This window comes from Cydia strobilella, chromosome 19 (genome assembly GCF_947568885.1).
Source record: "Cydia strobilella chromosome 19, ilCydStro3.1, whole genome shotgun sequence".
NCBI lineage: Eukaryota > Metazoa > Arthropoda > Insecta > Lepidoptera > Tortricidae > Cydia > Cydia strobilella.
In genome coordinates this window covers 3,773,764-3,834,711 of record NC_086059.1, presented here as the reverse complement: position 1 = coordinate 3,834,711, position 60,948 = coordinate 3,773,764, and the positions used below count along the sequence as shown (strand labels likewise).

Genomic DNA, 60,948 nt, shown 5'->3' with positions numbered 1-60,948 from the left:
GCGCCACTAGCTTTGGCCTACTCTCGTATAGAGGGCGTTGACGGTTTCGATTGTTATTTATAATTTTAACGCATACCAGTGAAAGAACATGGGTCAAAATCATATAAAAATAAATAATGCAGATAAAAAATCATTTATCCATATTTAAATACATTTTGACGTATTTATATAAATCTTCATCTTTAGTTTTAAAGTATGTCGATAAATGGCAGTAAATTTACAGTGATTACAAAATTTACTATGACAGTACCGCTCTATCTTATTATATCCTCTATTATTATCATACAGAACGGCCACGCACCGCCCCGCCCGATTCGAATTACCTCGCCCCGCGACAGTAGATTGACGACCTTTTGCCGACCGCTCAGTACTGATTTTATATTAAGCAACTTACACAATTCAAGTCTTGGAGACCCTTTACATGTCTGGATAATTTGATCTTTTTTATTATTATATACATTTTATCTCTCACACCTAGAGACTTTTACATATCTAAACAATTTTAGTACTTCTGTTGTTTGTTTATTTTTTATTAGTTTTTTTGTGTAATTTTGGGTTAATTTTATTGTTTGTAAAAATTTACATGTAAAAGTGCCCCTGTGGCCTATTTGCTGAATAAATGTTTAATGTTTGATGTTTGAATGACGCATGCCCCGTGTCGCGCCGTTCACACATAGAAACGCTAGTAATTTTTGATGTATAGCATGTCCGCCCTGTGCTATAGGTACAGTTGACATCAGGTATATTGGAGCGGCCGAGGTGCTCAAATATATCTGAATACGCAATAGAGGCGTGTTCGACGAAACTGTCCTATAGAAACGCGAATTTTCTGACGATTTGCGGGTATAGGAGTTTTTTCTATCACAATGAATGGAAAAAATGCTCAGTAAAATAATCATTGACTGAAACGCCGAAAAATGCAAATAATATATGATATAAAAATGCGTTTGCACGGGACAACTCATGGAATGCCCCAAAACGATCACTGGCTATTTTTTTTTTTCAAAATGTCGCGTATCATCCGAAGAGCACCCTGTAGCCGCCGCAGGAACTAAGAATCATTATAAGATATCCATGCGCCGTCGCCTGGACCAATCACCGCGGACGATCCGCCAGCACCGCATCTAGTCACAGGTTAGTTAATAGATAAAAAAAAGATGTAGTCTGTGTAACCATTTCCACAGATAAAAAAGCTAATTTCAATTATCTAGGTGATCAGTTACATTTTAATAACAAAACTGCCGTGAGACACAGATATATTAAATATATTAAGAACGGGTCACTCACTAATTTTAAGTCGAAAAGCGCTCGACATGTTTCACTCCATTACCGAGGAGTGTCATCAGGAGGAGTGTCCTCGGTACGAAGTGAAACATGAGCGCTTTTCGACTTAAAATACGTGAGTGACCCGTTCTAGATATATTTTATAGATCAATTACAATATTCAGAATTGCCTCCTTTGAGTGACGCAAATGATTCGCCAGTGGTTAAGAGGGTTAGGTAGTTTCGATATGTTTCGTCTCTTAAGAGTAAAGGGGACAACCGCTTTTCCATACAAACGTAGTCCCTATTTTCCTCTCTGGCTATTGACATTATTACGTAGGTACCTAATACGCTGTCAAAATAAGGTTTGTACCTATGTATCGATGTTGGCGTATTCTTACGAATGCCACCAAAAGGACCAAAGAGTAAAATGCTTCTGATAGTAACTATTAAATTTAGTTAACCAATTGGAACGGGTTAAATTTACTATGATTCTAACTTTCCAATAGTATGTATGTAGCATAACCTCGTACATTTTTGGAGGTAAGATTGACTAGTTTATTGTGAACTTCTTGATAAATTATTATATATCTTTAAAATATTTCTTTTAACTCGTTTCAATGGAACAAAAGCTTCGTGCGGCTGGTTGTATTATTGCCACTAAGAGGCTCTATTTTGCAATCAAAATAAGAAGATTTTTTGTCTAATCTCAGCAAAGAAAGCAAAGCCGAATAGGAACATTGGCAAAAAAATATTAGAACATTAGACATTAAACGATGGAATAATTTGATCTTATAGTTCATTACCTAACAGTCTTAATTTACATATATACCTACTTTTAATCTGGGATTACTCAAACAATAATATTCTGGTTCTAGGCCTTTCACTTACGCGCTGTTGTAACACAATTTAAAATACCCGTCCCGTAATTGCATGGAAGATTCTTACAAGATTCCAGTTTCAAATGCAAGCTAATTTTATTAAATTAATGAGTGTGTTGTCGTCAGTTGTGCAGGGTTAGCAATGGCGAGAGGTCGACTTGCTTGTGTGTTTGCGCTGAGTCTTCTGGGGAACGCTTTATGCGTTCCTGTGGACGTGCCAAGACATAGGAGAGAATACAATGACAATGAGCTGGATTCTAATGAAACTTCGCGGAGTGATTTGTTGGTGAGTAATGTAGAATAGTAATATGTTATCAATAGAAGAAGTATTGGCAATGGCTTATGTGTTCGAGTCTTTTGGGGAACGCTTTTTGCGTTCCTGTATAGGTACGTGCCAAGACGAAGGAAAGGATACAATGACAATGTGTTTGATTATAAGGAGATTTCGTGGAGCGATTTGATTATGAGTTTATTTACAATAATAAGTATCAGCAATGGCTTCCGTGTTCGCGGCGAGTCTTTTGGGGTCTTTGTGCGTTCCTGTGGCCGTGTCAATTCAATACTTACTTAGGAGAATATACAATGTCTGTGATTTGATTATGGGGAATAAATAATATTTAATAAAATTCCCGTGAGACTCAAACATATTAAAATTATTTTAATACGTGAGTGACCCGATTTAAAATCATTTTAAGATGTAGATAGGTAGATGTAGAAAGGTGTTTGCATAAAGCCCCATTTAGACGGACCAAAAACTTGCAGCGATGTTCGTTAAACAAGTATACATTGCGGTATTTGGTCGATCGACTGGATCCATTGTAAGTACACTGTAGTTAGCAATGTATCGAATATTGCATGCAAGTTATTGATCCGTCTAAATGGGGCTTGATACCTATGGAGCTATATGTTGAATAGTCAACAATAGAAAAGAGTCGACTGGTTTGTGTTTGGGGACGCATTAGGCACGCGTTCATGTGTAGAAGATACAATGGTAGATAAAGAGTTATGAATTAGTGTAGTTTTGCTTTATCACCTAAACGGAAAAATGTGGCCACCATTTGCCGTTTAGTTGATAAAGCGATAGCGCGAAGCGAAGCGATAAAACTATGTGACAAAACCAAAAGTTGGGGAATCAATAGTACAATAAATAATAGTAATATACTGATTTTACACAAATTAATTGGTTTATTAGAAAACACAATTCCCTCAATGAGGGCGCCACTGGTCGGTCTCTGCAGTATTATGGCACTTCACTTGAAGACCACCTGTGCCTTAATCCAACCATTTTCATTCCAGAACACAGATCACTCAGTAGATGAGGCTTCAGTTGCGCCCATCAACCCGGCGGCCACCCTCCCACCAGTCACCAACACCTATGAAGACAAACGGAAAGAGTTCCAAGCAGCAAACTCCCTCGATGACGATGATGATGATTTCCCCGAGATGCAGACCGCGTCGACAGGAGGCGGTGGCAGCAACATCATCAGTTTGTTGAACTTGGTGAATGGGCTGTTCCCGTCATCTGGAGGCGCTAACGTGAGTACTAACTGTAAATTGACCGTAGATGGATCTTATATCGTTGCAATAAGGCTTACGAATTGTCAATTAACAATGTGAACGATGGTACTTGAATAATGAATATTAATGTATTGTGTTACCCTCCGTCGCCACGGAGCGGGTGCACGCCCGCGGGTAAAATACATCGCAAGGAAAATCCGTCGCACGCGTCCGCGCCAGTTAGCGTTACTCATCGTATTTTTTGTTAACCCGCTCACCCGTTCCGTGCACTTGCTCAAATCTATGAAAGCACATAAGAGATTAATTTGCAGTTTTTGCTCACAGAACAAAATAATTCAAAAATTCTTCGAAGACGAGAAAAGATTTAACATATTGGACATGCTTAATTTCTAGGCTTATAAATAGGTCTTTCATTCCGTTCTATTTTTTTGAATCTTTATTTTGACAAATCAAAATTACATTTGTCTTCGCAAGTTTTAATGTGTGGGTGACTAGAGGTGTACTAAGTCTAGTTTCCTAGAGAGCTTGCAAATCACATTAATGACAAATCAGTGCAAATCTGGCATAAGCCGGCTCTTTTGACATAATCTGTACGGTTATAGGTACACGTGTAGAGTAAATGTACGATTTGTGTGTTGCACCTTCACTGATGCACATAAATGTCGTTGAAGCGTTGATGTTGATACACTTCCCGTTGACATTGGTCTCGCTTAGTTGAGCTAAAATGTCTCGGTCATGCCGAACACTTCTGTTGCAACGGACTTGGCATGTTTTGGTTTTACTTAACACTCTGTTAAAGGGTTTAGTTTAAGGGCAAGTAGATAAATGAACCCTCAATTCGGTCGGTGATGAACTGTCAGTAAAGTTGAACATACAAGGTGTACCTACACAAAGAAGTAGAAAAAATTGTTTAAACGGAAAAAAAGGTGTCTTGTTCAACCAGAATTCGATAACGATTTTACCCTTAGAAGAACTGCCACTAATTTTTTAATACAGTTGCTCAAAAAGTGCTATTTTACGTAGCTGTTTAGCATTCGGAAAGTTGGTATTCGCGAACTAGTGCTTTTTAATTTTCCAATTTTTTTAAATTTATACTTGTTCCAACTAATAGACCTAATAGTAAAAAAAAACAAGTGCAGTGATATACACGCATCAGCTTTCAGCTGCTAGTGTATTAAACAATATAATAATATATTATAATTCATGACTATACTTTTGATGAGTGTTAGTATTAGTTTCATTTAAACGTCGTAACCAACATAAAAACCTACTGTTAATGTAAGAATACGAAAAATATACATATTTCATATTTTATTACTTACCTCTTCATCATTATAACACGTTTATTTTTAAATATTGAAGATTGAAAAACCGTTCTTAATACGTTGTCTTAAGAGTATGGTACGAATAGCTTCCGAAACGCCTGTCAAACAAAGAGGCGTTTTTTCTTACTGCAAGCTAAGTTTCCAAAGGCAACATTCTATATTGTTTTTATTCCTTACTTGTTGTTTTTCTTATTTTTTCGCAACTGTATTAAAAACGTCGTTCGATACACGTGCGGAAATGTCATTCTTCACTCTCCCGAGTCTTGATATCTCGGTACTCGTGAAGTGATGCATACTTTCCGCACTAGCATCGAAATGTACTATTGTTACACCGTGTAAAAGGTTTTCATTTAATTTAATTTAATTATGCATTAAACTTTATAGGGTTTTAAATTTTTTGCCTTACTCAGAATGTAAAATATTTTTTAAACTACGAGGACCGGTCTGGCGTAGTGGGTAGTGACCCTGCCTGTGAAGCTGATGGTCCTGGGTTCGAATCCCGGTGAGGGCATTTATTTGTGTGATGAGCACAGATATTCGTTCATGAGTCATGGGTGTTTTCTATGTATTTAAGAATGTATATATTATATATATCGTTGTCTGAGTACCCATAACACAAGCCTCCTTGGGCTTACCGTGGGACTTGGTCAATCTATGTAAGAATGTCCTATAATATTTATTTATTATTATTTATTAAACTACCTAAAACGTCTATTTACACGTGTGTTGCACAATTTATTATTTGCACGTATTCAATCTTGAATACAAGGTAAGTTCTTTTTGCACTTTGCTTTTCACACAATGTCATCCGCTAATTATAACACCCATATTCCAAGCTATGTTCTAAAACAACTCAACAGTTTCAGAGAATACTTCGCAATATGCTTCGAGAGTATATAAGACGTTACCCACAACCACTGCTCCTACCTCAAAACAAATTGATACGAAGAGAAGGAATCTTTGATAATGAAATTGACATTGACGACACGTTCGACTTGAGACCACCTCCTTTCCAAAGGCAAGAAAGCGATGAGAACGGTTCCAAAAGCGATAGCAGTGTATCAGAAACGAAGGAGTCAGATGAAAGTAAGAAAAGTCAAGAGGAATCTGACGAACATGATTCTGAGGAAAGCAGTGAATCTGACGAAAATGATGGTGGAGAAAGTTTAGAAGACGATGACGATGATAATAATGGGGACAATAATGCCTCTCAGCAAGACGAGGATTCTAAGCCGGCGTCAGATGTAAATGGAGATGATAGTAATGGCGATAACGATTCTGATTATGATGACGATGAGCCGCCGGGAGGCGGGGATGGGCAAGGCGGCGGTATTTTGGGAATACTGGCTGGGTTGAGCGGCGTAAGTAAAACATTTTTTTTTTAAATTCTGGTTATGCGTTAAGGTTCAAGACGGTGTACGGGTGTTGTATCTGCTGCATAAAATGATTCTTGTTCAGTGGCACTATTTTCGCCATGGCTCTCTTGATTGACGAATACGATAAATTACCTGCATTTATGCGCAGTTGGATTCGCAAACTGCTAATTTGTTTATTAGTGATTATTTTTTGCTTTCAGGATAACGGCGAGTCAGATCTGGGATCTTTACTGGCGACAGTCAGTGGTATTGTGGTGAATCTCAGTGTAAGTTATATCTGAATATATTATTTTAACCTACTAGACAAGCAACCAATAAAAATTATAGCCCGTGATATTACTGATGAATCTTCTGGGGCTAGTAGGAGTGCTATAAAAAGACTCAACAGTAAGCAATATCGCGCCAAAAGCGTAACTGATGTTGTTGTGTAGAATCAAAAACAGCCTAGGTTGCCAAATTTGACAATAATAATTATTAAATAGTTGAAAGTTATTATCACAGCGGACCCTGGGCTTTAAATGAAACCGGGAAACGCTAAGAAGAGGAGGATGAGTTAAGAGTATTTGCCCATTTCTTTTCTTAGGCTTTTGATTCTGTTATTGTATCCATCTCCTGAGGGCTACACCGCGAGGGTTAGAAGTGGCAAAGCAATGGCAGACAAAATTGTTATTTTCGATACAAGTGCGGAAAAGAGGAAATTCGAAACGAGTGGCGATAAATTAAAACACGACCGCAGGGAGTGTTTTAAATCGACACGAGTTGGGAATTACCTATTCGCACGTGTATCGGACAACGTTTTACAGTCCAGATGACCCTTTAAACTTTCGACATATGCACAAAAAGTGCACTTTACGCACTAGTGCTAGAAAGTAGCACCATATGTACTGTAAATTAGTTTTTAGAAGTTTGATCCCTTTACACGAAGATGAAGATTGTACTTAGTCATGCTCCTGTGCATACTTAATTCACTAGATGTTTGTAAAATTTGGCAAATTTGAGTACCTATTCACCAGAAATTACTAAAGTACGACCACGGCGCAAAGTTTTCACGCCAAGTGCTGCGTCAAGTATGGCGCTTCCATACATTGGCACTGTCGGAGCAAACTTAGCGTAGGCGGAGTTTTGACTTTAAAAATAGTGCTATTGGAAGAGGAAGTTTAAGAAAAAATTTTACTTCGAATTGGACAGCTAACGTACATAAGTAGTAATGCCTTTTGGCATTAAGTCCGCCATTTGTACATTTCTCTTTGTTTGTGCAATAAAGTTTTAAAAAAAAAGTGATGAAGATATCATGCGGTAAATTTGGCTACAAAAAGTTAACTATTGACAATTCACAAAACATATGGCGCCGTATAGCGCCATCTAGTTCGGCTGTCTAACTCAGGGGCACGAATATTACTTAAAATTTACACTACATGTCGTCTACAATCAATCAATAGTTATTTGTGCAACAAGAGAGGAAAATTGGTTTTTCTTGCGAGTGTTTATTTTGAGTCCCGAGAAAGCGAAAGATTCTAAGGTAGAATCTTGAGCGTAGCGAGGGACTCAAAAACACGAGATGTAAAATAACTTTGCTCTCGTGTTGCACACATAATTTTTCACCTCAGTAGTGAGAACATATTAAAGGTTAAAATGTATTTCGAATTACACAGAATAAACAGAAAAAAAAAGTATTATAATATGTACGATACGATAAGATACGATACGATACGATACGATACGATACGATACGATACGAGACGAGACGAGACCGGACCGTACCGTACCGTACCATAAAAAAAATGTAATAAAAGTATGAAGTTCATGGCCTTCACTAAATTAAAAAGCTACATTGTTTCACTCCCTGGAGTGAGGAAAGTCGCACTTTCCTCACTCCAGGGAGTGACGAAAGTAGGCTTGTTCGAGCTGCTGAGGTGAAAATTATATTTGCTAGTAATGTAGTATGATTTCAGGGCGACGGTATAGATCTGAACAGTCTCATCGCGTCCGGGATAGGATTGTTCGTGGGCCTGTTATCAGAGGGCGAAGAGAACCCGGGCACTATAATAGCGCAGTATCTTTTGACGTCTCTGGAGACTATCACTGGAGGTGGCGCGGTACGTATAATTGATAATTGATAATTTTTTATTTGCTTTAAATATGGTAACATAAACAGGTCTTAATTATTCATTGGAGCCATCATACGAGTATTTAACCGTGAAACGGCATGCAAAATACACAATATAAATGTCTTATAATTATATCAAACAGAATTAAATTACCTATACTAATGTTACGAGTAACTAACTAAAGCATAAACAGAACAAAATTTTCTATTGTCAGTAAAGTTTATACAAAAATAATGTCAAATTTCTAGTGTCTACTTACAATCTAACATGCGTTAATTTATACAAAAATATATTTTTTCATGCTTCACCGTGGTTTTCGCAGATGTAATCGTTTACTGAATAAAATGTTTTTCTTAAGAGCCAGGCGAACAGATTGGCCTTAAATTTATTAAATGGTAATTTTTTATTATGTTATGTTTCATATTATACTTTTGTGAAAATCGCTCTATAAATGGCTCTATAGACCCTGCAATAAGTCGTATACGAATTTTGACACATTGCTGCATTTGATCGATCGATTGAATTCGTTGCACATACTTATTCGGCAATATACCTAAAACGGTATCTAATAATGCTAACAAACGCAGCTAAGACGTAGATAGCCTCTTTTTGTTTTAGTTGACCTATCTGTAAGTGTACCAAGATATATTCCAAAAATGTTGTACTTATTGTTGTTAATATTTCATTTTTCTTCTTTTATCAGTTCGACGACCGGTCTGGCCTAGTGGGTAGTGACCCTGCCTATGAAGCCGATGGTCCCGGGTTCGAATCCCGGTAAGGGCATTTATTTGTGTGATGACACAGATATTTGTTCCTGAGTCATGGTTGTTTTCTATGTATTTAAGTAGGTATTTATATATTATATATATCGTTGTCTGAGTACCCTTAACACAAGCCTTCTTGAGCTTACTTAGTTTAGTCAATTTGTATAAAAATGTCCTAGAATATTTATTTATTTATTAGTTAATTTATTAAAATTTATTGTTACAGCAAAATAACGGAGCATTCTTTGGAAAATTCTTATCTAAACTAATAAGCGGAACTAGTGCGGTAAGTCAATTAGGAATAACCTAATTAATTCGTTTTGCAACATTTTATGAGTGGAACATTACCAAAGACGTGCACATATTACTTTGCTACTCGACTGGTTTTGAGAAAAACTACTTAATGTACAAAAAAATATTTGGTTAATATTTATAAAAACCCAGTACTCGCGGCAGTTTTGTGAGTAAACCTCGGTCTTAAAGACCAGAGAGACTTCACAGCGAAAACACGCCTTGCCAAACCTGGTAAAAAAGCTAACCTCGACATATTCCTGCCGAAGCTTAAATCTCTACCGAGGCCTAAATCTCTGCCGAGGCCTAACTCACAAAACTAGTTCACTGTTTCCTGCTAGCAATCCTGCAAGAACGGGAGACAGCTATCCGCTAAACTGAGATGGTAATACCTACCTATATTACTTTCTCACTTTACTTTTGTGTTTAAACTGAAAGATGTTTCAGGGCGAGGCCCCCGAGGGCGCCTCAGACGAGAGCGGAGAGCAGCAGGGCCCGAAAGACTCCGCCGGGTTCATAGCAAGCCTGCTCATGGGGCTCTCAGCAGACATGTCTAAAACCAGCTCGGTTGGAAGCTCTAAATGGTGACCGGCGAGGCCACAGATGTCTCGCCGGTCATGGTTCATTATTTCCGAAAACAGACTGCGATTGTAGGAGCATTCCGAATCCAACAGTGTAGCTTACGAACGCTAGCTAAGCATTTTGTTGTGTAATGATAATCCATGGTTTGGCTTTAAAAAAATAGTAGCAATCCAAAACGTAGCATTCTTAGAAAAATCAAAAGAATAGCGTTCGCAAGCGAAATTGTTTAAGAAGAGAAAAAAAATCTTAATTGACGTTTTTAGAACTTCGGGAGTTGTTGGTTGACAAACCTGGTTTGTCGGAACGCACAGAACTAGAAGAAGAAAAGCAGTTTATTCAGATACCTAAATTATACACAGCACCTTCTTGAGAGACAGAGAGAGAAAGAGGTAGATAAAATAGGAATGCCAATGGAACCAAATGGGAGCGCAACCTGCGTAGCCTCGCACCACTCAGCTAAAATAGACGTAGCGTCTCAAAAATATTTTTCTTATCGATCTTTTTAATCTCATTTTCTCTGACCACCTTGTAGAAGTCAAATTTTGTGACCCTTCATTTCAATAAATTTTTGTCATTTTTATTTGATACAAAATTATGTCGAAAAGATAGGTCTCAAAATTGACGGGCGTCAATAATACAATTAAACTTCAATGGAGGCCTGCAATTAAAGTAGTGATAAAAAGTATAAGACTGTAATTGTTATTATTTATAATAATTATATTCCATGTGATAGTTATTATTAATAACAAGAATCTAAATATACTTAAATAAAATACTGCGTATATCATCGTTGTTTCATTTCGAAATATCCAATGAAATCCTCCTCCAATATCATTGCACCAGATTTCCTTATCCAAAAGCGTGATAGAGTCGGACGAAGATACCTTTTCACGGCATTTGCAATGACAAAGTGTGGAATGTCATCGTTAATGTCAAATTTATATGAAAATATGCCGTTTATAATGACATTATAATGACAATCCCCAATCTGATCTGCAAAAAAAAATAGGTTGCCGGCAATAAATAAAAATCGAGCTGCAACTCTTGTTCAGCAAATAATAACGGTCAACATTATAACCAATATCCATCGGCTTAATAAATAGTTGAGCTGCAAAATTATTATTTCGTCAGCAAGATTTAAAAATTGGTTGGCAGTTTAATTGAGACGTATGCATATTAAGGGGCCCACTGACTATCAGTCCGCCGGACGATGTCGGCCTGTCAGTTGTTCGGAACTGTCAAATTTTTGTTCTAACTGACAGGCCGATATCGTCCGGCGGACTGATAGTCAGTGGGCCCCTTTAAAGAAATGGTAATCTGATATATTAAGATGGGTTGCGTTTGATTTGAAAAATCGGCAGTTGCAGGCGGAGCGGAATCACCCAAGAACAAAATGAAAGGAAGTTATAAGTTGATGGCCAATATTTTCTTTGTTTAAAAAACCGGCCAAGTGTGAGTCGTACTCGCGCACGGAGGGTGCCGTACCATTACGCAAAAATGGCAAAAAAATCACGTTTGTTGTATGGGTGCCCCACGTAAATTTTATTACGTTTTTAGTGTTTGTTATTATAGCGGCAACAGAAATTCATCATATGTGAAAATTTCAACTGTCTAGCTATCACGGTTCATGAGAAACAGCCTGGTGACTAGACGGGCAGACGGACGGACAGCAAAGTCTTAGTAACAGGGTCCCGTTTTCACCCTTTGGGTACGGAAATCCTAAAAATCAGCTGATCCGCAAATTTACCCCCTTTGTTGATCAGCTGAATTTACAGCTAACCAATTTTTGCGGATCAGTTAAATTGTAATCCAAAATGAAATAATCCGCTTACCCACTGACTGCTTAACGGTGGATCGCTTACTGCCGATCAAATAATTAGTTTGCAACCAAATCAATTTAGAGAAGCTTATTATGACATTAATTGCGAACTGATTTTTAAATACTTGCTAACCTTAAGTTGCTGATAAAATTCACATTTTGGCTGACCAAATATGTATATATATATTTTTTTTTATTCATAAATTTTAGTCGCTGAGCGGTTATGTCGCTCCATACGTTCGCGAAAGTACAGTAGCATTAGGTATGAGATAAATTGCTACACATAGTTAATACACGATTTATACGTCTTATAAAGTAATTTTGCTTGTTCTGACTCAGGATTAGCCAGCACGATATATTTTTTTGTGCATCAAAATAGAAATATTTTGCAGATCGATTAAATAACACCAAAAAAAAATGGCTCATCAAATTTTGCATGATTTCGCCAATGTCAAAAGTGTGCTCTTAGTTAGAGCATAATAGTTATTAGAGCATAACGTTGATCGGTAGTTGATCTAGAGAAGAGAGCCCTTTAAGACTAACGGCTCAATTGGAACAATTATTATAAAGATCACTGCGGTAAGATACCAATCTGTCAGTGTCAAAAGTGACGTTTTTGGTTGAGGAAATGTTACTTTTGACACTGACAGATCGTTATCGTACCGATTATCTCTTAGAAGCATTGTTCGAATACGGTCGTAATTCTTTATTAGCTGCACACTTCCACGTTAGTTCACTGCATAATAAAGCGATCAATACACTTTAAGAGTCCCCGGCAAGCTACTATTAAAGAATGTAAAGATATTCTAGTAGCTACTCTTAGGAAAGGGCGAAATATTTGCCGTAATCGGATAAACTTCGGTAGCTCAGTAATAGTATAGCGGTTGAGCCAATATCTCCAGAACCGCAAGTTAGAATTCAAATGTTGCCTCTAACCCCTAACATAAATGGGCGTTTTCTAAAATAAATATTGAAAACCTGATTCTCACAGATCCTGGTGTTTGTGGGTTCTTTCAACTCAGAATCACTAGTATACTCAATCCTGATGATAAAAAAAAATGTCCTAAAAATTTGTATGAAAATTGTAGGTACTTTCCACGAAACAAAAAGCCCTCTTCCAAATAGGTGATGTGATAATTAACTATATTATCCTTCCCCTCCTAACCTTCAAATATATTTCACCCCACAGAGGCAGACGCAGCAGCCGCAACAGTCTTTCAGCAGCGGTTCCTCCCCCATCTGGACCCTGAAGATGGACATCCTCCGCGCCATCCTGCAGTTCGGCACCAGCGTCATCGCCCTCGGCTCATCGAGCTCTTCCAACGCCATAACTCAATAGCCATAAGTGCCATATTCGTTTAATATATTACGTGCCAGAATATTGTGTTTAATTAGTGTGAGAACTGAGTAAACGTTTAAGCGGGGCGGGGCGTCCATGATAAAAATGCAAACATTGTAAGCGGTCTCAATGCACGCTGCTCAAATCACTTGGTATAATATGAATCTTCTCAAATGATTTTTACGTCTAAGACCTTAATGTGTTAACCCTTGAAGTGGGAGGAACCGCCTCGCGGACAATTAACGTTATTTAAATTTGGAATTTTATTAATTAAAATAAATTCGAAATTCCTTCAACTCAAAACTGACGTATGCCACTTGGAAGGTTAAACAAAAGCCATTGTTTCTTTTTTTGGGTTGACAGTGGCACGCGCCGTAGCACGCGCTCAGACACAATGGCACACAATGGCCGACCGCTCGCAGAAAAGAAACAATGGCTTTTGTTTAACAGATTACCCTTTAGGCGTAAAAATCATTTGAGGAGATACAGACTACAACTCGACCCCACCCTGCACGCTCTCCACTGAGGCCATACCCACCTGGTTAGTTTTGGTAGCTGTAGCGGCGACGGAATAGTTATTCTACTTCGTTGAGCTGTGGTTACCAGCCATTATTAGTGGGCATTAGAGTTCACTCAATAGTTATATTATGTATATTCACTAGCTATATTCACTTTATACTAGCTATATTCACTTACATGAGATGTCTTTTATAGTCTCTTCTCTCCTACTGAGGTGATGGTAAGTTCGTTGATCTGCAAGAAAGGATAAAGTTTAGGAATACCTATGTAGTTTATTAAATAGGTATATTAATAACGGGTCACTCACTTATTTTAAGTCGAAAGTACGGGAGGCTATCGGAATTAGTCGTTAACCGTGATTGTGGTTGGTCAGTGCTTTCGAGCTGGAAAACTGTTTTGGGTACTACGTCGGTGGACAGTGTGGACGAAACATTAGCGAATGACGTAGTGAGTTTTGTGTGGAACCCATCATTTGACAATAATGCAGTAAACAAAGGCAGTTTCTCGCCCCCCCTGCCGCCACCGGCGCCCGCGCCGAGTCATCGGGCGCGGGGGGCTGCGGCCCGCAGTCTGCGATGGTCCGTCACCGTCAACGCAAGCTCCTGATGACACTCCTCAGTACGGAGTGAAACATGTCGAGCGTTTTTCGACTTAAAATACGTGAGTGACCCGTTATTAATATATTTAATATGTCTGTGTCTCACGGAAGTTTTGTTATTAAAACCTATGTAGTTTTCTAAAGTTTCTTAGGAAAAGTTTACCTTTTTGAAAATACGAATGAATAAATGCTGCATCTTAGGACATATTTGCTGTAGCGCCACTTCCTTAGATTGTTCCATAGCAACTACATGCTTGAGAGACATATCAGCAGTAAGTCTGTTATATTGGCGTTATTCTACTCTAACTAACCGTTGGTAATCGTTTGTCCCTCTGTTATTTTAACCATTGTGTTTGTTAAAAAGAGACAAAATTTAACAAAGGTTTAAGGCCGCTTCCCCACTTGGCGGCGCGGTATCGGTGCAGTACGCAGTATTTCTTCCTGATTGGCGCGCCCGCGACTCTGCGCCATCTCCACGCACCGATACCGCGCCGCCAAGTGGGGAAGCGGCCCAAGTTTCATGAATAATTGGGTATATTATGTATATATGTAGTATAGTCCCGTACATTAACGTTAGGCGGGGTAGATAGCGCATATATCACGGCGCCGGCGACATCGCTGGGTTGAAGCGCCACTTCATTAGATTCCTTACTAACATACTCGAGCGATTTGCTTGCGAGGTCGGTCATCGTGTTGCCCGGTGAGATGCTCTGAAACATGTCAATGCGTAGAGTATGGTCAGACGCCCAGCCTTTTAAAGATTGCAAATTGTACTCTAGAAAATTGGAGGTGATCGGGCGGCATTTTGACTGACATAGAGACCATCATTTGAGTGGTATATATATATGTTACTTTTACTCCAAGCGGTAACATTTATCAAGTAAAGAATACTCATACTCATACTTACACTCATATTTTACTGATAAAATAAATTACAGGTCAGGCTTACATAACTAATATAAATATTATATACACGGTTCCTAAAAAATAAGTGCATTCCCGTTGCCAGGGAGGTTTTGGGATTATATACTGAGCAACTTTTACTATGGGACCAACCCCGAAATCGTGAAAATTGTCAAAAGTGTCCTTGTACAATTGGCTATGCTCTGAAGAACTGTTTGACATGATGCCAACGGTCGCTTTCTATCACCGCACCGCTCACCGTCGGCAGGGTGTTCATCCTCACACCCTAAGAATAAGAATAAGTTTATTGTTTACCGTGTCAAACATGATGTTAAAATGATACATAGTACATAGTACCAACGGCTACCCTTTACCCTAGAACCTAAATGGTCGCGTACTGTGCGGTTTAAGAGGAATTTCCTCCCGCGGACGCTTCGGCTGTGGAATGAGCTCCCTGTCGAGTTTTTTCCCGAGGGGCTACAGTATGGGGTTCTCTAAAAAAGGAGTATACAGGTTTTTAAAGGGTCGGCAACGCGCATGTATTAATATCTCTGGTGTTGCAGGCGTCCATAGGCTACGGTAACTGCTTACCATTAGGCGGGCCGTATGCTTGATTGCCACCGACGTGGTATAAAAAAAACTCGTCGCGAACGCCTTGGGAACTGGATTAGATGAGCAATGGGGGTAACTGTCAGAACGGGATAGTTTTATGTATGTTTCAGTTGGAGTAGCAGAGAAAGCGGTATTATTGTTTGTCCTTGTTACAGTTTCACTTATTTTTAATTCCCTACCGTAAATTTGTATGGGTTATAGTGGGCTATCAATCTACTCGACCAATCATATTGTCGCACTGCGTATGTTCTGTTTCTGTCCCTCACGGGCGCACGCGGTAGGCCACTCTGCTTACGTAAGACACTGCGTTACGCGCTTGCTATAGAGATAGGAACAGGCGGGTCAATGTACAAAATTCAACGTCCTTTCTTTAGATATAAGTATGATACCTACCGTAAGCTTGATCTTGCTATTGAAGTCTGCTAGCTCGTGGCTCAAAAGGCCATTGAAAGCGGTAATGGCGTGTTTAGAGGCCGAGTACACGTTCATATGCGAGTTGAAAGGCACGTAGTGGCCAGCTAGGCTGAAAATATGGGAATCATTCATTGAGTTGATAATTAATGGGGCCCACTGACTATCAGTCCGCCGGACGATATCGGCCTGTCTAGAACATAAATTTTACAGTTCTGAACAACTGACAGGCCGATATCGTCCGGCGGACTGATAATCAGTGGGCCCCTTTAATAGTCGGCAGCAAGCTCGGTTCTCAATACAAACGTAGTTACGCTCTCATTTTAAAACCACTAGCTAGATTGCTCTGAAACTTTTTTCTGAAGTGATCGAGCCGTTTGCAGATGGCACAGGTTTTAACAACAACATTTAAAAGAAGCATGTGGGTTAACGGTATTCCAACGCAAGTAAGCTGCTGAAATAAAATAACCCCGGTGATTTGCTGTTTTTTAAGGTTTCCTACCCAAAGGGTAAAAGCGGGACCCTATTACTAAGACTCTACTGTCTGTCTGTCTGTCTGTCTGTCAAGGCTGTGAGCGTCTCATGAACCGTGATAGCTAGACAGTTGAAATTTTCACAGATGATGTATGTATTTCTGTTGCCGCTAACAACAAATACTAAAAATTAAATTTGTACGGAACCCTCGGTGGGCGAGTCCGACTCGCACTTACATAGGGTTTTTACATAGGAAAGTTTTTCGTAGGTAAAGTAGGTATTTTAAAAATTTGCCTTTTTGGTAGAAATTGCTTAAAGTGAAATTATTATAGTTATAACAGACGTAGATAAGTTTAAGTTTAGTAGGTAGGTACTTGTGTAATTGTTACCTGTTAATGTTGACGATGTGGCCGTCTACGCCTCGCTACTTGTTGGAGGCGACAGCTAACTTAGAAGCCTTAGAGCACAGGATCACCCCGTTGGTGTTCACGTCCAGCATTCGGCTTAGTTTCTCACTAATTGTTACCTGTTAATGTTCACGATGTGGCCGTCTATGCCTCGCTACTTCATGGAGGCGACGGCTAACTTAGAGGCCCTACAGCACAGGATCACCCCTTTGTTGTTCACGTCCAGCGTTCGTCTGTTTCTCAGTAATTGTTACCTGTTAATGTTGACGATGTGGCCGTCTATGCCTCGCTTCTGCATGGAGGCTATGGCGAACTTAGAGCACAGGATCACCCCTTTGTTGTTCACGTCCAGCGTTCGTCTGTTTCTCAGTAATTGTTACCTGTTAATGTTGACGATGTGGCCGTCTATGCCTCGCTTCTGCATGGAGGCGACGGCGAACTTAGAGCACAGGATCACCCCTTTGGTGTTCACGTCTAGCGTTCGGCTTAGTTTCTCCACGCTCATGACGTCTTTACCCACGTCTGAACAAAAAAACACATTCATTCTAATTTCTTCTTTCTTTAAAAAAATGGCTTCCATCAAATTTATGATAATTTCGCCTAGGTCGTATTGAGCTCGTAGAACAGGGCGTTGTTCGGTAGATGCTTTTAGTAAATAAGTGATATATAGTGACTTAGTGACTATACAAATAGTATATAGTGACTTTACAAATAGCCACGATGGATTGCCGGGTCGGGACGGGGACTAAAGAATGGTGAAACGTGTTCCAAGATTAATGGTTCATAATAAGCTATTAATATCATTAAAAAAACCGGCCAAGTGCGAGTCGGACTCGCGCACCGAGGGTTCCGTACATTACACAATTTAAACAATGTATTTTTTATGTGAAACGTGAGTGAAAGGTAAAATGCGGTTTACGATTTATGACGTTTAAAAAAAAACTACTTACTAGATCTCGTTCAAACCAATTTTCGGTGGAAGTTTGCATGGTAATGAACAATATATTTTACCACGTTGGAAGAATCTCTCGCGCAAACTATTCAGTTTAGAAAAAAATGATATTAGAAACCTCAATATCATTTTTGAAGACCTATCCATAGATACCCCACACGTATGGGTTCGATGAAAAAATTTTTTTTGAGTTGCAGTTCTAAGTATGGGGAACCCCCAAAATTTATTGTTTTTTTTCTATTTATGTTTGAAAATCTTAATGCGGTTCATAAAATACATCTACTTAACAGTATCATGGTTCAACAGTATAGTTCTTATAGTTTCGGAAAAAAGTGGCTGTGACATACGGACGGACAGACAGACAGACAGACAGACATGACGAATCTATAAGGGTTCCGTTTTTTGCCATTTGGCTACGGAACCCTAAAAATCACTTGCGTTTCTATGTGTGAACGGCACGTCTGTACACGCGGCATCACCCTTTCAATGGGCGACACTTAAACACGGCTAACACATTGAAAGACTTTCCCTATTGAACTGCAAGCCCATTCATACCCTTACCTTTGACTAACCCTTACCGAAAAGCTAACCAAAAATAAGGCTAGCTCTTAATAAGGGTTACCCTTATCTTTAAGCGCTTTTTATAAAGGTTTCCCTTTGCGTGAAAGAGACAGGATTAGTATATATCTACGGTAGTGTATGAAAAGGAAAGAAAATACGTGTCTAGTCAAAGAACGCCGCCGTCGCCGCCGACGATCGCTCGGATTCGAAGTAATGTGTGCTTTATGAACAAGGAAGCCCTTTATAAGGCTAACCCTTATAAGCAATATGCAAGGTGTTGGTGAGCGGATGATAAGGGTTTTGTAAGGGTTTTTGGGCTACTGATTACTCAAATGTGGTAGCTTTATATAAGGGTTTTTAAAACCAAAACAAAGGGTTTCGTCTGGCAAAGGGTATGGTGAGTTAAGCCTTATGCAATACCCTTATAAAACCCCGATAAGGGATAGCGGGCCGGTCCCTGGCGGCATGCGTCATTGTGTGAGTAAGTTGCTTAAAAACAGTAACAGCCGGCAATCGGCCGTCAATCTGCTGTCACGGGACGAGGTAATTCGAATCGGGGCGGGGCGGTGCGTGGCCGTTCTGTATGATAATTGATAATACTATTACTTATTCTGTGCTTTAGGTAAAGAGCATTCATGAGCAAAAAAACGCAAAAATATTTTCGAGACTACTTCGTCATTTTGAAGTTCAACCGTAAATCGCCCATTCTAATTTAATGTTGATAGTTTCTGACATTGGTAGTTGCTAGTTTTTTAAACGGAGGATTTTTTTTTATTTCATGAAATATATGCACTAAAATTGCAAGAATTGTACATTTGTTATCTATAGGTTAATAAAGTTTTATTTTCTTGTATATTCTGTTTAAAAAAATCAAATAACATGGAAGTTGACTGTATCAAAAATAAAAATAGCCCAAGTAATCCTATACTTGTTTGGGCACTCACCAGTGACCTGGCCAGGGAACATGACCCCAGCACAGCTGACGAGGACGCTCACGCCCCCGAACTTGTCAATCCAGCAAAACAGTTCTTCGAGGCGCTTGTGGTCCGCCACATCCACCTGCTTCGGGATCACGCTCTTCAGGAATTCGGGCTTCAACAGCGAACTCAGGTGCTGTTACAAAAAATACAGTTTCTTTTATACCACGTCGGTGGCAATCAAGCATACGGGCCGTATGCTGGTAAGCAGTTACCGTAGCCTATGGACGCCTGCAACACCGGAGATATTACACGCGCATTGCGACCCTTTAAAAACCTGTATACTCCTTTTTTGAAGAACCCCATACTGGATGCCAGGGCCAAGCTGGCATCCAGGTGCTCCTGCCCAAAGGTGACAGCAGTACTCCATATGGGGTCTGACTGTTAAAGCTGTATTAAGATCAATGTGGGTAAGGCCGTTTACAAGCTCGTTCGTCGTTTTTAAATCTTGCGTTTGTACACATACTTCACTTACAGAAGGTCGATGGAACAGAAGTGAATCTCTTCCTTGATGACTGTGTCTGAGCGACGTACGTGAGTTCTCTTTCGAGAGAGAGTTCGAGTCCTCCCTGCAATAAATTTTATATGCCGGTCTTCTCCACATTGACCTTAATAGGCATAAACATTTTAAAAAAATCTAACCATCGTCCGATTAAAGCTACAGTTTACAATTTTACAAGTTTCAGTGAGTCAGTCAGCACCCGTCACTACCGCAGTGTAACCCACCATACTACTAGTTCATCAGTGAAGACTCACATCGGTGATAGCGTTCTCTGGGGCTATGTCGACAGCGACTACCCGTAGACCCGGCTCGGCCAAAGTAGCAGCAGTGGCAGAGCACCGATGCCAGATCCAGCACCCGTCACTACCGCGGTGTAACCCACCATACTACCAGTTCATCAGTGAAGACTCACATCGGTGATAGCGTTCTCTAGGGCTATGTCGACAGCGACTACCCGTAGATCCGCCTCGGCCAAAGTAGCAGCAGTGGCAGCACCGATGCCAGACCCAGCACCCGTCACTACCGCGGTGTAACCCACCATACTACCAGTTCATCAGTGAAGACTCACATCGGTGATAGCGTTCTCTAGGGCTATGTCGACAGCGACTACCCTCAGACTCGCCTCGGCCAAAGTAGCAGCAGTGGCAGAGCACCGATGCCAGACCCAGCACCCGTCACTACCGCGGTGTAACCCACCATACTACCAGTTCATCAGTGAAGACTCACATCGGTGATAGCGTTCTCTGGGGCTATGTCGACAGCGACTACCCGTAGACCCGCCTCGGCCAAAGTAGCAGCAGTGGCAGCACCGATGCCAGACCCAGCACCCGTCACTACCGCGGTGTAACCCACCATAAGTCCAGTAAAGTTCATTTATGAACTCACATCGGTGATAGCGTCCTCTGGGGCTATGTCGACAGCGACTACCCGCAGACCCGCCTCGGCCAAAGTAGCAGCAGTGGCAGCACCGATGCCAGACCCAGCACCCGTCACTACCGCGGTCTGTCCCACCCATCGCTCCATGGTACAAGTCCTACAATAAATTATACAAAACTTACTGACACAAAAATTCTATGATAGTATGGACGAATTCCTTAATGACACAGATTTTAATTAGACATTCAACTAAATGTGACAAATACTATTTATTATATTAATGGAATAATATATGGAATAATCTGCCCATTAATATTAGACGTGCTAAATCACTCCCCATTTTTAAAAACCTATTAAAAGATCATTACTTGTCTATCTCATTATGATCCTGTTGTCCTTTAATTTATTTGTCGTTATTATGGCTTCCTTTGTCATTTATATATATATGTATACTATGTGTTTATATATATATATATTGGTATACAATAATACATGTAGTCTAATTTAACTATATATGTGTAGTATATGTATTATATTATATTTTTATTGTTTTCTTTATTTTGCACCACCCGATAACTACCGTTTCGTTCGCCATCTCTCTATCTGAAGGTTGGCTGGAAGAGATCGCTGTTTAGCGATAAGTCCGCCCGTTGTTACCTACCAATTTATATCTTTTCTCAATGTCTGTATCTTTTTTTCATGTAGTGTGCACAATAAAGCATTTTATTATTATTATTATTTGTATCTCCTTGGATATCACGGGCCTATAAATCCCGGTCTTTTGATAGGCTTGCGTGGGGATATAGATCCAACACGTAGAGGCCCCTTGGAGAGCTTTAATGTCATGTAGAACGCCTGCTGGAACCCGTTCACAGGCGCAACAATAGACACCCATGAACCGGTCGCAGCAGGCATTGGGACTATTGCAGAAAAAGTGAACAGTATACCGGTCTATGGATTGAAGTTTGGGTGGGCAATGAGACTGGGCTATTGTAAAGAACTCCGGACACCTGCCATAACAATGTTAATACACGTTATCGCGGCAGGTGGTGACTTGCCGCTGACTAGATGGGCCCCTGAAACTGCCGTCGTGAAGACGACCAGGAGCAACACCGGTGTGAGCGGCTCAGGGGTGTCGAGAGGTGTGCGCCGCTTTCTACCCAGTGACTGTTAACAGCCACTGTGCCAACTCGCGTCTTATGCATCTTTCACTTCCACCCCTGGAGCATATAGCTCTTACGACTCCCCTCTGGACGGCCAATGAAGGCAAGCCAGAGCTGAGAGTCCTGCGGGTCCCCTTGGGGTCCACTCCGACCGACGAAGACACGCCGGAGACGGAGACCCTGACCGACTCTCTGGAGCACTCGGGTCCGTGGGGTCGTCACTCCCCAACAGCTCGCCACAAGCTGCCCTGCGGGCTTATTATTATTATTATTATTTGTATCTCCTTGGATATCACGGGTCTATAAATCCCGGTCTTTTGATAGGCTTGCGTGGGGATATAGATCCAACACGTAGAGGCCCCTTGGAGAGCTTTAATGTCATGTAGAACGCCTGCTGGAACCCGTTCACAGGCGCAACAATAGACACCCATGAACCGGTCGCAGCAGGCATTGGGACTATTGCAGAAAAAGTGAACAGTATACTGGTCTATGGATTGAAGTTTGGGTGGACAATGAGACTGGGCTATTGTAAAGAACTCCGGACACCTGCCATAACAATGTTAATACACGTTATCGAGGCAGGTGGTGACTTGCCGCTGACTAGATGGGCCCCTGAAACTGCCGTCGTGAAGACGACCAGGAGCAACACCGGTGTGAGCGGCTCAGGGGTGTCGAGAGGTGTGCGCCGCTTTCTACCCAGTGGCTGTTAGCAGCCACTGTGCCAACTCGCGTCTTATGCATCTTTCACTTCCACCCCTGGAGCATATAGCTCTTACGACTCCCCTCTGGACGGCCAATGAAGGCAAGCCAGAGCTGAGAGTCCTGCGGGTCCCCTTGGGGTCCACTCCGACCGACGAAGACACGCCGGAGACGGAGACCCTGACCGACTCTCTGGAGCACTCGGGTCCGTGGGGTCGTCACTCCCCAACAGCTCGCCACAAGCTGCCCTGCGGGCTTATTATTATTATTATTATTATATTAATGAAAATACCTATACGTATCGTGTGAAAATATAAAAAGTAAAAACCCGCAAAATTATCTCGCAAAACGAATCGCACAAGTATAATGATGTTCTCTTTTGGCTCTACAAATAATTGTGTCAGGTATTTATGCGCACTTTCTTACAGGTGACCGTCACTAATAATATAAGTAATTAGCGCAAAATATTGTAAATAGGTAACCAAATAGTTATCAGGGTGGACAATTAGATGTTAAACTACGCATATTAGCCATAACGTATTTAGGTAGGTACAGAATCGTATTACTTATTGTTTAACCCTTAGCTGGTGTGGTGAAAATAGTTATTAGTTCTACAAGGGTGCAAAGTTGTGTTTTAACCGTGAGTATGGAATTCATCGAGATAACCTTTGGATTACCAACTTTTAGGATAACAAATTTCCTAAAAATTGATATCCAAAGGTTATCTCGAAGAGATCGCTCATTCGTGATAAGACTGCATGTTGTTTACTTCTACTTGTAATCATATTTTACATATTATATTCTGTATTTATCGATATACATAATGTATAATCGTAAGTCGATAAACGAGAAGTCCCTATGACAGCTCAAAGATGCTACGAAATTTCCGGGCTCTGAAAATTACAGATTTCCATTGGCGTTTTATCAACGATTTTCATTATATTTTCATCTTGACTAGGTCCCTTGGGGGGCCTTTTAGTGACCACAGCACAATATAATATCAATAGCTACACTATTACAATTGCCATTGAATTTCATCAGGCGTTTCCGGTTCGTACTATTGACAAACTGATGGTGCAAATGCGGAAGTGCGACGGTTAGCGCGGTCAGAAGGATGTGTCACGGTGTCTGGTCATCTTAGTCTTCACGCTAAGTTTTTATGCCAAGTTCTACCGTCAAGTTAGGGTGGTCAGTCTATACACATAATAATATGTTTAGGGAGTTACAGAGGCCTTAATCCGAGTCTGTGCGTGTGCTAGTGCTTGGCTTGTGCTGTGCGAACAATTTTTTTATCAATGGGTTGGAGGTGGGATGAGGATGAAGAATCTGGCAACTATGTAATGGAGTCTACAAAGCCCCAAGCATATACTTACTTTACTCTTTGGCCCCAAGCATCACAGGATAACAAATTTACCTAAACCGACCTACCTTGTATTATAGAAATGAACGGCAGACAAGTGGGAATTCATAAGTGTCCAGAATGGAGATGTCAGTGTATTAGTAATATTGGTATCGTTTAATTTGAATATAAAAAAAAAACTATTTACAGAATAATCCTAATATATACATTGCATTGTTTTGTAACGTACATTAGCTTATTTTTATCAAAGATAGATATAACTCCGTAATAGATGGATACAGTCTAAGGAAAAAACGTGCCTCAAAAATCAAGAAAATTTGATTCTCGTTCAGAGGGCGCTACTAGTTTTGGCCTACAGTCGTATAGATGGCGTTGACGGTTATGTTTGTTATTTAACAATTTTAACGCATATCAGTGAAAGAACATGGGTCAAAATCATAAAAAGAATTAATGCAAATAAAAAAAATCGTTTATCTATATTTAAATACATTCTATCGTATTTTTATAAATCTTCATTTTTAGTTTTAAAGTGTGTCGACAGATGGCAGTGAATTTACTGGGGTTACAAAATTTACTATGACAGTACCGCTCTAGTATAAGTTACTCTATGTTTTTATTAAACCTGTTTGAAATAATTTTCAGTAATACGTTTTTATTTTGTTGTAACCACCGTATATCTAAGGTAGAAGCTTTATAACTTCTACATTATTACCTATAGCCCAGAGGCCTATAATAAGACCTTTCATTTCATTGTGTTTTGCACCTTTATTTTGACCAATGACTAGTACATATTGCATTTGTCTTTGCAAGTTTTGATTTGCGGGCGGCTATTTCTAGCAAGGCAAATGCCTAAAATTTCACCCGTCATAACGATTCGTACGATGGTACGAACCACTTATCACCAGAGTCGTGACCTGGGCTTGGCCAATTTTTTATCAAGAGGCGTATTTAAGTAATGCATTACTAAATATGTTTTGTTCTGCTGCATCGTGTAGAATCTTTGTAATACAATCTTTGTCTATGGTTTTTAAAATTTAACCAATAAGGTTTCATTAATGAAACTGCGAAGGAAGGTCAAAGAGAGGTCAGACTGATATTAGATTGAGGGTTTGACCGGTCACGAAATCTTCGAAAACTATGCCTGGAAAATACAAAATTGTTATGATTCGCCATGGCGAAAGTGAGTCGAATAAGAAGCGTTTGTTTTGCGGATGGTTCGACTCCGATTTGAGTGATAAGGGTAAGTTTAAAGACTTGTAAAGTATGTTCATTTTGTCTTGATGTTGTCTGATTAGATAATTGCCGCAGGTCGCGAGGAGGCCGTGGCCGCCGGCAAGGCGTTGAAAGCCGAGGGTTACACGTTCGACATCGCCCACACGTCGGTGTTGAAGCGAGCCCAGATCACTCTGAACTCGGTGCTGAAGGAAATCAACCAGGCTGACCTCCCAGTTAGCAAGACTTGGAGGCTCAATGAGAGGCACTACGGTGGACTCACCGGCCTTAACAAGGCCGAGACCGCAGCTAAATATGGAGAGGCTCAGGTTAGACCTTTAGGGTAACGTACCCAAAGGGTATTAAAAACGGCACCCTATTACTCTCTGTCCGTCTGTCAACAGGCTGTATCTCATGAACCGTGATAGCTAGACAGTTGAAATTTTCACAGATGGTGTATTTCTGTTGCCGCTATAACAACAAACACTTACTAAAAACAGAATAAAATAAATATTTAAGTGGGGCTCCCATACAACAAACGTGATTTTTATGCCGTTTTTTGCGTAATGGTACGGAACCCTTCGTGCGCGAGTCCGACTCGCACTTGGCCGGTTTTTTATAATCCAGGTCCAAATCTGGCGCCGCAGCTTCGACGTGCCCCCTCCCCCCATGAAGAAGGACCACCCCTACTACGACACCATCGTGAACAACCCCTGCTACGCTGGTGACCAAAAACCTGGGCAGTTCGAGAGCCTCAAGCTCACTATGGAGCGCACACTGCCGTACTGGAATGATGTTATCATCCCACAGGTATTTTAAATTGTTTATTAATAAATATTTATGGGTTTTCCCCACTAGTTACCACCAAGTTGTTACCAATGACAACAACTGAGAATATAAATTTTCACTAGTTACCACGAAAGTGCACCGCGCGCGCCGAAATAACGCTCAAAGTGTCAAACGGGAGGCGATGACAATTTTTTTACGTGTTTCGGTGGCTGCCATTCCTCAACCCACTAACGGAGCGGCAGCTGATGTCCACGAGGGTTCATCATACATAGCCGTTATTAACCACTATACGAGTTATCGCCCGGGAGGCGATTGGTCGTGGACATCTGTTCCTGGCTCGCGGTCTATATACTCACTTTGCAACCGCGGCGACTACAATTGCAAGTGCGAATATTGTAAAATTGTTAAATTTACCTATTTGGATGAATAATTTTTCATTTATTATTTTTTGCAGATCAAAGAAGGCAAGAAAGTTATCATTGTCGCTCACGAAAACAGTCTTCGAGGCATTGTCAAGCATTTAGATGGTGAGTTTATATTAAAAACTTGAAACCTTAATTTTAGTAGGTAATGTCAACAATGTAGGTACAAATGTGTGCAGTTATAAAATACTAGCTGTTCCCCGCGACTTCTTACGCGTGGATTTGTATGTTGGTGGCTATATATTCTACATGAGCATAGAACATTATGCAGCAAAAGATATCAGTAATTCAGTAGGGACGGCTAATTATAAAACGCACGAGTCTGTCACTAACTACGAAGTTTCAAGCCCCTACTAAAAAAAATTGACCCTCAACCCTCTTAGAAGATTTTGAACTATTTAAAAATTTTTTTTGCTCCCGATGCAAACTTTATTAATACAAACTTTTCAAAAATGCCTCATCAGCATGCTTTGTTTTATCAGCTGGTCGCTAAGCTTGCTTATTCCATAGAGTAACTTATACTAGAGCGGTACTGTCATAGTAAATTTTGTAACCCCAGTAAATTCACTGCCATCTGTCGACACACTTTAAAACTAAAAATAAAGATTTATAAAAATACGATAGAATGTATTTAAATATAGATAAATGATTTTTTTATTTGCATTAATTATTTTTATGATTTTGACCCATGTTCTTTCACTGATATGCGTTAAAATTGTTAAATGACTAACGAAACCGTCAACGCCATCTATACGACTGTAGGCCAAAACTAGTAGCGCCCTCTGAACGAGAATCAAATTTTCTTGATTTTCGAGGCACGTTTTTTCCTTAGACTGTATCCATCTATTACGGAGTTATATCTTTGCTTATTCTCAACTAAAAATTTGCTTTATGATGAACAATTACAAAAAAACTACGTTTTCTTAAATCGTCTATTTTTTATCTCTTTGTTCATTTTAACAGCCTGTAGCTCCTAAAATATTGATCGTAGAAACATAATCAAATTTGTAGGAAATTTTATGTTAAAACTTTTGTCCGAAGTAATTATAATGCTATTCGTACAGATATTCGGGATATGAGCAAAAATATGAAAAAAGGTTCCTTATAAAAACCCCAGAAGTTTTATATCAAAAATTATTGTATAATTTGATTTTTATATTTAAATCCAGGCATTAGCGACGCCGCCATTATGAAACTCAACCTGCCCACGGGCATCCCGTTCGTGTACGAGTTGGACGAGGATATGAAGCCAACGGACTCCATGCAGTTCCTCGGTGACGAGGAGACGGTCAAGAAGGCCATGGCCGCCGTCGCCGCCCAGGGCAAGGCTAAGTAGAGATTAGACTTTATTCCTTCTGTATAAGGTGTATTGAGTTATATTCGTGATTTAATTTGTTTAATGTATAATTCCAAATGAAATCACATACAGTAAAGTGTATTAACTTTTGAATGGTTTTTCTCGCACATATAAAATAAGTCGAAAGTAAAGTGAATAAATATTTAATGTTTAGGGTTCCGTACCTCAAAAGGAAAAAACTGAACCCTTATAGGATAACTCGTGCGTCTGTCTGTCTGTATTTTGGGTGTAAATGAGAATATTAAAAAACAAAGTTTTTAAAACTATATCGTGTTACATATCAAATGAAAGAGCTCGTTGTGAGAATCACAAATATACCTATATTTGTTTTGTAATTTTAAAATAAATAGTTTAGAAGTTATTTAAGAAAATAGGCAATAAATGACCATTTCGCCCCTTTATCTCCGAAACAACTGGGTCAATTTTTTTTTCAAAATTTCACAAAATAGTTCTTGGATAATCTATTAGAAATGTGCAGTCAAGCGTGAGTCGGACTTAATTACTTAGTTTTTGATCCGACCCCTACGGATTTATTAGACATTTCACTCACGTTTCATATAAAAATACATTGTTAAAAATTGTGTAATGTACGGATATTTTGGAACGCGAGTCCGACTCGCACCTGGCCGGTTTTATTTAATTATCTACCTATTAAAGTTGATGTAAAATGACGTATTGGTGTAAGGCATTATTCGACAAAATTAAAGCAATGCTTTAAACATTAACTTTTTATTAATATTCGCCGGTCATAGATTAGACGTTTTTATTCTAGAAGACAGTATGCCATTGCACTGTCAAATTTCTTTTTTAAATATAAGATCTGAGGATAATACGTAAATAAATACCTATATATGCAACCTTTATTTGCGATTTGTAAAAGTAAATTAATAAACTGTTATGATGTAAAGTTTGTTTCAGTAAGTTGGTAAACTGTCTTTTAACTTCATCCATGTTTACATCTGCGGTAGTATTTTCTTTTTATGTAGTAAACCTTTTTCCTGTACATTTAGGAAAAGCTTTATGTTTTCTATTAGCAAACATGATTTGTTTTTGTTCTGTAACTTTATCAACATCCATAGAGCTTTCTTCTTTCGGTTTACTTTTAGTTTTGGCTTTAGCTTTTTTGTTTTTAGGCTTTTGGTCGAATCTGAAATCTTTGGGAATTTTGTGAACATTAACAAAATGTTCTAGTCGTACTTCCGCATTAATGAATTTTTCTTTGGATTTGTAATAGCAATACTGAAAATAAAGGTTTTAATTATTACACCTGTACACATTAAATGATGAAATACATACACATAGTAGGTACATTTACAGCTGCTGGCAGAAATATCTTATTAATTATACACTTTTGGAATAGAGTTGTGTTACAGTCTGGCAAAAAAGAGTAGAAATTGAAAAGTGTCAACACTGTAGTGTCGTCCCATTTTTCTTAGATTGATTTGAAAGGGACGACACTACAGTGTTGTCACTTTTTAATTTCTATTCTTTTTTGCCAGACTGTACTAACCAAAAATCATCAAAATTAATTACCAAACATTTTATTAAATTAAAAAATATCAATTTGAACTAATATCCGATAGCTCTCCTCGATTGGCAGTAATTTTTTTAATTAAGTTAAAATTTCTAATGGCATTTTAATGTGATTTTAGAAAGCCCCGGAGCGGCTGGCTGGGTGTGGCAAGGATTCTCCGTATAGATAATCAATTATTTTAATTATTCGGTGCTTAGAGATATACTATTAACGAAGAGATATTCCAATTATTTGTTTGAAATCGTATTTATTCTTAAAACTGGTAAAAAAGAAAGAAAACAATACCTATGCGTTAAGATATTCAATTTTTAATGGTCAACCATTAAAAATTAAATAACTTAATTCGTATCTACTACTTAAAAGAAATAGGTACGCAAGTTTATGTTAACATTATTTGTTTATTAAATTGGAATACGAATTATGTTTACGAAATCTTTAGAAACTTGAGATGAATTTAAATTTGAACAAAATTGATTAAACTCTTGATATTGTTTACGCCAATTTGTCATGAGTTTTGTAAAAATAGCGAAGTCGTAAATTAATGATGATCCTGATATTCCTGATTTTGTTTTGACGTTATCGGAAAGACGCAAACGAGAGGTAACCATACAAATCCCATCAGGCTATCAAAGCGAAGGCGGATATAGAACATGGAGATCTCTTCACCGACAAGAGGTCGGCCCTTAAGAGAATAGTGGAAGACCTCTGATCTGATCCATACACGTACGTAAACGTAGTCCCCATTTTACTCCCTGGATACAGGCATTATGGAAAATATTTTTACACAATTTAATGTACCCTATATTAATCAAAGCTCTATATTGGACTTTTTTTTATTATCAGATTATTATAAAAGTTTGAAGCAAATAACAACATCCATTCAAATATTATAAAAGCTCCTAGCTTACTGTTATAATAATTATAAAATCGAAATAAATGGAAAATTGGGATAAGTTCGCCTTTGTACAATGTATACTTTCTGTTTAATTGTATCTTAAACCTGTCTTATGTACAATAATGTGTTTACATACATACATACATAAAACAAACGAAGGGGCATAGCGGTGATTAATGTACCTACAACAAATTGTGTAAACATTTATTTTCTAATGTTAATATCCAGAGAGGAAAACGGGGACTACATTTGTATGGAGAAGCGGATCTTTCCCTTTTCTCTACTCCAATAGACAATTAAACTATATTCTATTTTCCGTAGTGTACGTCATTCCGATACGTTTTTTCTTTTTCTTTGGTGTTTAGGTTACATCGTTGTACGCTTGTCATCTTGGCTAGCCCCCTGGAGTCGAATGCGTCGCTTGTATCCTATAAATTGTGAAGTCAACCGACCAATCAACGTTCTTCTTCTTTTCGTGTCGAGGTTCCTTTTCATACGATGGATGCCCAATAGGCAGCGGTGTTGACAGCCCTGGCTGTCGCGTCCCTCAGATCCAGCTCCGAGCAGTGATGTGGGCATGCGGGGCACACCAATAGACTATGTGCTATTGTTTGCGTTGCTGTGCCACAGGTACATTGAGTTGAGGGGCTACAGAGCAGTCCCCATCTGGCCATGTTTTGCTTACATCTACCAACTTGGGACCTGAGCCTATTTAAGGACTTCCAAATTGGCCAATCAACGTTAGAATTAACCATCTAATAAATAAATAAATATTATAGGACATTCTTACACAGATAGACTAAGTCCCACTTGTGTTATGGGTACTCAGACAACGATATATATAATATTTAAATACTTAAATACATAGAAAGCACCCATGACTCAGGGACAAACATCTGTGCACATCACACATATAAATCTAATTTGTTTGTATTTACCCTGCTTATGTGTGGCAAGCGTCGGTAACGACTTTTATAATAAAAAATACATTAACGTAACAAAAGGCGTTACTACAACTTACAACCATAACAGGTATATCTGTATAATTATATATATTTATCCTAATGTCCTTATTATGTTTAAAATTATCAGGTCAATGGCATCATTCCATAAGGGGTGTACCACTATAGTAGTTTATGTGACTGCTACATAATGAAAGGCATTAAAATACGATCAGTGTGAAGATTTGTCTTTGACGTGTGTCATTTTCTATGTACCTATTTGTGTTGTCATTGCAGATTGGATTTTGTATGTAGTGAGTGAGAAGTGCGCCTGTGTGCACGTTTCCCCCCGCAAAAAATGGAAGAGTGATTATCCTGGCAGGGTCGCCATCCAAGGTACTGAAGGTTTGGTATTTCCAGTACCTTCGGAGTGGAGCAGAGTGACGGCGTAGGTAGCGTTTAGGGCTAGGCGGAGAGTATGGCGTAATAGAGTAATACGTATAGTATGCAGTCAAAATGTGTCTTTATTAGGTAAACCTGTCTATTTATACATGTGGGTTGTCGCTGACACAAGCAATAGCGGTTATGTCGCAGTAAACTATAACGTTACTGCGCAACACTAAAAGTAGACATTTAGGTACCACATTACAGTACTGTACGGTAAGATATCGCTGGGGCTCCTCTCTTCCGACGTGTCGGAAGCCGGTGTTGCTCGAAGGTTTACATAAATCAATTGAAGGGTACATGGAAAGAACATGTCTAGTCACATAAGTAACATTTTGAGTAATCGCGGTTTTAAAATTTGGAACCACGTCAAAATGTATGGTAATTCCGTGACCAGGTCTTTTTTAACTAAAAAAAAGTTGTGTTACATATATTATACAACGGTAGCAAAAGATATAACTAATTTTTCATTAAGAGCTACATTTTGAGATGAAAATCTCGTTTTCCGAAAAAAGTGACTAGACATGTTCTTTCCTTTTATACATACATAGTTTTGGTGATAGTTGTTTTTTATTTTTATTTTTAATATTTTTTTATGTTACAGCAAATTTCTTACCTGTGGAAATGTTACTATTGGGTAATAATAAGGTCTATATCGATTAAATTATGATATTCCAATTTCAAACCGATAATTTTCATGTAAAATGTTACCAAGACGAAACCATAAGGCTCGCACTGTCAAAAAGTTATCCCACGGGTAAAGGTACCTTATGGCGGTTGGCGCTTACGCTATTATTAACGCTCCAATTAATATTGGATGGCGCTTACGTCGCATAGTGTCGCAAATTATTGCTATAATGCCGCCATAATGTATCATTTGCCGTGGAATGCCACATATCTTTACTATTTCATATCTAGTGAATCTCTAATTCATTTCCTGAATCGCGCCGTAAGTCATCAGTCGATTAACGCTTCCGCGTTAACTTGTCCGACTTCAGTCTAATTTCCGCCCAAACACGATAAGACGCATCTATTTAAGACACTTATAGTGACTTAAAACTTTCTGAAACCAAGTGTAAAGTCTCTTGTAGCTGGTATATTATAAATACGTATAAGAATAAGAAGGGAATTGGGTGTAAAAAATAAATGAACATTTGTTATGGTGCATCATGGAATTAACGCCATTTCAGGAGTCGGAAAAGCAGAGCAGTTACGGGTATCGTGGTATGGTTTATGACATTTTATTTTATGTCCGTTTGCATACGAAAATAGGTGTATTTTGACACATTTTGGAAGGCGTCAATGAGGGCTATCGCGCTCAATTTCGCCGCTAGCGGCGCTAGTGTAGATGGAGGTCTAAAAGTGCCAACTAAACTATATGCAAAATTAAACAGGTTGAAAAAACGGCAAATTTAGACGTTAAAATACCTTTGTGTATAGATTTTATAAAAATAAGCATAGAAGAATATGAGATCTGTTTTTTTGGACCACCATCAACAGTGGCGCCAACTGGTGAGCAGGAAAACGCTAGCCCTCATTGGCTTCCTTAAATAATATTGAGTAATCAGGTCAGGAGTGACTCGCTGAGCTTCACCGCCACGGACGCCGGTAGGCGCATAATAGAAGTGTAACTACTTTTTTATGACTTCAATAGGTCCCCCTACAGAGTCGAATCCCTAGTGGACGGTGCGCTATCGCTGGTGCTCCGCGCCTCAAGATGTTCAAGAGAAACAGCTAACGTAGTTACGATAACATTAACGTAGTTACAATGGTAACATTACATTCCTAACCCTAGGACTGTCTGTTTCCTAGATCCCCCTACAGAGTGCCTGGTGGGCGGCGCGCTATCGCTAGTACTACGCATCTCAAGATGCGCAGGAGTGGCCCCGCTGAAGTTCACCGCCGCGGACGCCGGCTGGCGCATCGCGGTGTCGCCGCCGCTTGACGTCTACCAGCGCGTTTTCATCACTGCTCTTAGTAAGTACTGAGACTATTTGACAAACTGTGCACACAATTTATAATAATGTTAAACGCCAATTATGGATCGTACTTACGTGATTTATAGATTATAATTATACCTTTAAGTATGGACAAAAACCTTCAAAATCAACCTAATAGAGTCGGACCAAGCTAACTCCGCATAGCATTTGAAATGACAAATTGTGTCATGTCATCATTACTTAGTGTAAAATTTCTATTAAAATACGACGTTTATAATGCCATTCCCTCACGTTGTCATGTCGGTGCAAAGTTAGAGTTGGTGCAAAGTTAGTAGGGGACGTGGTGAAATAATATGCAGTTTTAAAGTAATAAAACGTAAGGGTGTTTGGACAGCGAGAAGCATGTACCTTAGCGCGTAATTGGACTGACCGCTGAGAGCCAATGACAAATATCCGTTTGTCCCCCTCCCCTGACCGCTCCAGGCCAAACGTTGCGCGGTGACGCAGGATCCACAACCAATACCAGATCTTCCTCTTGTAAAGGTCGTTGGTCTTGGTGGCTTTCATTTCATTTCAAGGCTACATCTTTTAAAGCGGCGTCATTCAATTAACTTATACACTTCTTAAATTCATTATTAGCTTCTCTTAAGTTTGTGCCATTATCCGAGAAAATTTGCTAAGGTATTATTAGTGCGTGGGCCGTGAGCCTCGTGATTCTGACCGTTACTTTCAGTATATTACGTATCCCTTTACCGCTAATGTGTCTGAATCGGCTTGGGGAGCAGACCATCCCGTCGAACAGGTATCAGAGAAGATATCCAGCCAAGCAGCATGGGACGGTATAAATATAAAAACACACCACCAACTCCTACGACAAAACTGCCATAACGCCCTTGAACGGGCGAGGCTAATAGCCGTTTCCGAAAAGGACATTGCGACATTGAGGCATTTGCTGCACGCGCTTCCGTCGCATTTCAGAAGCGGGTAGCTTCGGGGAGGTACCTATTTTATATTAGACGAATTAAGAAAGCGGACATGCTTTATATCAGAAACGAGAAATGGTGCGTCCCTCAAACGGATTCTGCTTAATTATTCGACAAGGTCTGTGACAAGGTGTATTAAAAGGCTTTTGATGATGATGAATTGAGTACCAAGTACACCATATCTATGAAATAACACTCAACATTCTTGTTATTGTATAGTCAAGAGAGTCTTAAGGTGTCCGCCTTCTAGCTGGCGCGGGTGCACGGAGCGGACGCACTCACGCGGGTGCTATTGTGGGTAAAATTAAGTAAAATCCGTCGCGCGTCCGCGCCAATTATTGTTGTTTCTCATACTATGTTTCGTTAACCCGCTCACCCGCTCCGTGCAGTGTGCCGGCAAGCTAGCGGACGCTATTAGTATCTTGTTTCTATAAACAGTGTTTATTTCAGATTTCGTAGGTCTAGCAGCCCTAATTCTAGACTTCCGAGAAGATCCAAGCAAGCGTATCCGCGTCGGCGAGTCCACCGTGACGACTTTTGTATGTATCGCCGACCTCACCCTGGTGCTCGCCATAGCCAGCCTGGCCGTGTACCGCGGCTCCGCTCGGATGGAGAAACTCATACGGTTGCTGAGGGACCTGCAGAAGGTAAAGTTAGCAATGTCAGCATCAATAGTAGCGGGTTGAACAACGCGCAAAAGTATCTGCCACCCTGAAACACTTCTCCAAATAGAAATATATCTACAGTTTGCGTTCAAACCAATCTGTCACGTATAGAGTTCTACATATGGAGATATATCTTTCTTTGTCAAATTATTAGAGAATGGTAGTATTATATATTGAAATAATAGTCTAAATTAATTAATTAGCTTTTATTTAATATATGCTTTTGTACAGTTCGGTAGCCATTCAGTCGGCGCCGTCTATATGTGTCAGAGCGGAAGAACGTTCCGTTTCTCACAGGTAGATCATCCGCTACTTTTGATGTTGACTGTATCAGGATAGAAGTTATGGAATGTAGAGTTAACTTTAACTCTACATTCCATAATAGAAGTATTGTTGTCTTGACATTGTTTTGACATAGGTATTTTTAATTTATATTATTTGCATGACTAAATTGTATTTCAATAATTATGTACTGTTTTGCTATTTGCATGTATAAATCTGCCAGCGCTTTGGTGCAAACTGTAATGCTGTGTAAATATGTTGTTATAATAAATAAATAATAATAAAATAATAATTGTTAGGTTGTTAGGTATCAATCAGCAATTGCAGCTCGGTGCCAGGAAAATTAGAAATCAATCTGAGAAATACAAGATGAAGAGCCTGCATGTAAATTTAAAAGAAAATGGAAACTAAAAATCATATCATCGATCATTTGCAATCAATCAAGTTACCTACTAAACCCTATCTAGTGGAGGGTTAATTATCAATCTAAAAGAATTAAAAACAAACAAGACACTAACCTACTACATAGTAGTTTTACAATGTCAATATAAATTACTATTAATATTAGATACGTCACCTCACGAGTACCTAGGTTCCATTTAAATACAACGGGTTACGCTCAATATTTTCGGAGTTATGCTTTTTTACTTTTTTCAGATCAACGCTGACCTAAATAATACCGGATGCAAAAAAATGGAGAAGATTAGCGTCATCGCAGTGACTAGTATTTTGCTAAGCACCTTAATGGTTCAGTTTGCTGACGCCTACATGTGGTTCAAGTACTGTATTGATAAAGGATATAACTGTAAGTGGAAACGGCCTTTAAAGCAAAATTGACGGGGTGTGCCTTACCAACCTTTCACAAGAACTCTTTGATAGGCTAGATAGATTCAAAATATTTATCAGTACGGTTTTTACTCACTATTATTTTTAGTCGCTTTTGGCGACATGTTTCGGATTCTTTGGGAATCCATCCTCAGGCACGAGCCGCCCACCCGCCCCATCAGCGCGTGCGCAACGAGCGACGAGGCGGGCGGCGCGGGCAGTGCACGACGTACAACCGCCGCGGACACTCGTGCCTGAGGATGGATTCCCAAAGAATCCGAAACATGTCGCCAAAAGCGACTAAAAATAATAGTGAGTAAAAACCGTACTGATAAATATTTTGAAATATGTCTCACGATAGTTTAAGTGCGGCTAGATAGATTATTAAATAGCTGTATTAGATTTATCTTCGGCCTCCACAAGTACCTCCATGTCTCTGCCTTTCTACAGAAACTTATTTGGCTTCGTGTACGGGAACGTAGGTGCCTCAGGGTGCTGTGTACACTATACAGCATATTTAACGAGCCAGCGATACCGCGGAGTAGGTATCTACGGTCTATATCAGGCTTGCTTAAGCAGTTGAAGAGTTCCCTAGACTTCTCTCTCTCTCTCGCTCTTTCGCTCTCTCTCATAGATCATGACCTGATGACAATGGGGTCAACTTTAAATATTATTTCTTCTTCTTCCTCGCGTTATCCCGGCATTTTGCCACGGCTCCTGAGAGCCTGGGGTCCGCTTGACAACTAATCCTAAGAATTGACGTAGGCACTAGTTTTTACGAAAGCGACTGCCATCTGACCTTCCAACCCAGAGGGGCAACTAGGCCGGTGTTAGGATCAGTCCGGTTTCCTCACGATGTTTTCCTTCACCGAAAAGCGACTGGTAAATATCAAATGATATTTCGTACATAAGTACCGAAAAACTCATTGGTACGAGCCGGGGTTTGAACCCGCGACCTCCGGATTGAAAGTCGCACGCTCTCACCGCTAGGCCACCAGCGCTTCTTCTATTAATTTTCTATAAATAACTTTAAATATTATTTAATTACTTAATACTTAAAATCGAACACCATTTTCTACGTTCATTTACTAAAATCAATAAATTTCCTCAGGGTCGATAATGATAATGTACAGCTCGTACTACATAGGCAACTATCTGGGTCTGCTGGCGTTGCTGCAGTGGGGCTTCGTTACCTTGGCTGTTCACGACGCCGCGGTTGCGGTCAACCAACACCTACTGCGACTGCACCACGGTGACTACTCTTCTATAGTAGGTAGTAGGGCTTCGTCGGTTTAGCTGTTCATGGCGCCGCGGCTACGTTCAACTAGCGCCTACAGAGCATCTTCGTTCAGGTGTGACTAAGTAATATTTGAATGTCGTAGTTGTATGGCATAATATAACTTTTTTTTTTGACGGGGTTGGAATGCACTTACGCACGATGTGTGGGACTCGCCGCTCCTTTCCGCCGTCTAAATGGGACTTAAATGACTAACCAACTTTTGACTCCAGATTACTATTAATGATTACTTAATATTAATGATTATTTCGTATGTATATAGTGAAACTAAAGGCCGGAGAAACTGCAATGTTAGAAGTAAAACCCGTCGTGGATTGCTTCACAGAGAGACACTATGACATAACTCTTCCAGGTACATACGTATATAACATTATTATAATTAGCATGTATTTTTATCAATGGTGTAATTAATTGAAAATAAGGATTAGCAAACCTTCTTACCTATAAATTCGCGTTTAGAGAATCACTGCCTTAATCATGGATGTAAGTTACCTACATCTATGGCCCTAATAGTGGAAGCCGCTCGACCCCAATTTCAAAGAAAAATCGCAAATCGATGTACAGGTTAGCCGTTTGGCACACGCATACTAGAGGTCAAAACAATTTTTTTGACCCGCAGTACCTAAAAAAAATCCATTAGGAGGGGTGCCGAAACATTTTTTTTGTAAAAAATAAAAAAATAGTTAAATTTGTTCGGAGCCCTCAGTGGGTGAGTCCGACTCAGACTTGTCCGTTTCTTTTGTGTAGTTTTTTTATTATGATTTCAATTCAAGGGTCAGATTTCGCCGCATATCCATTGCAAGTGCAATCCATGGTTCGACGTCTCGCTTCCTCGTACGGCCACATCGGCGAGCTGATGAGACAGATGAACGAGACCAATGGCACGATCATCATGGCCATTCTTATGGCCGCTTTTCTGCATCTTGTGCTCACTCCATACTACATGTTTCTGATTTTGAGTGAGTATAATAATCTTTAATAGAAAAAAAAAACGTTTCACAAATTGGTTGAGAAATGACGAAGTTCTGAGGTAGCACACATAATAAAAACACAACCGAATTGAAAACCTTCCTCCTTATGGGATTTCGGGAGGGTGCGGGGTGTTTAGGTTGGTAACGAGCATATAAATAACGCCTCTTACACCTCTGGAGTTGCAGGCGTCCATAGGCTACGGAGATCGCTTACCATCAGACGGGCGTTATACTGGTTTGCCACCGACGTGGTATAAAAAAAAGATGTCATTGTACTTAGAACAAGTGACCAAGCCAGACCGGCCTCTGCCATTGGAGGGCTTGTTAACTTTTTAGGGTTCCGTACCCAAAGGGCAAAAACGGGACCCTATTACTAAGACTCCGCTGTCCGTCTGTCCGTCTATCTGTCTGTCACCAGGCTGTATCTCATGAACCATGATAGCTAGACAGTTGAAATTTTCACAGATGATGTATTTCTGTTGCCGCTATAACAACAAATACTAAAAAGTACGGAACCCTTGGCCGGTTTTTTTATTTTTTATTATGTTTATATTGATTATGATTATGACATTTCAGTTTACAATTTGTATCTATGTAGTAGTGTGCCTAATACCTACTTAAAAATACACAAATGAAAATATTTAGTTAAATTATATGACTTCTTCCCTAAGTTGAGTTTAGTTATTTTTAAAGCATAACTCTAAAATAAGTAATTTTAATTTTTTTTACATAGGTATTACAGTCTGGCAAAAAGAGTAGAAATTAAAAAGTGGCAACACTGTAGCGTCGTCCCTTTCAAATCAATCTAAGAAAAACGGGACGACACTACAGTGTTGCCACTTTTTAATTTCTACTCTTTTTTGCCAGACTGTAAGTGTTCTTAAAGATGTTCTGATATTTCATGGGAAATCCATGGTACACCGGCCCCCATGGTAAATCCATCAAAGTAATTGTCTGTTTTAAGATTCGGGCAATACTCTGCTGAACGCGATGGTGTTGCCGCTTAGTTGGATCTTTCTGCACATAACTGTTCTTCTGCTGACCGTCGAACCTTGCCACTGGACCCAGGAACAGGTAATCTAGATCTTAGACTGCAAATGCGTTACTCATTGTTTTTTTGACATTTATGTGCACGTTGAAAATATTTATTTCCATCATATCAGAAATATTCAAACAGCATATCATCATATGGCAAAAAACACCCAATGCTGGACACGGGCCTCTCCTACTCCACATACCTATGCATAATGACATTAAAGGATGACTCACGTTAGACCGGGCCGTGACCGGGCCGGAGCTTCCGGCGCTTCGTTTTCTATGGAAAGCATTAGGTGATCACCTGTCATGTCATAGAAAAGTAAGCGCCGGAAACTCCGGCCCGGTCACGGCCCGGTCTAACGTGATTCGAGTCATCCTTAATGGCCACTATGGCCAGTAATTACCAACGGTTTCCTGCTTGACCAGAACGTCGCTCGACCTTTAAGTGTAGCGGTATTCTTCTTCTTCTTCTACCTAGCGTCATCCCGGCCTTTGCCGGGTCCGCTTTCCTACTAGCCTTTAAGTGTAGCGGTATTACCTATAAAAAATGATTTTCTGTCTTTTATCAGAGAGAAACCACCAAATTCCTGCTGAGCCGAGTAACCGTCCGCCTGGCGCCGCAGAGCACGCTTCTGGCCCGAGAGTTGAAACAGTTCGCAAAACAAACTGTCCTTTCTAATGTCAAGTTCTCCGCCCTCGGCGTGCTCACCCTCGGTCGACCGCTCGTAGCTTCGGTAAGCTATAAAAAGTAAATAATAAATATTTCAATATTATAGGACATTATTACACCAATTGACTATGTTCCACAAAAAGCTCAATAAGGTTGAGAAAATTTCGCATGCAAGTTTCCACTTAGAATGTTCCTGTTCAGATTAGGGATTATTAGAATTATTACTCAATGTTCTTAACTGTTTCATTTAATATTTACGTCACTCATTTGCGTCTATTTCAAGTGTCATAGAAATCTAAACTAACTGTCAGAAGGTTTGGCAATAGGTATTGTGCGGAAATAAATAATAACATAAAACAAAAATAAAACTTTCGGAGTACGTCACTTTCTGAGTACGTCACTTTTTTTAGTATGTACAGTTAACAGTGTGGGCGATGGTACCAGGCCCATCCAGGCCATCAGGAGGCGCGTGCATTATGGGCAGGCTCATGCACAGTTAGTACTTGAAAATGGAGGCTAGGGTCTCAGAAAAATGTGGCGTGAGTGACTAACAATACGTGAGTTAAACCGTAAAATTAGTTTAATGTTAGAAACAAGCTGTTTCTAGCTTGATAAGTTCGCCAAGCAAACTGAGCTGAGCCAATGTTCTGTTCAGTTCTGGCCCCTCGGTCGCCTCTCGTGGCTTCGGTATAACATCCTGCAGCCAACACCAGCTTGGATGCTTCGACTCAATCCAAAGGCGCGTTGTAGGTATATGTATCGTCGACGATCCCAAACTCACAAGCTTTTTTGAACCATTAAGTCTAAGGAGGGACTTTGCATCCTTGTGTGTGTACTACAGCTTGTACAATGGGTTGTGCTCTAAAAAATTGTTTGACATGATGCCAACGGACGCTTTCTATCACCGCACCGTTCGCCGTCGGCAGGGTGTTCATCCTCACAACCTAGAACCCAAATGGTCACGCACTCCGCTCCGGCTGTAGAATGAGCTCCCTGCCGAGTTATTCCCAAGGTGCTACAGTATAGGTTCTTCAAAAAAGAAGTGTACAGATTCTAAACGGGTCGGCTACACGCACGTTATTATGCATCTCTGGTGTTGCAGACGTCCACAGGCTACGGTGACTGCTTACCATCAGGCCGGCCGTATGCTTGTTTGCCACCGACGTGGTATAAAAAAATGTTTTTTCGTACTCGTATTAAGAGAGAATCTTCAAAGTTGATTAGGTACGGAGTCAAGCTCTAAAAATTTCATGACTCTAAGTAGGACTATGATAAGGTCTTTTAAGATAAGTTTCTGCAGACACTGAATCGAGTTTTTTTTTATTTAGACCCTTAGATTAATCCGCTATTCACATATTAAGTTCTCAGCACGTTGCTTACAAATATTTAAAAGATCGGGGAGCCAATTATATAATGAAAGATGCTTTATTTACAGATGCTTGGCGGCGTGGCGACCTATCTCGTCATTCTCATGCAGTTCCATGCACTCACCGCTCACTGAAACGATAGGACTAGCCCAGTTCTAAAACAATATGTGTACAGGAGGCCATATTAACTTACATTGTGATATCAAAATGATATCTAAATGATATCAGTCGCCCGTGCGTCTCGCTTGCGCCAATACATGTACGGATAGGTACATGTATTGGCGCGATTATTTAGAGGTCACAAAGTAACTTAATCAACAATATGTCGCAGTAAAAAAAATTGTCAACGTATTTTTAGCCGCGTAATTTAACAAACGTTCGCGTTAGTGTATGACAGTTGAAGGAGAATATTTAGAAGATAATAGGTTTTGTTTTAGTTAAACATTTTATTCATTTATTCACACAATACAATAAAAATGTGCACACTACATATAAAAATATACAGAAATTGAGAAAATCTTAAAAAATATATCTAGTTTTACATGTAAAAAATCCGCAAAATGATTGTAGTAAAATGTAAAATGTGTGTATTGTGTAAAATGTGTGTAGTTAAATGATTGTAGTTTAAATGACATTTTGTAAAAGACGTAACGAGGTAACGAACAAAGGTATTCTTAAACGAAGTAAGAAAACTATTCTGAAAAATTATTTGTCAACGTATTTTTGGGCCACCCTGTAACGTGTCAAGCCATGACATATGGAGACATTAAAAGTAACCTTTTCATACTTTTGTACCAAAGATAGATATTGTACGAAACGTTATCTTCTTGTTTAAAAATTCTGTTTCCCTGGGGGTGGAGAGGAAAGTAAGTTGGTATTTAATATTACTAAGGTGTGAAACATCATTACCTTATTTCGTATATTATGTCGAAAATAATGTTCGCAATATATTTCCTAAACAGGTTAAGTTAAAATTGAAATTGAAATTGTCAAGAAGAGGTTATGTGAGCAGAACATGTCAGAGGAATATGCTAAGCTGTTGGAACATTGCCTTACATCTGGCTACTTGCTATGGAATGGTGAATTCTATCTTCAAGTCGACGGCGTGGCCATGGGGTCTCCGGTGTCTCTAGTAGTCGCTGACATCTTTATGGAGGACTTCGAGGAGAGGGCACTCTCACTGGCTCCTGTGCGACCGAAGATATTTAAAAGATACGTAGATGACACTTTTACTATACTTCCAAAAAGTAGTGTTTCAACTTTCTTGGATCACCTAAATTCCATCCATAGCAAAATAAAATTTACTATGGAGTTGGAAAAAGACTGTTCTCTCCCCTTCTTAGATGTATTGGTAAAAAGAAATCCTGATAACACCCTAGGTCGCACTGTGTATAGGAAACCTACTCATACTGATAGGTACTTAAATGGCAAATCGCATCACCATCCCAGTCAACTTGTTACAGTAGGCAAATCTTTGTTTCAGAGAGCCCAGAGGATATGTGATGACCAGCATCTGGCCGCGGAGCTCCAGCATGCCAGGCGCGCGCTCCAGGCAAACGAGCTCAGGATACCGCGGGTCAACCAGAGGTCCCACATTAAGATCCCCACAGTCGAGCGCAGGCCTGCCATTCTGCCTTTTGTCAGGGGGGTCACGGACAGGATCAGCCACATCTTGAAGCGTGCTTCTATAAAAACATATTTCAAGCCAATGAAGAAGATGTCACAATTCCTGAGGCCTGTAAAATGCAATACCCCTCTACAGACTGCAGGAGTGTACAGGCTGGACTGTGAGTGTGGCCTATCATATGTCGGGCAGACGAAACGGAGCATTTCCACTCGGGTGAAGGAACACATAGCTGATATCAAGCACCGTCGACCTAGGTCTGCTGTCTGTGAGCATGTCATGGATAAAGCCAATCACTCAATCAAGTTTGATAAGCCTCTGGTTCTTGCCAAGGAGAAGCGTTACATACCCAGAATGCTGCGCGAGGCCATTGAGATTAAGAAATATCCAAACTTTAATAGGGAAGATGGCTTTTCTCTACCACCAGCTTGGGATCCTGTAGTCCACCTGATAAAGGAGCAAGCGAGACATAGACTGTGAGACCGTAGTGTTGGATGATGCTGGACATTCTGATGTTTTGAAAAGATGTGTCCCGCCGAGTTTGTTGCCGGTCCCATATTGGGATACCCTCCTACAATTTAGGAGGGAATTAAATCTTCTCGGGTCCGTGGTGTAGGGTTGGAGCCGGCATAGTTTATTTTTATCGCGTATATATATATATCTTTACTTGAAAAATAATTATAGTGTATAACTAGCCTTATGAACCGATTTTGCATGTACAACCAGCCTTAAAGTTTGTAGTCTATGATTGTTCATTATTTTAGTATGTGGGTATTTTTGCATTTTGTAATTTTTCCTCAGTCACCCGTTGACCACGAACGCTGTAAAGAGTTCGAAACGTCGGGATGTATTATAAATTCAATATACGCGATATAATCCGTTTTCATAGTTTTATTTCACAGGTTAAGTTAGATTAACTAGTTATGTAATCGTATTAAACAATGTATTTTATAAAATAAAAATGTAAGTACATCTGATATTGAGCATTTTTGTTCAAACATCCATACATACATACATACATATAATCACGCCTATTTCCCGGAGGGGTAGGCAGAGACCACGGATTTCCACTTGCTACGATCCTGACATACCTCTTTCGCTTCCTTCACTTTCATAACATTCCTCATACACGCTCGCCGGTTTAGGGTGCTCTTGACCTGGCCTTTCTTCAGGATTTCCCCGATCTGATCAGAGAAAGTCCGCCGAGGTCTGCCCCTTCCAACTCCCGTTTCTACCTCTCCCTTATATACTCTCTTTGTTAGCCTCCTTTCACTCATTCTTTCCACGTGTCCAAACCATCTCAACATACCTTTCTCAATTTTTGTCACTACATCTTCGCTCAGTCCACACTTTTCCCTTATCACACTGTTCCTAATTCTATCTTGTAATCTCACCCCACATACACTTCTCAGCGCTCTCATTTCCACTGCATTGACTTGGCTTTGATGCCTCTTCTGCCATACCCAACTTTCGCTACCATACATAAGTGTAGGCACCAGCACCCCTCTATGCACAGCCAACCGTGCCTTTTGCGACACCTTCTGGCTGCTCATAAAAGCGTTAAGTGCCCCATTCACGCGATTTCCAGCACTCACTCTCCTTTCAATATCTTTATCATGCTTACCGTCCCTAGTGAATAATGTTCCCAGATACACAAACTCTTTCACTTGTTCTACTCTTTCTTGACCAATCAACATTTCACAGTTTGTCATATATTCCTCCTTTTCAAATACCATAACATTCGTCTTACTTACATTTATTTTCATTCCTTTCCTTTCAAAAGATCCATGCATTCTAGTTACCATCTCCTGCAACTCTTCACCCGATGACGCTAGCAATACCAGGTCATCAGCGTAAAGAAGACATTTGACGGGAAACCCACTCATTCTCAGCCCACACTCATCATTTCTCAAATCATGCAAACTACTGTCCATGAACAGATTAAACAGCCACGGTGACGCTACACATCCCTGCCTAACACCCTTTTCGATGCTAAACCACTCAGTGTACGACCCGTTTACTCTCACACAAGCACTGGAATCCTCATAGAGCGATCCACTATTAAAAATAAACGTGCTGGGTCATTAAAATATTTAATATAAATTGATTTGGTATTGCATGTACCTATGTATATTCTCAGATTTTTTTAATCAGCAAAATGTATAACTTATTGAAACCTTCTCTAGAATGTAACAAATACTTTTGTGAAAACCGCATCAAATTAATTGTAACGCCCCACGTTTTTATTTTAGTCTCAGAAAAAAAATCGATTAGTACTAATCCACTGACAGTGTCGTAAAGTGGCGTTTAGAATCCGACTCGAGAAAGTCGAGAAGACTACAATGCTACCAGTCTTGCACGATTACTGTCCAGAAAGGAACATACAACTGGGACAGATTAGTATAGGTAATAATTTTTATTTCCTAGTTTTTGGTACACATTCTGATTAAAATAACTTAAAACATTTTTTAGCTTAATTTTGTTTTTAAGTTTTTATTAGCATTACGAGTAAAGGCTGGCGTCCACTAGACTCGCCGAGGCGAATCGAATCGAATCGCAATAATTCGCCTTCTATACATTTACTAATGGTAAATTCGATTCGACGCGCCGCGGCTCTTCGTCAATAGACGCAGTTTCATAGTAAATGTATAGAAGGCGAATTATTGCGATCGCCTCTGCGAGCCTAGTGGACGCCAGCCTTAAATAAACATATTCGATTGCGCTTCCGCTGCAAGATGACAATAGTTATTTGTTTTACTAGGCGGCAAAATTAGATTTGATTTACAGTTAGTATTTTCTTCGCGTTGGTGTGGTAAAAAAAATGGGATTAGGCTGTATCAGGAATACAGCCACAATAGTTTACGTGAACGTGGTGAGAACAGTTATTAATATATTATAGCAGCTTCGCATAGGGTATAACTGTATAAGGCCCGAAGCGTCCGGAAGGTTAGTGCGCCAACACAAAACAATAGTACAAGTGCCTAAATGCGTAGGCCGAGCTCCGCGTACGGCCGAAGGCCCGAAGCGTCCGGAAGGTTAGAGCTCAAACATAGAAAAATACATAGTACCAGTGTCTTAAGGCCGAAGGCCCAAGCGTCCAGAAGGTTAGTGCTCAAACATAGAAAAATACATAGTACAAGCGTCTTAAGGCCGAAGGCCCGAAGCATCCGGGAGATTAATGCGCAAACACAGGACAATAGTACAAGTGACTGAATGCGAAGGCCAAAGGCCGAGCTCGACGTAGGCCGAAGGCCCGAAGTGTCCGGGAGGTCAATACTATACAGAACTATAATAGTGTATCTAAATGCGAAGGCCAAAGGCCGAGGTCCGCGTAAGGCTGAAGGCCCGAAGCGTCCGGAAGGTTAGTGCTCAAACATAGAACAATACTACAAGTGTCTCAATGCGAAAACCGAAACCCGAGTTCCGCGTAAGGTCGAAAGCCCGAATCGTCCAGAAAGTTAGTGCTTAAATACAAGAAATAAGTTTCTTAAAAACTTACAAACTTAGTTTAAATAAGAACACTTTGAACTTTGAAATTCGTCGCCCTCATACTAAAATTATTACTTGAAACTTCGCATATTTTCCAAACTAGGGGTTAGTGTGGGCAGGCCAAGTTGCATCATCACGACTGAGGAGTTGGAGGCCATTTTATGCAAATGCTCCTGCCCAATAATTCAAATCCTACTTTGAAATCAGAACTTTATCAATCCTGGCAGGCAGTAACTCTGCAGCATCAGATCTGATGAGTTGGAGGTCTTTATGAAACCTAAATGCCTCTACCTAAAACTTAGAGCACTACTTTCAAATTAACACATTCTCTAACCGGTCGTTTATTGCAGGCAGTAACCTTACATCATCACGTCTGAGGTGTTGGAGGTCATTATTAAATACAAATGCCCCTCAAACCTGGCGATTAAGATATACAGTTTAGTAACCGTGCAGCATTAGAACTGAACACTAGCCGGTCAGTAATAACTAGTAATAAGCCACTAAGGATTTGTTTCATAGCAACAAGGATTTGAAGATCAGAGGTTGAAAATATCATAATAAGTCATTGTCACGGGGACTTTCACATTTCATTGAAATCGGTTAAGTGGTGAAAAATCGATTGCAACATTTGAAGCACTATATGATACAAAGGTAATATATACGGGGTCAAGCTAAATAAAACCGTAAAGCCTCCTCTTGTGTATGAATTGACAGATTCTAATGGACGTGCTATAGGCAGATGGTATATTAAGGATTTGAAATTGTAAATAGTATTATGTATTTTAATTTTTTTTTCTCTTGCTGGAATTTTCCTATGTCGTATTCTGGAAAATTCTCCTGGGCGAGAGGGGTACTTAAATCATCATATTAACGAGCAAAAAACAAAGGAATTAATCACGAGGCGTGACGCGTGACTATCAAGATGGCGCTCGAACAGGAAGACGGACATTAAGTCGTCAGTCGATTAAGCTTCCGCGGTAAATCACTCGTCCGACTTCAGTCTAATCTCCGCCCAAACACGATACGACGCATCTTTATATGACACTCGTAGTGACTTACGAATTTTTGAAAACAAGTGCATAGCCTCTCGAATAATATTATTATGAAGTCTATGAAGAAGGGAATTCAGGGTGTAAAAAATAAATGAACATTGTTACGGTGCATCATGAAATCAGCGGCATTTCGAGAGTATGAAAAGCAAAACAGTTACGGGTATCGTGGTATGGTTTTTTGATTGACTGATGTTTTTGTCTGAAGTTAGATACAGCATCCATACATACATAACTCAATTATTTTTTTATTAAGCTATGAGCTTTATCACAAATGTTCCTTGAGTAACTCTAAATACTTCTAGTCCGGGAGGCAATAAGAGACGTGCGTCTAGTCGTAGTACAAAGATGGCCGTCACCCGTCAGCTTTAAAAAAAAACTATTCTCGTCCTGGTAGCTATTACTAGTGCAAGTTTGGTATCATTTTCGTATAAACCGAGGACGTAGAATTCATTGCTGATATTAGTTTTTTTCAGTTTCATTGTAAAATTTGGTTGGAGATGTTTGCTTTGAGAGCTAATAACTTTTGTATAGTGACAAAATATATCATACAAAAAATACTATAATAAAGCGCAATTCATACAAATCCTAAAAATATACACGTTTAATAATGTCATAATACAAAAAGATGGTGAAAAATATCTTAATGACCGCAACGCGGGTAGCTGGACTCGCGCTAGGCGGCGTATATCTTACAAAATGGTCGAGTAAGAGTATCTGCTTATGCTTACTTTGTTTTAAAATTTAATGATGCCAAATAAAATAAATAAAAATAAAATAAAATTGCCATTTATTTCGACCTCAATATGGTAATTTTTTGTCTATTTTCTATATATATTTTTTAATAAAATTACAAAATAAATATAATTGAGATTCTTAAAATAGCAGAGCTTCCAGCGCGTTTTGATAATAATTGTTCTTAGCGCGTTTTGATAACGTAGTTACATGGTAACATCACATTCTTAACCCTAGGACTCTTTCCTAGGTCCCCCTACAGAGTGCCTGGTGGGCGGCGCGCTATCGCTAGTACTGCGAATCTCGAGATGCGCAGGAGTGGCCCCGCTGAACTTCACCGTCGCGGACGCAGGCTGGCACATAGTGGTGTCGCCGCCGCTTGACTTCTTCCAGCGTGTTTTTATGACTGCTCTTAGTGAGTATTGAGACTATTTGACAAACTTTGCACAAAGTTTAAGGTAATTTTAAATGCCAATTTAAAAAAAAAAGCCGAAAGCAAAGGGCAAAAGCCCGCGACTTCTGCGTGGAATGGTCATTTGTGTGTGTGTGTGTGTGTGTGTGTGTGTGTGTGTGTGTGTGTGTGTGTGTGTGTGGTGTGGTCATTTTGGTAGGTTAGTTTTTTATTTATCTTCTTTTTATTATTGATTATCAAGCGCATTCTGCTTTAATTATCCGACAAGATGTATAACTAAATTAACTAATGACCTGATAAGCACGAAATAACACTGGTTCTTTACTGTATATAGTATCTGGTTCTATAAACAGTGTTCATTTCAGATCTCGTAGCTCTAGCAGCCTTAATTCTAGACTTCCAAGAAGATCCAAGCAAGCGTATCCTCGTTGGCGACACCGCCGTGACAGCTTTTGTATGGGTCACCGACCTCGCCCTGGTGCTCGCCATAGCCAACCTGGCTGTGTACCGCGGCTCCGCTCGGATGGAGAAACTCATACGGCTGCTGAGGGACCTGCAGAAGGTGCAGTCACCATAAATAGTAGCGGGTTAAACAACGCGCCTAAAGTATCTGCCACCCTGAAACACTTCTCCAAATAGATATATATCTCTACAGTTAGAGTACAGTTGGCGTTCAAACTCATCAGTCATATATAGTGTTCTACATATAGAGCTATATCTCTTTTTGTCAAGTTATCAGAGAATGGTAGATCATTTTTATGCGTAGCCTGATCCACTATTTTTGATTTTGACTGTACCAGGATGGAAGTATTGTTAGGATGTTAGGCATCGATCAGAAATTGCAGCTCGGTGTATCAGGAGAATTAGGAATCAAACTGAAAAATGCCAGATAAAGACCCTGTATATTGAAAAAAATGGAAACTAAAAATTATATCATTCACCATTTTTGACGACCTGTCTGGTCTAGTGGGTAGTGATCCTGCCTATGAAGCCAATGGTCCGGGTTCAAATCCCAGCAAAAGCATTTATCTGTGTGATGATCATTGGATATTTGTTCCTTAGTCATGCGCGTTTTCTTTATAAATATTTCAGTATTTGTATAGGTATTATGTATATATCGTTGTGTTCACAACACGAGCCTTATTGAGTTTACTGTAGGGCTTAGTCAGTTTGTGTAATAATGTCCTACAATATATAATAATTGCAGTAGTGCCAGCTCGAAACAAGAAGGCAATTAATACGCCTCATTAATTGCGGTCTTAAAGAGTCTGAACTCAACGCAAAAATATGAACTTGAGAGCTCTAATGAGGGTATCTGGGTTCAGGTTTCTTGTCGTCAAAACAAATTAAATGTATGTGCCTAGTGCCTGTGCTAGTTTACCTACCCTTTCTGATGTCGTGCCAGAAACTTCAGGGTCCCCGGCAAGCTCGGTTCTCCATACAAACGTAATTCCGCTCTCATTTTAAAACGACTAGCTATTTTGCTCTGTAACTTTGTTCTTACAATAGGATAAGGTATATCTATGTCTGAAATTAGTTTATTATGTCACTTCAGATACCATAGTTAAAAATACAGCGAATTTACGTTTTCCATACAAAACGTGTTTTTGCTCTATTTCGTTTGTTTTATAAACTGGAGCTATATAAACTAATTTCAGACCTAGATATACCTCATGTCATTGTATGTGCAGTTTCATTACAATCTAAAATGAAAACGGAACTCCGTTTGTATGGGAAGGTGAAATTAGGCCGAGCTTACCGGAGACCGGAGACTTTTAAAGCTCACATGATAAGTGACGCAATGGTACAAATCGAACCTGGCCCGACAGCGGTCCTTGTAGACTTCAATACAGGTAGTATTGTGTGGATTAAAATTCCCATTATTAATCACAGTGATTCATCTAAAACACAATTATGTTGCGAACGCAACCTTTTATTTGTATAATGCAGTAACTAAACGCAGCCGTCGGGCTCGGTTACTATGCGGAGGCTTTTTTAAAAGCACCAATAGGAGCGCTCCACATAACTTGTATCGCGGCCAATTAAAGACACTTAAATTTAAACCACCTTTTTACTATTCTTTAGCTTAATCACTCTCGCATCAGCCTCTATACTATAACCACCACTTCTACACCCTTTAACCGTTTTCGTCAACTGTACCTTGTAACGTAACCATCAGCACCTATTCAAGATTATAAGTTTACTTCAAATCGAACTCTTTTTATTTGTCTACGAGACCTCCACGGCGGCTACAATTACATACATGTTCAAGCGGTATGAGTAGCATTTTAACTGATTTCATGTCTTGACTAAGGTGTAGTTTGTGAAGTTAGGGCTTGTACTAGAGTTAGAAGCTTGGCTCTACAAGCGATCTGATAACTTTTTGACAGTCCGAGCCTTATGGTTTCGTCTTGGCAACATTTTACATAAAAAAAATATTTTACTTAATGTTATGTTCTTATGTCGTCATATTGTATCTCTTTTTTGTATTAGTTTGTGTAAACTGTGTGTAATTTATTTTTTCTACTCGTCGAGTATAATCTGTGTATTACAACTTGATATGCTACACTACAACCTTACTCTTTTCAACGTTGGACAGTCTATGGCACTTCCGACTCAAGCATAAGAATTTTATCGATACGGTTTAGTCAATTATAAAAATTTTGAAAATAGAATGTCATACATTTCGATAAAATATTTCTTGTTTAAGGAGACTCGCTTCAATGCAAATTAGCCTACTTAAACACGCTGCTGCGTCGCATCTGCTTTGTCATTGGTTGGCCAACAAAAACATTTTATTTTATGTTGTAGTAGAAACAATTGCTTCATAAGTCAGAAATGCGCATGTGACACCCTTCATATAGCAACATCCATACCCTACGAAAACCTCTTAGCGTTGCTTGTTAGTTTCCATAGGCTACGGTGGCCAAAATCGAGAAAAAAACTGTCTTAAAATTGAATTTAGCGCGGAGCAGGTACCAGGGCCTCATGAGTTACGAGGAGGTGTCGTTGACCAACCCGCCGGGGGCGCCGGGCCCGCGGCGGCCGCGGCCGGGGCGCGTACGAGAGAAGGTATCGCGGGCTGCGGCAGCTCGCGTATCCTGTATACTTTTGGTTTGTTTACCTATATGATTCTACTAGTTGAAAGTGTTATTTTTTTGTCTCGTAGAAAAAGTATTGTATACAATAGTGATATAATCAAGCTTTTCAATCTCGTACGTTACCTTTTAAGCAACTCAGCAAGCTTCGTTGCTTAAACACGGTACTCGACTGAAAAGCTCTCTATTTATATCACGATTGTATAAAATACTATTACAGTACATATGGTGCTACTTTCTCGCACTAGTGCGTCAAATAGCACTTTTCGTGCATATGTCGAAAGTTTAAAGGGCCATATGTACTGTAAAACGTTGTACGATACACGTGCGAATAGGTAATTCGCAACTCGTGTCGATTTAAAACACTCCCTGCGGTCGTGTTTTAATTTATCGCCACTCGTTTCGAATTTCCTCTTTTCCGCACTTGTATCGTAAATAACTATTTCGCCATATTCTATGTTTCTTCCTTTTTGTTGCTTTCTTTTTGTCTGTTACCTTCCGTGATTCGGATCTCACTTGATGGTCTCATCGGAAGATCAGCGCTGGAAATCGCCAGCAGCATGCTGAGATGGGGCCATTTCGTGACACTTTATTTTTACTATGTTCTTATAATGTATGTCTATTGTCTGTGTGTTTACGAATAAAAACTATTCTATCCTATAATAGTTATTTACGATACAAGTGCGGAAAAGAGGAAATTCGAAACGAGTGGCGATAAGTTAAAACACGACCGCAGGAAGTGTTTTAAATCGACACGAGTTGCGAATTACCTATTCGTACGTGTATCGTACAACGTTTTACAGTACATATGGCCCTTTAAACTTTCGACATATGCACGAAAAGTGCTATTTGACGCACTAGTGCGAGAAAGTAGCACCATATGTAAAAATGTTTTTTTAATACAGTTGCTCAAAAAGTGGTACTTTTTGTGGCTGCGTAGCGTGCGAGAAGCTCAATTTCTCGAACTAGTGCTTTTTACTTTTTAGTTCCAAACTATACTTTCGAAACGCAGTTAAAATTGAATTTAGCGCGGAGCAGGTACCAGGGCCTCATGAGTTATGAGGAGGTGTCGTTGACCAACCCGCGCCGGGCCCGCGGCGGCCGCGGCCGGGGCGCGCACGAGTATGAAGGTATCGCGGGCTGCGGCAGCTCGCGTATCGCGGGCTGTATAGGTACTTTTGGTTTTGGTTTGGTTTGGTGGTATGATTCTACTAATGATATATTAATTTATTATTTTTTCGCAATTGTATTAAAAAACGTCGTTTACAACACGTGTGAAATGTCTTTTTACCACTCGTACCGAGTCTTGCCACTCGCTTTCAGCTCGTGGCAAGATACCTCGGTACTAGTGGTAAAAAGACATTCTTTTCACACTAGTTGTAAAATGTACTATAATAGGTAAGTAGGTAGTAATGTGTTATAATGACAATATAAATTGCCATCTACGTGGTTATTAGTCCGCATTTGCAAGTCAAAATAACTACGTACGACTCACGAGTAGAAAGGTACCTATTAAAATACAATGGGCTCGCTTAATTTTTCAGTTATGCTGTTTTACTTTTTTCAGATCAATGCTGACCTAAATAATACCGGATGCATAAAAATGGAGAAGATTGGCGTCATCGCAGTGATTAGTATTTTGCTGAGCACTCTCATGCTTCACTTTACTGATACCTATATGAGAATCAAGTACTGTATTGATAAAGGATACAACTGTAAGTGGAAACGGTCATTAAATCAAAATTTAAGGGTAACATTTGCTTGCATGCCGTGTACGACACGATACTACACTAAACTATACTTTTACGATATCACAGGGGAAAACAAGATTAAGTAGGTATTTACAAAATAACAAAGTACAATATTTTTAACAAAAAACAACCAAATTCATAATAATATGCCATCGTGGTCTTTATCATCCGTTCCACTTCACCGAATGTCGCTTTGCGAGAAGAAATTTACGAGTTAAGTAATAAAAATACCTACACTAATCAGTGTAGGAGTGCTGAAACAGTTCCAAACTGTGAGTTCCCTATATTGCTCTTAGATCCCATGATATATACTGACCTGACGATAACGGGGTCAATTTTATACCTATTATTTAATAAAACTTAAAATCCGACACCATTTTCTACCTTCATTCACAGAAATCAATTAATTTTCTCAGGGTCGATAGTGATAATGTACAGCTCGTACTACATCGCCAACTATATGGGTCTGCTGGCGACGCTGCAGTGGAGCCTCGTCACTTTGGCTATTCACGGCACCGCGGCTGCGGTCAACCAGCGCCTTCTGCGACTGCACCACGGTGACTACTCTTCTATAATCGGTAGTGGGGCTTCGTCAGTTTAGTTTTTCACGGCGCCACAGCTGCGGTCAAGCAGCGTCTTCTGCGACTGCACCACGGTGACTACTCTTCTGTAATCGGTAGTGGGGCTTCGTCAGTTTAGTTGTTCACGGCGCCACAGCTGCGGTCAACCAGCGCCTTCTGCGACTGCACCACGGTGACTACTCTTCTATAATCGGTAGTGGGGCTTCGTCAGTTTAGTTGTTCACGGCGCCACAGCTGCGGTCAACCAGCGCCTTCTGCGACTGCACCACGGTGACTACTCTTGTATAATCGGTAGTGGGGCTTCGTCAGTTTAGTTGTTCACGGCGCCACAGCTGCGGTCAACTAGCGCCTACTGCGACTGCACCACGGTGACTACTCTTCTATAGTAGGTAGTGGGGCTTCGTCAGTTTAGTTGTTCACGGCGCCACAGCTGCGGTCAACCAGCGCCTTCTGCGACTGCTCCACGGTGACGCCGGTGACTACTCATCTATAGTCGGTAATGGGGCTTCGTCGGTTTAGTTCTCCACGGCGCCGCGGCTACGTTCAACTATTAGCGCCTACTCAACTGCAAATAATATCTTCGTTCAGGTGTGACTATTATTTGAATGTCGTAGTTCTATGTCAAAATATAACTAATAGTACAGCGGCCAGATGGCCTAAAACACCATTCGATGTGACTGGACAGTATACTACCGACAAGTAGTATCGTTGTGTTCGGTAGAGTCTACTGAGTACGAAATAACAACTTGTCACTTTCTAAGAGTGTGGGGGGGATAAATGTGACGTCACAAAATCGGCAGTACTAAGTTTTAAGTTTTTTCTTTTAAACATACCATGTGGGGTACCAAATGAAAGGGCATTGTGAGTAGATTACAAATATATAATATATATTGTTACTGCAAAAAGTGCGTCAATGTTTAAAACTAAACTCAGACAATGGCTCCTCGAGCAGACGTTCTATGACCACAAAGAGCTTTTTATAAGTAAACCCATGTCATAGAATAAGAATAATATTGTATAATACCTACATATTGTAGTACCTATTGACTTGTAATTTTATATTATTAATAAATGATGATTATGATTATGATTATGATTATTTAACATAGTCTAACATTTTCACTACTTGGTCTAACAAATTATTAGAAAACGAAACGAAATTGAAAATGGTTGAATGGATTGACTGTGATTATCCTCTATATTATATCTGAAAATAATTAAACAGATATATCCAAAAATAAGAAAAGTATATGAAGTTGAATAACAGTATAATCTTCTGGTCTAATGTATGTATTTATTTTATATCAGAAAATTATAGTTTTATTCAACTTGATATTCTTTTCTTATTTTTGGATATATCTGGTTAATTATTTTTAGACATGATATAAAGGATATTTACAGTCATATATTTGGACTAATCCATTCAGCCATATTCAATTTAGAGCAGTTCAAAGACAACTCTAAATTGTGAAATTTTTGATCATTTTCTAATAATTTGTTAGACCAACTAGTGAAAATGTTAGAGTATGTTATATATTTGTAATCTACTCACAAAGCCCTTTCATTTGGTACCCCACATGGTATGTTTAAATGAAAAAACTTAAAAACTTTGTACTGCCGATTTTGTGACGTCACAGTTATCCCCCCCACACTCTTAGAAAGTGACAAGTTGTTATTTCGTACTCAGTAGACTCTACCGAACACAACGATAGTATAATACCGTATACGTGGTTGTATTTTGTATTTTGACGTGTAATGTATGTGTATATTATTAATAAATATGAATATAGATATACTGTCCAGTCACATCGAATGGTGTTTTACGCTAGTAGACAATTTGTCTATAAATCCGGCAAATTATACAATGTCATATATAAGCACTTAAATATATATCACTTACCATTCTATGAATGTAAAAAAATTATAACAGACTGGCTTAAAGGTAAGAGTTATTATGATACAGAAAACTTAATTCAAAATGTTTTAGGAACCTAAACACACACACACACACACACACACACACATTACACTCACACGCGCACACACACACACACACACACACACACACACACACACACACACACACACACACACACACACACACACACACACACACACACACACACACACACACACACACACGCACGCACGCACGCACGCACGCACGAACGCACACTCATATGGGCTTGCAAGTCCATCTTCTCATTAGGTTAAATTAAGCTATAAGTAATTACTTTTGTTATTCTCTGATATTGTGTTCATTTTTATTTCTTTCAATAAATTTATATTTATATTTTAAAACCGTTTATTACCAATTTTAAGGAAGAGCGGTGCCTCTTAACACAGGTATTTTCTTACTTAAAAAGAGGCACCAACACTTACCTGTATAAGTAATTCTTAAACGAAATAAACAATTTTTAATTTTTTTTTCATTTTCATTTTTTTTCATCTGGCCGCTGTACTATAAAATTAACATTGGCAAAATTTATATTGGATTTGTGGACCATAATTGTACAGTTACAGTTAGCATCAAAAGTAGAGGATGAAATAACGCACCAAAAGTATTTGCCACGATCTACTCAACTGTTTTCATTGTTTTTACAATTTTCGTTATTTGGTCGATCGACTGAGTTCATTGTAGGTCTGTAGTTATAGTGTTAATTTTATGAATTGAGCTTGTTTACACAAAGAGTCTCAAGAATACAATACCATTGAGTGGTAAAGTTTAGGATAACTACCTCGTAGTAAAAGCTAATCACCGCCTAACTACAAAATACGCTAACTAAATAATGGCTAACATAACTTTTTTTACATTTTACAACCGTCGATGCTCAAAGTGGATAATAGTATTGTAATAATACAATGCCATTGTTAGTATAGGTAAGTGAATGAGCTCAGTTGAAATGATTTAAATAACAACGTATCGAATAATATTGAATGCCAGTTCTCGCGCCGTCTAAATGGGACTTAAATGACTAACCAACTTTTGACTCCAGATTACTTAGTTTATTAATGTTTTATTTCGTAATTATATAGTGAAGCTAAAGGCCGAAGAAACTGTGATGTTAGAAGTATACCTGAGTCCTCCGAAACCCGTCGTGGACTGCTTCACAGAGAGACACTATGACATAACTCCTCCAGGTACAGATGTTTAATTGTTTATAACATTTTTATAATTAGCATAACTTTTTAGGGTTCCGTACCAAAAAGGTACAAAAGGAACCCTTATGGTGCGACTCTGTCCGTCTGTCTGTCTGTCTATCACATTGCTAAATATCACGATAACTACTGAAGCTATCGATTTAAAATTTGGAATAGTTATGAACAGCGCTAACCTTAACACATTGGAAGTGTAATTTTTTTAATTTTTTTTTATTAATTATGAAAAATGCCAATATAAAAAGGGAGCAAAAAGTCAAAGTCTAGTTACTAGGTCGAGTGGGATATCATTTGAAAGAGCTCGAATTTGAACATTACAAAACAATTTTTATTGGCAAATAAATAATTAGTTATTTATAATAATAACATTGACCTTTTACAATTAAATAAACTAACTAATCTGTAAAACTAAACTAAACTTATAAAATATTGTCTTCGGTTACCGCGATAGTTACTCATGAAATAAAACTATGAAAACGGATTATATCGCGTATATTGAATTTATAATACATCCCGACGTTTCGAACCCTTTACAGCGTTCGTGGTCAACGGGTGACTGAGGAAAAATTACAAAGTGCAAAAATACCCACATACTAAAAATAATGAACAATCATAGATATACGCGAATATATATGTATATATATGTGTGTGTCGCGAATAGGTATAAGTAGGTCTAGGGATAATAACGTGTAAATATAAATGACGATTCTGTTTGTGTAAATTATTGTGATAACTGTTTTATTTTACCATTTCATGTGTTTATGTTTTATTTCTATATTTTGTGCATAGTTATAAGCCAATCAATGTTTATTATTAAGAATCAATGTCCCTATAATAAAAACTACCTATACCCTAACTTTGTAAAATAGCGTAAGCTGATTGGTCAATAAATTCTAACTGACTCTGCACAACTGACCCACGTGACACAGTGGGCGGGGCACGGTCGCGCACCTGTACAAATACAGCCTCTCGACCTAGCCATCGTCAGTCTATTTACAACACCTCTACACTTAACACTTTATTAACCCTAAAATAAGTTTTCTTACTAACCCTCACACTAACCCGGTAACATGGTGGTGGTATTTTGGCGGTAATCAGCAGCAGCAGCTTCTCTTCGGCCAGCGCGTTCCAGTCTTCGGCGTACGAGCTTCAGGAAAAATAGTCTACGCTCAACAATATGTATATCATAGATATACGTGAATTCAATATACGCGATATAATCCGTTTTCATAGTTTTATTTCATAAACTTATAAAACTTAAGGGTCGCTATCATGTGGTATGGTGGCCAGAAGACTGGCATTGTTACCTCTTTGAATGGCCAAACTTAGTCTCTGGCCGAAGTAGCTGCAAGCCCTCTGGTCACCAGAGGCGTCTACAAGGCGCTCGGAGATATCTTTACACAGGGATTTCGCACTGGGCGCCCTCGATCCCAGTTTCGACTTCGAACGGCGCAAATATGTAGCCCTCGCCGAGGACCGCATATTTGCGCCGCTCGTTTAGTTCTGCCGTTGTGGCCGCAGCACCCGCCTTGACGGATAGTCATACTTGTTATGGCCATTTTTTGCCCGGATGCTGCACTTCATGATAAAAGCAAGCCGCTTTGCACAGTGCTAGTAGGGACCAAACTGAGTGATTTGACCCGCAGCAGCGCAAGTTTCACCCCTTAGGAACAGAGATGGCGCCACTTCTTTAAAAAAAAATTCAAAAAATTCTACAAGCTAAACCAATGAACCGATTTAAATGTTTAATATCTCAAATGAAAGCTCATTATATACATTACTTTTAAAAAAATACTCAAAAAATATATACTGATTATTTTCGATAAAAAACGGCATCTTAAGTTTTTTTTTTTACTCGATTGATAGTTTTTACTTGGTTTCTCAAAAAAAATGTATGGAACATGAATAACTTAATGCATGTATATATTACTGAATAAATAACAAGTATTATAAAAAAAGACCGACACCGATACCTCTCATACTTCACGAAATATAAAAGTTTTAATGTGAGTATAAATTTCTTCAAAATATATTTCAAAAAATTCTACAAACTTAACTATTTGACCGATTTCAATATTTAATATCTCAAATAAAAGCTCATTATATACATTACTTATAGAAAAATACTCATAAAACATATACTGAACCCTTTTGGCAAAAAACGGCATCTTAAGTTTTTTTTCTTACTCGATTGATAGTTTTTACTTGATTTCTTAACAAAAATATTATGGAACATGAATAGTTTAATAAATATATATATAGTACTGAGTATATAAACGTATTACAAAAAAACCCGACACCGATACCTTTCATTCTTCACGAAATATTTAAGTTCAATTATGCACGTTCTTACAAATAAATCCTTTAAAAGAAATCTTCAATCGCAGTAAGTGCACTGATTTTAATATGACATGTGTCATATGAAAAGATATCACCCAATTTATTTTAATAAATTAAAATTTATAAATAAAAACTGAATAAAGTTTTTTCCTGGTGGTGAATTACAAAAAAATATAACAAATCTAAAATTAGGAATTATTTTTATTTAAAGTGACTACATTTGTAAACAAAAAACTTAAATGTCCTCTTCGGGTTCATAGTTCATATTTCATATTTCATATTTATTTATTGCAACCATGGTTTTATAGGTATTACAAATTCTTGGTAGTTCCACATGGACCCCGTGGGGGCATAGCAATATTACATGCATACTTAGAATGTAATCTTAAATCTATGTGTATAATATAAAAGTAGGTCAATTTAGTAGTTTCTATACATATAAGCCGAATTGAATCAGTCAGTGTATTAAATACAAAAATAAACGGGCAACTAATTATTATTAGGTGATGTCAAATTATATGGTTCACCGGTAGATGTAAAACTGAAAAAGAAAAGTCGTTTTGTTAAGTACTCATACCATTCCAATACTACAAAATTACTGATCATACATGAACTGGTTGCTGTCGATTACTGTTGAATTATTTTTGTGCCTAGTTGATAACCATTAAACCTACAATTTTGTGCCAGACCTATAATTAGTGGTCAGCATGCAAAATAACCCTGGATTGAAAATTACATTAACTTACTTTTGATTTGTACAGCCACATTTGCATGATTTACTCTGGGCTGTGCATGGCC

The 60,948-nt window shown here is 39.2% G+C and overlaps 4 protein-coding genes across 4 annotated transcripts; 3 read left to right on the top strand and 1 right to left on the bottom strand.

Moving 5' to 3' along the window:
- Positions 1-2,155: 2,155 nt before the first annotated feature.
- Positions 2,156-10,114, top strand: LOC134750333 (uncharacterized protein DDB_G0283357). The gene is made up of 7 exons (XM_063685496.1): positions 2,156-2,430; positions 3,441-3,680; positions 5,848-6,348; positions 6,564-6,629; positions 8,316-8,459; positions 9,462-9,521; positions 9,974-10,114. The coding sequence occupies exons 1-7, from the start codon at positions 2,287-2,289 to the stop codon at positions 10,112-10,114; spliced, it is 1,296 nt and encodes a 431-aa protein (XP_063541566.1). The 5' UTR covers positions 2,156-2,286.
- Positions 10,115-13,974: 3,860 nt separating this feature from the next.
- LOC134750401 (farnesol dehydrogenase-like) lies at positions 13,975-20,740 on the bottom strand. Its single transcript, XM_063685570.1, has 6 exons — positions 20,595-20,740; positions 19,648-19,816; positions 17,571-17,712; positions 16,292-16,421; positions 14,950-15,093; positions 13,975-14,019 (listed from the first exon to the last, which is right to left on the bottom strand). The coding sequence occupies exons 1-6, from the start codon at positions 20,721-20,723 to the stop codon at positions 13,975-13,977; spliced, it is 759 nt and encodes a 252-aa protein (XP_063541640.1). The 5' UTR covers positions 20,724-20,740.
- A 4,633-nt stretch (positions 20,741-25,373) lies between these two features.
- Positions 25,374-28,091, top strand: LOC134750055 (phosphoglycerate mutase 2-like). Its single transcript, XM_063685144.1, has 5 exons — positions 25,374-25,520; positions 25,589-25,821; positions 26,120-26,302; positions 26,736-26,808; positions 27,873-28,091. The coding sequence occupies exons 1-5, from the start codon at positions 25,418-25,420 to the stop codon at positions 28,037-28,039; spliced, it is 759 nt and encodes a 252-aa protein (XP_063541214.1). The 5' UTR covers positions 25,374-25,417; the 3' UTR covers positions 28,040-28,091.
- Positions 28,092-33,043: 4,952 nt separating this feature from the next.
- On the top strand, positions 33,044-42,046 carry LOC134750332 (gustatory receptor for sugar taste 43a-like). Its single transcript, XM_063685495.1, has 10 exons — positions 33,044-33,098; positions 33,687-33,851; positions 35,248-35,444; positions 36,402-36,549; positions 37,681-37,821; positions 38,129-38,218; positions 38,640-38,825; positions 39,802-39,911; positions 40,445-40,609; positions 41,981-42,046. The coding sequence occupies exons 1-10, from the start codon at positions 33,044-33,046 to the stop codon at positions 42,044-42,046; spliced, it is 1,323 nt and encodes a 440-aa protein (XP_063541565.1).
- Positions 42,047-60,948: the final 18,902 nt, after the last annotated feature.

Coding starts and splice junctions, on each gene's coding strand:
- LOC134750332 (XM_063685495.1), top strand. CDS start 33,044: ATGGAATTAACGCCATTTCAGGAGTCGGAAAAGCAGAGCAGTTACGGG. Junction 33,852..35,247: donor CGTTTTCATCACTGCTCTTA/GTAAGTACTGAG, acceptor TGTTTATTTCAG/ATTTCGTAGGTCTAGCAGCC. Junction 36,550..37,680: donor TATTGATAAAGGATATAACT/GTAAGTGGAAAC, acceptor AAATTTCCTCAG/GGTCGATAATGATAATGTAC.
- LOC134750401 (XM_063685570.1), bottom strand. CDS start 20,723: ATGGTGGGTTACACCGCGGTAGTGACGGGTGCTGGGTCTGGCATCGGT. Junction 17,713..19,647: donor GTTCCCTGGCCAGGTCACTG/GTGAGTGCCCAA, acceptor TTTTTTGTTCAG/ACGTGGGTAAAGACGTCATG. Junction 15,094..16,291: donor ATAGCAAGATCAAGCTTACG/GTAGGTATCATA, acceptor GACATGTTTCAG/AGCATCTCACCGGGCAACAC.
- LOC134750333 (XM_063685496.1), top strand. CDS start 2,287: ATGGCGAGAGGTCGACTTGCTTGTGTGTTTGCGCTGAGTCTTCTGGGG. Junction 3,681..5,847: donor CGTCATCTGGAGGCGCTAAC/GTGAGTACTAAC, acceptor ACAACTCAACAG/TTTCAGAGAATACTTCGCAA. Junction 6,630..8,315: donor GTATTGTGGTGAATCTCAGT/GTAAGTTATATC, acceptor GTATGATTTCAG/GGCGACGGTATAGATCTGAA.
- LOC134750055 (XM_063685144.1), top strand. CDS start 25,418: ATGCCTGGAAAATACAAAATTGTTATGATTCGCCATGGCGAAAGTGAG. Junction 25,822..26,119: donor CTAAATATGGAGAGGCTCAG/GTTAGACCTTTA, acceptor TTTATAATCCAG/GTCCAAATCTGGCGCCGCAG. Junction 26,809..27,872: donor CATTGTCAAGCATTTAGATG/GTGAGTTTATAT, acceptor ATTTAAATCCAG/GCATTAGCGACGCCGCCATT.